Source organism: Bufo bufo, chromosome 2 (genome assembly GCF_905171765.1).
Source record: "Bufo bufo chromosome 2, aBufBuf1.1, whole genome shotgun sequence".
In the NCBI taxonomy this organism is placed as follows: Eukaryota; Metazoa; Chordata; class Amphibia; order Anura; family Bufonidae; genus Bufo; species Bufo bufo.
In genome coordinates this window covers 200,122,772-200,194,860 of record NC_053390.1, presented here as the reverse complement: position 1 = coordinate 200,194,860, position 72,089 = coordinate 200,122,772, and the positions used below count along the sequence as shown (strand labels likewise).

The 72,089-nt window shown below is 43.4% G+C and overlaps 1 protein-coding gene across 2 annotated transcripts; it reads left to right on the top strand.

Annotated features, from left to right (window-relative positions):
• The first annotated feature begins 14,619 nt into the window (after positions 1 to 14,619).
• SUDS3 (SDS3 homolog, SIN3A corepressor complex component) lies at positions 14,620 to 62,821 on the top strand. 2 transcript variants are annotated; one of them, XM_040416018.1, is made up of 13 exons: positions 14,620 to 14,863; positions 17,364 to 17,433; positions 20,108 to 20,163; positions 23,188 to 23,259; positions 40,489 to 40,508; positions 40,762 to 40,918; positions 44,344 to 44,439; positions 46,592 to 46,653; positions 47,067 to 47,102; positions 51,494 to 51,515; positions 52,128 to 52,233; positions 60,544 to 60,628; positions 61,459 to 62,821. In XM_040416018.1, exons 1-13 carry the CDS (start codon positions 14,740 to 14,742, stop codon positions 61,555 to 61,557), a joined length of 1,005 nt encoding a protein of 334 aa, XP_040271952.1. In that variant the 5' UTR covers positions 14,620 to 14,739; the 3' UTR covers positions 61,558 to 62,821. The 2 variants fall into 2 exon arrangements, with proteins under 2 accessions (XP_040271952.1, XP_040271953.1); XM_040416019.1 differs by lacking the exon at positions 47,067 to 47,102.
• Positions 62,822 to 72,089: the final 9,268 nt, after the last annotated feature.

Below are 72,089 nucleotides of genomic sequence, written 5' to 3'. Positions count from 1 at the left end.
AACTCCTAGAAATTGGTACTAGTGTTTTGTTTTTTGTAGCAACCATTGTGGTGTTTGCTTTTGTGCAATGGAAAGTATTTTTAAAGAAGTTGCATATGCTTTGGTCTTGTACAGTGATTGGTAATTATTGGGAAGAAGTAAGAAATATGATTAATAGTAAAATGACGTTGAAAATTCAAAATGATCCCAAGGTATGTGTATTGGGGTATGTGTCCGAGATTGGAGGGACTGAATCGGTTAAGGTTGCAGTGGGGAGGTTGTTGTATGTGGCCAGGAAGCTGGTGGCTATGAGGTGGATCCAGGGAAGTCTGCCTACACTGGAAGAGTTTGAGCGGAAGGTGCATGACATGCTGATATTGGAAAAAGGGGTGTATGTGAAGAGAGGGTGTCCTCAGAAGTTTGACAAATTGTGGAGTGATTGGTTATCTCATACTCATGTGGTTATATAGGCTCGGTAGGGTTCACAACTAGTTAACAGGGTGGGGAGGAGGTGTACTTATGCAATTCTTTGTCTTAATATTTGTTCCTACATGTATACATGCTTTGTACAGATACTTGATGTTAATGTGTGATGGTTCTTCACCGGATACTGCTGTACACTGATTCCACAAGGTGGATAAAGAAAGAAAAGACAATGTATTGTTTTGTAATATCCTACATTTATTGGTTCAATAAAAACAATTTGATTTAAAAAAAGAAGTAGCAAAGTTGAAGGACACGGCGGCCATTCTTCAGGCTATGCAGGGATCTACTGATCCATGGCTGCAGGCCCAGAATTGTGTAGCAAACCTGATCGGTACAAAAAAATGGCGCAAAAGGAAAGGCAAGTATGCTCTGATTTTTGCTGCTGGGTGGATAGCGGATAAATATCATGAGTCTTGTAGGCTGAAGCTGAGTTTGGAAGGAGAAGTGGAAGATTTAAAAGTGGAAATTGTTAAATTGAGAACTCTTGTCCAGCAGGCAGCTGAAGCTAGCGCTAATTATGAATGTACTGTGAGGTATAATACTGAGCTGCGCAAGGAGAATGAATGTTTATCTGAAAGCCTGATGCATGCACATGGTGCTGTAAGGGAATTGCCAGAGTTATTGAAACAACCGTTGGAGAGTAATGTGTCTGGGATTGGAGGCAATGTATGCACTGTAAGCATGGGGAAGTCTGAGGATTGTGATCCAGATAGTGGAACCGACTCAGGGATGGAGATGGACAATGTGTCTGACCCTGGAGTTGGGCGCCAAATCAAATCGCCATGTGCCCAGACAAGGTATTATGCAAGGAATCGAGCTATTCTTTGTTTTGCATGCAGGGAATACGGGCACATTGCATGATATTGTGACGTTGCTAATGGCAACAGACACAGGTTTGTTAAGTACCCCAGAACCACACCTAGAAGTAAAGTGGTTTATTCAGCACGATGGGGTAATGGTCCCGGACATGCTTCTTTGCAAAGGCAGAGAACCCAGGAACAGCCGAGGTCATCTATCAGTGAAGCAGATTTTAAATCACAATATGAACGGTTAAAATGTGAAAGAAAACGGTTTTGGGACCTTGTGATGTTGAATCCTGCTTCTCTGGTAGAATGAATCTGAAGCTGTTTGGGGCTGGGCAAATTAACATTTCAATTACTGGGTGGGTAGGAATTTCTCCTGTACGGTTTCAGGGGAACCCTCCAAGACATTGATTTGTTAATTCAGTCCTATACAATTGTATGTGTTCCTAAGGTTTTAGTTTTTGTATGTGTTTTGGGTTAAGGTAAAATTTAACTTTTTACTGAATCTCAATGTATGTAGCAGGACTGTCTGTAACTGAAGTTTGTTATGTTTGTTTTTCTCTCCTGTTTACAGGTCTTCTTATTTTACTAATCCATTTATTATTTTTTTTAGGTTTTTATTGAAGTCTCTTTCAGTTTTTCCTTATTTACCAACCCATTTTTTATTTTTTAGCCTATTATTAATTTTTTCCTTTTTATAAATTTTTTAGGTTTTTCATATTTTGGCGCTTTTCTCTTTTTATTTCTTCTCTTTCTTTCCCTCTCTTTTCTCTGCAGATTTGGTTAGGAGTACTGGGGGTCTCATGATATTGTGTGGGAACTACTGTCTGAATTCAAGGGTTGCTGCTGAGTGAGAGGTTTCTGTTCAGTCACTGCAAAAAGGGCTTCGTGTGCTGTTCAGCTGGACTATATAGAATCATATCGGCAAAGGAAAGTGAGTTGATGAGCATTTTTTTTAAGGAGACAAGGTGATATATATTTCACCCGGGCATACCAATAGCTGTGTGAGTAACCCCTTTCCCCACAGGAGTACTGTGTTTTTTTCCTGTGCGCCCCTCGTCCCCACAGAAGATACTGTATGTTCTCTGTGCACCCCTTTTTTCCACTCCAGGTCAATTGGAAGCCCTATCCTGTGGTCAGGTCACTATTCAGAGCCAAAACCGAGGCTGGTATATCTCATTAGGAGACTCAGAGGGCCGCCGTGTGTCGGCGAGAGCCCTTTTCCTCATGCTGTTACTCCTTTTCCTGAGGTCTAACTAGGGTGAACGGAGTCCGTGTGTCGGTGCCAGAAAACCCTAGGGCAACTCAGAGGCGAACAAATCGGAGTAGCAGCCGTCCAGAGCGTTTGTCGCAGGACACTGGAGGTGGACGCACCTACTTTTAGAAAAATTCCTTGCGTAGGTCGCGGGAAACTGTAGCTCGAGCATGAGTTTAGGGAACAGAAGGGTACCACTTCTGACTATAGGACAGCGAAGCGGCACATGAAATCCATCTATGGAGGAGGAGTTGTTAAGCCCCTCAAAGATTGGCACCAATGGACTGTAGGTTCAGAGTGGACCATCCCCAAAGAAGGGACCTTTGAGGTCTGGATTTGGGAAAAGTTTGTCCGTGAATTCCCCACTAGACTCCAAAGCCATGGTTCCCTCCAGAAGGCAGAACTGTGGCTGCACGAATCCATCGAGCTCCAGCAACAGGGCATTCAAAAGTCCCAGACAGTGCGAACTAACACTGTCATGTAATCCTGTCCCGCTAAGACTGCAGAGTCCAAGAGAAGCGCTTTTCTCTTTCTCTATCTCTCTGTCATCTCTCCCTCCAACCTTGAGACGATGCACCATGTTTAATCCAGCTTCTCTTCGTCCTGGTTTTAAGGACAATGAGAAGGGGGGAAAGTGGTGCAGAAAACAACGATCTTCAAACTTTCTAACCTCTCAAATGTCAATTCTTTTCTTTGCTGGTACTTGGGTCTGATTTTTGCAAAGAAGGTGAAAATCACGGCCGATCCATGGCCTGAATGTTCCACTGTAACCCTTTTATTCCATCAGGTATGCCCCCAGGCAGCCCCACGGGTTATCACCCGATGTCCACCACCGGGTTCGGGAGTTCTCTTCCGGACCCAGACTCAATAACCAGTGTTCATTCTAGTCAACCAGGTGATTGGGTCGTGCTAAAGAAACATCCGAGGACGGGACTAGAGCCGAGATATCTTGGGCCATTCCAGGTGCTGCTGATGACGCCAACCTCTCTGAAGTTCAAAGGACGAGACAACTGGATCCACATCGGTCACTGCAAGAAGCTGCTCAACTAAGTCAAAGAATGCAGAGTATCACTTTTGTTTATTTGTTACAAGGAGGCATTTGTTGATAGATGATACATTATTAATATTAGCTCTGGCTCCTGCTCGTTGCTTATTAATCCTGTATGGGTGTCCGGGCAGCTAGGCGACCCGTAGATGTGGAATCCTCCGGTTGTGAGGAAGGTTATGCCTGGCTAGCAGACACCATTGACAAGGGTCAGGCCCATACTGACAGGAGCAGGACAGAGGCGGAGCTATGACTAGTGACGGTTAGAATCCTTTTTAAAGCTTTGGGAGGTCTTGGGGCTCACTGGTTTTCCATTGGATCCGGGTGAAAGGAAATGGGACATGCACTTATGTTTTTTGTTTCCATTCCTTCTATACGCCGGAGTGAGATGTTCCTGATGTTCTAATCGACTGAGTTACCGAAGACCGAACAGACAAGACGCCCTGAAGACCAAACAATGGACCAGATGCAGAGGATGCCAAACCAGCCGGCGACCAACGCGAAACGCCACCTCCCAAGTCACCTCCCGAAGAAAAGAAGACGTGTCAAGATTGACTTTACAAAGACAGTTTTTTTCAAAGAAGAAGATCGAGATCCGTCGAGGGACATTGGCGAGCATATGACAAAGAGGAGGGACTGTTGTGGAAATTTTATTAGGATGTGTATTTAATATATTGTGTATTGTCATCATGTCTCTCAGTGTCAGGGTAAACCATTGGAGTAGATATCTTCCCGTGTATGTCCTGTCACAGCTGCTGGGCGCAGAGGTCTCCGTCGGCGAATGGTCCATGTGCTAAGCACTGGGCTGTGGGCCGAGGGAGACTGATGTGTTCAGCAGAGCAGTGTTTTGTTGGCGTGGATGCATTTGTTAAGAGAACAATATAACGAAAGGAACGTGCGTTTGTTGTCTCTAGTGCGCCTGATCAGCCGCTGGAGATAATGACGTTGTCCTGTAAATAAACATGCATGAGGATCATAGTAATTTTATCTGGCATTGATCACTGAGCAAGGCTGGATAAAATTAGCTCCATTGGTAATGGTAGGTTATAGTATACATGTGTTTGTTAGCTAGCTAGGTTATTCTAAATGATGGTGTCTTATCTTCCTATGTCATCACTTCCTGTATCCTTGTCTTGGGCCAGCCCCTTTTTACACCTTTTGTTAGTAAATAAAGGTGAGCAGACTGAGAAGGGCGGGAGGAGTCTCTCAGGATTTTCAACCAAGATGGTAACAGATGTGTCACTCTCTGACTGGGGCTGAGGGAAGGGGGACTCACCAGTTTCCTTACACAAACTTTGATGCGAGCTGATTACAACTATTAATATTTACCACAACAATATATATACACTCAGCTAAAGAATTATTAGGAACACCTGTTCTATTTCTCATTAATGCAATTATCTAGTCAACCAATCACATGGCAGTTGCTTCAATGTATTTAGGGGTGTGGTCCTGGTTAAGACAATCTCCTGAACTTCAAACTGAATGTCAGAATGGGAAAGAAAGGTGATTTAAGCAATTTTGAGCGTGGCGTGGTTGTTGGTGCCAGATGGGCCGGTCTGAGTATTTCACAATCTGCTCAGTTACTGGGATTTTCACGCACAACCATTTCTAGGGTTTACAAAGAATGGTGTGAAAAGGGAAAAACATCCAGGATGCGGCAGTCCTGTGGGCAAAAATGCCTTGTGGATGCTAGAGGTCAGAGGAGAATGGGCCGACTGATTCAAGCTGATAGAAGAGCAACGTTGACTGAAATAACCACTCGTTACAACCGAGGTATGCAGCAAAGCATTTGTGAAGCCACAACACGCACAACCTTGAGGCGGATGGGCTACAACAGCAGAAGACCCCACCAGGTACCACCCATCTCCACTACAAATAGGAAAAAGAGGCTACAATTTGCACGAGCTCACCAAAATTGGACTGTTGAAGACTGGAAAAATGTTGCCTGGTCTGATGAGTCTCGATTTCTGTTGAGACATTCAAATAGTCAGAGTCCGAATTTGGCGTAAACAGAATGAGAACATACTCTGATGGCTACTTCCAGCAGGATAATGCACCATGTCACAAAGCTCAAATAATTTCAAATTGGTTTCTTGAACATGACAATGAGTTCACTGTACTAAAATGGCCCCCACAGTCACCAGATCTCAACCCAATAGAGCATCTTTGGGATGTGGTGGAACGGGAGCTTCGTGCCCTGGATGTGCATCCCTCAAATCTCCATCAACTGCAAGATGCTATCCTATCAATATGGGCCAACATTTCTAAAGAATGCTATCAGCATCTTGTTGAATCAATGCCACGTAGAATTAAGGCAGTTCTGAAGGCAAAAGGGGGTCCAACACCGTATTAGTATGGTGTTCCTAATAATTCTTTAGGTGAGTGTATGTATGTATATATATATATATATATATATATATATATATATAGAGAGAGAGAGAGAGAGAGAAAGAAAGAAAGATAGAGTACTTAGTTGCTTGGGTTGAAAAAAGACACAGGGCCGTCAAGTACAGCATTGTTCAGAGCAATTATACAATATTAATTGTTAATTATAAGCTTCAATTGCTATATGTTAAACATCTTATCTTATAGTATTTGCCATGGCTACCTCTTGAAGAAGAATGTTTCGTAGTAGGACTACTCTAACTGTAAAGAATCCTTTCCTGTATTAATGTCTGAATCACGTTTCCTCCACATGTAATGAATGTTGCCTGAATGTTTGTATATTTATTCATTCCAAGTCCTTGGAATGAATAAATCCTGTGCCAGTTATTTGTATTAACCACATGTATATGTACAGTATATATGTGGATTAGATCACCTTGGTGTTGCTGCAATTTGATAGCCTAAATTTCATGTGGGCAATGGTCTTATTTGTGTAGCTCTCCATCTGCAATAACACACAGGATATGATGTCATATACAGCAGGCCAGTGATCTGATGGTGATGTCATAATGGGACATTATACTTACCAGTCCTGGCGTGACTGCATTTCCCAGTCTATCCATGGCGATTCTGCACACGCTGATATCATTCTCTTCTATAATCCAGCAGATGTTGGGTTATGCTATACCTTTGTTCCTACTTCATCTATAATGTTCCAAAGCCTTAATCAATCAAATTATGGCCATTTCAACGGGACAAAGATACATTATACTGCACTGCTGCCACTAAAAGTATGACATTCAGCAGTATGAACCAATGTCTGGACCAATGTAAAGAATGAAACACACTTTCAAACAGTTGCCAAAAGTCAGACTCCAAAAAATCTAATATTGATGGCTTATCCTAAGGATACCCCATCAGTTTTAAAAGGCTGCATAACACCTTAAAGAGTCACAATATATTCACACAATTTAATTTCATTTAATAGAGAATGGTGTAACTAGCACATTTCTGAATCACTTCATTTTAAAAAATCTGCCTGCACCCACCTGGAAAAAAGCTGAAAAATCTTGGCCACTAGGGGTCTCACTTCCACCTAAGTTGCAGTTCGCTACCTGTTGTCAGGCAAGATCTGTCTCTGTCAAAATATGGCTGAGAGGATGTGGGGGCATGTCAGAGCTAGCTCATGAGCCTGATAAAACATGAGCCTGATAAAACAACTGCTTCTGAACATCACAGGAACCTCCTGCTTTTCTGCGTGATTTATCCCTCCTTATCAGCTTTCTGAGCTCCCTATAAGAAAACAAACATAGGGGAAAGTAGAGGAAGTGAGGTCACTGCATACAGTGCTAGCAGAAGGGAGACACCCTGTGCTTGTGCGAGAAATACAGCTAGCTATGCAGCTGAAACAGGAAATGAGTCTGAAAGAGACATTAGGGAAGCCTGTACATAACTGTTCCTTTACAGTTATGTCTGTACAAAGAAGTACTGCCATTATGCAAACTTTTTTTTGAAAATTCAGGTACATTTTAAGGGCACGGCCACATGGTCACGTTTCCTGATACAGTTTTAAAGACAAAATTAGGAGAGAATCATAAAAGAAGAGAAAGTATTAAGGACAGATACAATGTATTCTCTTCTTTGAATTCACTTGTGGTTTTGGTTTCCGAAACTGTATTAGGAAACCTAGCTGTGTGGCTGTACCCTAAATGGGCTGTCCACTTTTCTTTGCACTCCATCCTGGAATACCTGCGGAGAAATCCATACTCACCTGTTTCCCGCTCCATTCCAACTCCATCCCTCTACTGGTCTATTGGTCCCTGTCTGACAACATCCACACAGATAGGGTCATGCGCACTGCTGCAGCCAGTGACTGGCCTCAGTGGTGACGTGTTCCTTAGCAGCACTTCACTGCTCGGTCATATCAGGCTAGGGTGCAAATTTTAAAATAAGGGGTTATCCAATTATTTGTAGCTGATGACCTTGACTGGGTCTGAGCTGCACCCAGGCCACTTGACCAATTGTTGTGACGTCACTGGCCTTGGGTAAGCAGCCATAAATTGAATAACTCAGTAGCTATAATACATTTTTTTTATTATATCCACTTACAAAAGTATTCCGATCCAGGTGCTGGTTTAAAAATATTTTTCGTGGGACAACCCCTTTAAGGAAAGAACATTTAAACGAACACTAGTTCTGACAATTTGGACATCGCACCACTAGGAAAACTTTGATTCATAACAAATCTGAATTTCCCTGCACTTTGTGGTAACTAATCAGTTTTTCCTAAAATGGCAACCGCACTTGTTAGAAACTGAAAGTAAGAAGCCCGGGAATACGAGATCACCCATATTGCTGTGCAGAAAGTCATTCCGCCATCCCCTGTGATGTCACAGCCCTATAAAAGTCAATGAGGACTATACAGTGTGGTCTTCATTATTAAATTAAAGATAGCTGTGTGGCCGTACCCTAAGGCAGGGTGGCCTTGGTTTCTTTCTAACTTTGACGAAGTTGCCGAATCTAATTTTTTAAATCTTCGCACATCTCTACACACCACATAAACAGGCGAATTAGCTATAGTGTTGATGACATCATACATAGAGAAATGCAACTGCAGGCTGGGGTCTAGGATTGTCAAGACTAGTATTGTGCATGGTTCTATTCTTTCAATAGGTTTTAATCTTCAGATCAGTAGGGGTGTCTGAGTGCAGCCCTGCCAATCAGCTGATTGAAGGGGTATTTCATCCTTTGCCAGGCACAGATCTGTACTCCCATTAATTGAATGAGGGTATCTAAGGTGCCATGGATTACAATAATGACATCTGTCTCTATTCACTAAACATACTCCATTTCATTCAAATGTTCTAATCCTGTGAGCTGTGTGAATATGGCTCTTAGCTCCTGAGGACTGCAGATCCCATTGCTTTTAATGGGTTCTAGCTAATGCACACTTACAGTACGGTTTCCCTGCAGATAGTAAATCCTTTAACTTTCAGAAGTAATACTCCCATCATCAGCTTGTCTCTGGGGACCAGAGTTGTCCAACCAGAAATCCTTGTAGTTTGATCTACCATATCATTAGTACATTGCCTTGAAAAAGTATTCATACCCCTTTAAGTTTTCCACATTTTTTCAGCTTCCACCCACAAACTTTAATATAATTTATTGGGATTTTATGTGATTGATGAACACAAAGTAGCAAGTATGGGTAAAGTGAACAGAAAATGATACATGGTTTTCAAAATTTTTTATAAAAAAAATCTGAAAAGTGTGGTGTGCATTTGTATTCAGCCCCCTGTACGCTGATACCCCAAAATAAAATCCATTGTGACCAATTGCCTTCAAAGGTCACTTAATTAGCTAATAGACTCTACCTGTGTGTAATTTATTCTACGTATAACCATAGCTGTTCTGTGAAGGTTTGTTAGAGAACATTAATGATCAAACAGCATCATGAAAACCAAGGAACACCCCATACATGTCAGGGATAAAGTTGTGGAGAACTGTAAAGCAGAGTTAGGCCTCATGCACACGACTGTTTTTCGGGTCCGCATCCGAGCTGCAGTCTTTGCGGCTCGGGTGCGGAACCATTCACTTCAATGGGGCCGCAAAAGATGTGGACAGCACTCCGTGTGCTGTCCGCATCCATTGCTCCATTCCGAGGCCCTGCAAAAAAAAATAGCATGTCCTATTCTTGTCCGTTTTGCGGACAAGAATAGGCATGTCTACAATGGGCCGCCCGTTCCGTTCCGCAAATTGCGGAAGGCACACGGGCGGCTTCCGTTTTTTTGCGGATCCACGGTTTGCGGACCGCAAAAAACGGCACGGTCGTGTGCATGAGGACTTAGGTTATAAAAAAATATCCCAAGCTCTGAACATTTTACAGACCACTATTCAATCCATCATCCGAAAATGGAAGGAGTATGGCACACCTGTAAACCTACCAAAACATGGCTGTCCACCTACAAGGAAGCAGACAAGAGGCCCACGGTCACTCTGGAGGAGCTGCAGAGATCCATAGCTCAGGTGGGAGAATCTGTCCACAGGACAACTATTAGTTGTGTACTGCACAAATCTGTCTCATATGGAAGTGTGACAAGACGAAAGCCATTAGAAGTCCTGTTTGTAGTTTACCACAAGCCATGTAGGGGGACACAGCAAACAAGACCAAAGTTGAACTTTTTGGCCTAAATGCAAAACACTATGGCCCCTTTCACACGAGCGAGTATTCCGCGCGGATGTGATGCGGGAGGTGAACGCATTGCACCCGCACTGAATACCAACCCATTCATTTCTATGGGGCTGTGCACACGAGCGGTGATTTTCACGCATCACTTGTGCGTTGCGTGAAAATCGCAGCATGCTCCTCTTTGTGCGTTTTTCACGTAACGCAGGCCCCATAGAAATGAATGGGGTTGCGTGAAAATCGCAAGCATCCGCAAGCAAGTACGGATGCGGTGCGATTTTCACGCACGGTTGCTAGGAGACGATCAGGATGGAGACCCGATCATTATTATTTTCCCTTATAACATGGTTATAAGGGAAAATAATAGCATTCTGAATACAGAATGCATAGTAAAACATCGCTGGAGGGGTTAAAAATAAAAAAATAAAAATTTAACTCACCTTAGTCCACTTGTTCGCGTAGCCCGGCATCTCGTTCTGGCTTCATCTGATCTCTGTGCAGCAACAGGACTTTGGTGACGTCATTCCGGTCATCACATGATCCATCACCATGGTAAAAGATCATGTGATGGATCATGTGATGACCGGAATGACGTCACCAAAGGTCCTGTTGCTGCATAGAGATCAGATGAAGCCAGAAGAAGATGCCGGGCCGCGAACAAGTGGACTAAGGTGAGTTAAATTTTTATTTATTTTTTTAACCCCTCCAGCGATGTTTTACTATGCATTCTGTATTCAGAATGCTATTATTTTCCCTTATAACCATGTTATAAGGGAAAATAATACTATTTACAGAACACCGATCCCAAGCCCGAACTTCTGTGAAGAAGTTCGGGTTTGTGTACCAAACACGCGCGATTTTTCTCACGCGAGTGCAAAACGCATTACAATGTTTTGCACTCGTGCGGAAAAATCGCGGGTGCTCCCGTAATGCACCCGCACATTTTCCCGCAACGCCCGTGTGAAAGAGGCCTATGGGAGAGATTTATCGTTCCCTTTAAGCATGAAAAGTGGTGTTAAAAAGTCGCAAGTGTGACTTTTTAACTTGTGAGTTTTTAAAAATGGTCACATCTCCCCTTTTTACTGTCCTTGACACTTTTCTAAAAGGGGGTGTGTCAAGAACTGGGAAGGGGACGTGGCCAGCAGCAACAAATTTATCTTAATTTACATTAAATGAAGCCAGAAATCTATGGCAGCTCTGAGCTGTTGTAGATTTCCGCTTAGGTGTGGACCTCGTCATAAATTAGGCGCATTCTCCGGCAGCACAGGGGATATCAAGACAGGCGCAGAAAGCGCTATTCTTCATAAATCTCCCTCTATGTATAGAGGAAAACAAAATCACCCTGAACACACCATCCTCACCGTGAAACATGGTGGTGGCAGCATCATGCTGTGGGGATTCTTTTCTTCAGTAGCAACAGTGAAGCTGGTAACAGTTGATGGGAAGATGGAAGGAGCTAGATACAGGACAATCCAGGAGGAAAACCTGTTAGAGGCTGCAAAAGACTTCAGATTGGGTTGAAGGTTCACCTTCAGCAAGACAATGACCCTAAACATACAGCCAGAGCTACAATGGAATGGTGTAGATCAAAATATATTCATGTGTTAGAATGGCCCAGTCAAAGTCCAGACCTAAATAAAGCTGTCACTATAATTCCGTTACAGACAGGTCACGCAGAGGCACACAGCATTATCAATCATGATAATGCTGCGTGCTTCCTAAGTCGAGAACGCACGATCCCTCTCTCACAAGGAGCGTGATTCCCGTAAGGAAGACGCTCGTGTAAAAGAGCCTGTAGACTGGGCCACTGGCTTTTTATGGTGGCCCAGTCTCCGCACTGCACGAGTCTCCCATGAACTGGAGAGCGGGGCCTTGGCTCTGAAATGTAATCCACACTCATGATCTAATGGCCTGGACCAGCATAAGCACTGATCCGGGCCATTTTACCCCCTACATGGCCTGCCTCCAGTGTGTCACAGCAAGCTACGCCTCTCTGGTGCAGCCTGCTGGTGAATATCAGTATAGCACTGACATTAAAATACATTGCACTATCAGATCACTTATTATAGTCCACTTTAACTATGAAATAGTTAAAAAAAAAATGTTTTATTAAATAAAAAAATGCTAAAAAGAAACCGTAATTACCGTGTGCAGCTGTGCGCTGCCGGAAGTCTGTTCATCCCCATTCATTATAATGGGGAACGGTGGACATCCGGCCGCAGAGCAACAAATATACTGAAAGGTGGACAAACAAAAACTACTGCGTGCAAAATTTGGCACAGATTTGGTGCAAAAATACAGAGACATTCGCACAAAAATCAGCGCAGAAACTGGAAGCCCAAAACTGTGTACAGGTATAGTAGTCGAAGTCTGATGAGAAATCCTGGCGCTGTGCCCACAGGGTTTACCAGTATTCAAAAACGATGGGAGTTTCTAATATGGCTGACATATATGTGATAACCAGGGGGCAGCCATTTTCATTTGACAGACCGACAGCCTCCTTAGCCTGAGCTGCACTCTCCTGAATGTGTTCTATAAAGAGACTTCGGGGGATATCTACTAATAGGGTGGCCAGACGTCCGGTTTTCTGGCTCCCTGTCCTCCGTCCGGCGCAGGGCCTGGACGGACATGGGGATGTCCACCCTTTCAGTAGCTCACGCTCGGTCAGCAGCACTGCGCTGTCTGAACGTGAGCTGCAGCAACTGACTGAGGCTTCGCTCCCCCTCCGTCAGTCACTAGAGCCGCAGACATGGCTCCCTGTGGCTGAGGGGGATAGAAACACCCCGGCTGTCCCCAGCTCACCTTCCCTTCAGAAAGGTCTTCCATTCGTTTTTTTACAGCCAGCGATGGAGGCGTGGCTTTATGAGCAGGGGGCGTGGCCGGCAAGGTCCGGATTTCTGGGGTGAAGCCTGTGGCCACCCTATTTACTAAGCATGTTGCACCAGAATTATGGCATAAAATGCTCCAAAAAGAATAGCGCTTTGATTTACGCCAAATATATCAACTGCTTTCTCCAGAATTTTCACCTTAAAGAATGCATTGCACCAGAAATTAGTTATAAATGTCAAAGTAGGCGGGGCTATCAAATTGACACATATTGCGCCTCATTTATCGTCGCCTTATCGTCAGAAATGGCTCATATTGTTGCGGACAATTAAGCCAGCTCATGTGGTGGTGTTTTGTGTAAAAAGCCATATTTATGGAATAAAGATGTGACTTTTTGTCAAAAAGTCGCATTTATGAAAAGTAAACCAACTCGTCATGGGAACAAGTAAGATAAGTATTAAAACAGGATGCGTTTTTTTTTTTTAATATGAGCTAAACAACGTTAAATTGACATCCAACAAAAAGAAAACATTAAGGCCTCATGCACATGACCGTTGTTGTGTTCCGTTCCGCAAAACGGGGTTCCGTTGCTCCGTGATCCGTTTTCGTGTGTCTTCCTTTATTTTCGGAGGACCACCAGACATGAAGGAAGGTAAAAAAAGTCTAAGACAGGTTTGCCATGCAAATGATAGGAAAAAAACGGACGCGCGGATGAAAATCTTTTGTGCCTCCGCGTTTTTTAGCGGTCCCATTTACTTGAATGGGGCCGCAAACTGTTTTCCGCAAAAATAATAAGACAGGTTATATTCTTTTGACGGACTGGAACCACGGATCAGGGACGCGGATGGCAAATGGTGCATTAGCCGAGTTTTCAACTGACCCATTGAAAATCAATGGGTCCGCAGAAAATCACTCAAAACGGCGCAACGGACACGGAATAAAACGGTCGTGTGCATGAGGCCTTACAAAATCGTCTGTCTGAGGCAAAAGTCGCAATTTACCACTGGAAATGTCACAAATATGTTTCAAAAGTCGCAAGTGTAGTCTGGCAGGCTAGTGGTTTAAATGGCGCATTTTGGTTTAAAAAAAGCTGCATTTTAGTTCAAACTGTTGCAAATAGAAATAGGCAGATAATCAGGTTTATGTTTTAAAAATTCACATTTTAAAAGTGGCGTGCGCCTTTTGATATATGAGGTGAAATAAATCACCACTTTTGATTTGTAATGTTAGTATTTTTGGGCGCAAATGACGCCATTATTAATAAATGTCCCCCTTTTTCTCTGCTTTCACAGAAATGAATGCAGTCTCTGTGACATGGCGCGTAATAAAACGCATGTAGCTGACGCCTGCCACACAGCGGCCAGATCACTGTATTACACCTACACTGTACAACCACCCATAGGTTTGTTTCCATGCACTGCTGTACTTCCCGCCACGGGGTGTCCACTGTACTGCCTGTGTGGGCCTTGCGTTGAAATGACCTATTGCTGCCCTTATATAATTATTTCCTGCTATATGAGGTAAAACCACATTTTCACTGATATCATTTTGCGCTCTGCGCCTCGATATATAGACAATGAAGCGTTTCTGGTATGCCGATAATTCTGGCAACGCAAAGGACACCTAGAACGGAGACACAGGAACCCGGGTGGCTGAGGACCCGGTTGCTGTGCACCGATTGTTGTAGCTGGTCTGACGGTTCTCTGGTGGGGAAGTTTCTGGCTGTTGTACAGCAGGCAGCGGAGGCTCCGGTCGGTGAGGTGTGTCAGCCATGACCTCGGTCGGTGTGATGTCCCCCGCCGCGGCGGCAGCTAACGATTACTATGAGGAGGAAGAGCTGGAGAGTGCCGACGAGGAAGATGACCGCAGCTTCAGGGGCCGGGAGTCTGATGAGGGTAAGGACGTCACCTGGGGGGCACCAGCTGAGATATGGGGAGTGCCTGGGACATGGAGGAAGTGGGCACTGATGACTTACATAGAAAAGATATGGGAAAAGTCATACTAGTCTACGTCCCAGGCAGGCACAGGGGTGCGCCCACCTGGCACATCGATGGCATAAATGTCAGATCAGAGGTGGGACCTGCACTGATCTCCAGAATGAGCCCCTGAAGTGCAGAGCACACTGCACATGCGCAGTATGCTCTGCATTCATCACTATGGGAATTCAGAGTGAACAGAGTGGCCGCACATGCCCTGCTACCCTCCTATCACTTCAGGGGCTTATGGAGATTGGTGGGGGTCCATCTGACATTGATATGCCGTCAGTGGACTAACCCCTTCAGTCATCGTTTCCTCATGTCTCGGCATCTTGACCTTTGGTTGTGGGATTTTGGAGTTGAACCCCTTTGTTTTGAATGCTGTTATACTAAAGGTGACATGTCTATAATTGTATAGATGCACCCTCCTTCTGTTCAGTAAGGGTACTTTCACACTTGCGGCAGAGGATTCCGGCAGGCAGTTCTGTCGCCGGAGCTGTCCGCCGGATCCGTCAAAACGTGTGCAAACTGATGGCATTTGTAAGACTGAATCAGGATCCTGATCCGTATGACAAATGCATTGAAATGGCGGATCCGTCTTTCCGGTGTCATCTGGAAAAAAACGGATCTGGCATTTATTTATTTTTTCCGCATTTTTTGCAGTCTGAACATGCGCAGATCGCAATGCCGGAACACTCGGGGCCGGATCCAGCATTAATGCATTTCAATTCAGGCAAGTGTTCCGGATTTTCGGCCGGAGATAAAACGGTAGCATGCTGCGGTATTATCTCCGTCCTGAAAAGGCAAAATGACTGAACTGAAGACATCCTGATGCATCCTGAACTGATTGCTCTCCATTTAGAATGCATCAGGATAAAACTGATCAGTTTTTTCACGGTATTGAGCCCCTAGGACTGAACTCAGTGCCGGAAAAGAATAACGCTAGTGTGAAAGTAGCCTAATATTACCCAGAAAACCCCAGAACCTGCATGTGACTGATATTCACGCTGGTTCACCTGTCCTGTGACGTGGGAAAGTCGAGTAACATTGCATGTATATGAGAACAGAGTGTGAAAGGGGTTGTCCAGGATTCGAAAAACATGGCTGCTTTCTTCCAAAATCAGCACCTCCTCTGTCCATGGGTTGTGTCTTGTATTGCAGGTCGGCTCCATTGGAGTCAATGGGACAGAATTGCAGTATCACACACGACCTGTGGACAGGGGTGGTGCTGTTTTTGGAAGAAAGCAGCCATGTCTTCTAATCCTGGACAACTGCTTGGAACAATAAGGGTCCATTCACACGTCCGTGTGCATTTTGCGGATCTTCTTTGTGGGGACCGCACATTGCCAGCACTTAATAGAAAATGCATATTCTTGTCCGCAATTGCGGACAAGAATAGGACATGTTCTATTTTTTTGGGGAACGGAATTGCGGACCCGGAAGTGTGGGTCCGCAATTCCGGATCCGGGCAGCACATTGTGTTGCCCCATAGAAATGAATGGGTCCGCAATTCCGTTCTGCAAAATGCGGAACGAAATTGCGGACGTGTGAATGGACCCTTAGGGTGTGTTCACATATAGTGGATACGGTGCAGATTTTCTCTTGCAGCTTGGCCTTCAGAAAATCCCTAGTATTTTACTGAACCAGCAAAGTGCTGTCACTTAAAGGGAATCTGTCAGCAGTTTGATGCTGCTAGTTTCTGACCGCTCCATGGCATGCCAGCAAGTCCTGATATTCATGTGTTCCTGGCTTTCTCCACTGTATAAGCAGCAGGGGGAGGGGAGAGCTCATGAATATTTAGGACGCATTGGCCCGCGCCAGAGCTGTTCAGTACAAGAGTTTAGTGAAATGGCTGGGTTAGTTCTAGAAATGACCTAGCATCTTGCTAAGGAGACCTATCACTTGTTTATGTTGCCCTTAGGGCTCATTCACACAACCCTAAGGCCTCCTTCACACGAGCGTGGCGGATTGGCTCCGGATGTGTTCAGGGGGCGTTCAGTGAAACTTGCACCATTTTGCAAGCAAGTTTTGCGGATACAATGCCTTTTTTTACTGGAGCCCCATTCACTTCTCTGGGGCCAGGACTGCGTGAAAAACGCAGAATATAGAACATGCTGCGATTTTCACGGCAACACAGAACTGATGCGTGAAAAAAAACGCTCATGTACACAGACCCATTGAAATGAATAGGTCAGGATTCAGTGCGGGTGCTATGCGTTCACGTCACGCATTGCACCCGCGCGGAAAACTCGCTCGTGTGAAAGGGGCCTAACCATTTTTGCTGTCCACGAATTGCAAAAAAACCCCCACTAAACTGGGGAAAAAAATGCAAGAGGTTCCTGTGGTTAAAAAAAGCCCAAAACATTTTTTCATGTTCTGCGGTACAGTTGTTTACAAACCTTTATTTTCTATCCTAAAGACACTGAAGATGCAAGTGAGACGGATGTAGCAAAGCACGACAGCGTGGACTACGTGGAAATGAAAGAACAGTATGTATATTTCATAGCATATGCCCAATTATTATTGTTATCGTGCAGGCACATAGGGGGAAACGTATCAAACTGGTGTAAAGTAAAACCGGTTTAGTTGCCCATAGCAACCAATTATATTCCACCTTTCATTTTTCACATCTCCTTTGGAAAAAGAAAGGTGGAATCTGATTGGTTGCTATGGGCAACTAAACCGGTTTTACTTTACACCAGTTTGAGAAACCTCCCCCATAGTGTAGTAAAATGCTGCTAGAACTCACGTGACAAGGCCTGCTCCAAACTGACACCGAGTGACCCGTAGAATATGTTATATAAAGCGGTCATCACAGGGATTGCGGTCAGGGTGCTGGAAGGTATAGGAAGAGTACTTTGGAAGCATTCAACAAAAATGTGGGATGTCGCCTGTTTGAAGTTGGGATGTTTGAGTGAAGCGCTGGTGTGACCATAGGTCCATTCAGACGTCCGTGGAATGGGTCCGCACCCGTTCCGCAATTATGCGGAACGGGTGCAGACCCAATCATTTTCAATGGTGCTGGAAAAGATGGGTACAGCACACAGTATGCTATTCGCATTTCCGGTCCGCGGCTCAGCAAAAAAATAGAGCTTGTCCGCAGCTGCGGATAAGAATAGGAATCCTCTATTAAGTGCCGGTGATGGCCAGTTCGCATTGTTCGCCCGCGAACACATGTGGACTGCCATCTTTTTTTCAGAAGTCTGGCGAGGCACAGGTAAGCCCTTACCTGTGCCTGTGCGCGGGCCGGTCTGAAACAAATGCGGTCACCGGGAGCAGGCAGTTCCGAGAACAGCCACCGGGGGCCTTAATCGGGCTGTTCTTGGAACTGCCTGCTCCCAGTCTAGGGTTGGGAGATATCAAAAATATTCCCACGATAACGATATTAAGAAATTTATCACAATAACGATATATATCGCGATAAATACCCATTTAGCAGAAAAAAACACTTGGGGCCACAAGGAGACGTTGCACTGTATGGGGCAGCCACAAGGAGACGTTGCACTGTATGGGGCAGCCACAAGGAGACGTTGCACTGTATGGGGCAGCCACAAGGAGACGTTGCACTGTATGGGGCAGCCACAAGGAGACGTTGCACTGTATGGGGCAGCCACAAGGAGACGTTGCACTGTATGGGGCAGCCACAAGGAGACGTTGCACTGTATGGGGCAGCCACAAGGAGACGTTGCACTGTATGGGGCAGCCACAAGGAGACGTTGCACTGTATGGGGCAGCCACAAGGAGACGTTGCACTGTATGGGGCAGCCACAAGGAGACGTTGCACTGTATGGGGCAGCCACAAGGAGACGTTGCACTGTATGGGGCAGCCACAAGGAGACGTTGCACTGTATGGGACAGTGTGTGGAAGTGTAGGGACGCCTCTTACGATCCATCTAACTGGGGTAAAATCCTATTAGGATAATTCGTGGAGGAAGTCTTCTTTGGGAGATCTTAAAGAAGAAGACACGGCTCCACATGGGCTAGAAGTGACAACACAGAAAACACCTTCAATGTAAACCATCAGTCTACCGGAGCCCAGTACACACGATATATACAGATATACACGTCATGTATGTACACAGTGACGTCTCTATTTATATGTGTATCACATCACAGGTGGACACTGGAGTGAAGACACATGCGTTGGTGACACATATTAAAGAGGACCTTTCATGGGTCCAAAGAATATGAACTTAGTAGCAGCCTACATAGAGCGGCGCCCAGGGATCTAAGTGCACTTACTGTTATTCCTGGGCGCCGCTGTCAGGGAGAAGGACAGACACTGGCGTCTCCTCCTACTTGCACCGAATGTTGAGAAATTACCGGGGGCCACAGCGAACGAACGGAGCGGCGCCCAGGAATAATAATAAGTGCACTTAGATTCCTGGGCGCCGCTCTAAGTGCACTTATTATTATTCCTGGGCGCCGCTCCGTTCGTTCGCTGTGGCCCCCGGTAATTTCTCAACATTCGGTGCAAGTAGGAGGAGACGCCAGTGTCTGTCACGCGACGAAGGGAGCAGCCAATAGCAGGCTGCGAGGGACGCAGGGGAAATGCAACGGCGACCGTGCGGGGTAAGTATACTCTATATGAGGGGCCCGGGCATTTGGGGCCATGTTTTATAGTTTGGATAACCCTTTTAAAGGGGTTACCCAGGCGGTATATATTGATGAGCTTGGACGGGGGTCTGACACCCGGAACCCCTGCCGATCAGCTGTTTGAAGAGGAGGCGGCTTTGCATGCGATTGGTACTTCCCTGAATGGAGCGAGTACTTATAATTACACTGCACTTCTGAGACAACAGGCAGTGTAATAAAGAGGAAGCAGCACTCGCATGGAAAGCCGCCTCCTCCTCGAACAGCTGATCGGCGGGGCTTCCGGATGTTGGACTCCTGCCGATCAGATATTGATGACCTATATTGAGCATAGGTCATCAATATATACCCCCTGCAGAACCCCTTTAATGGCCATTCCATAGGATCGGTCATCAGTGTGATGTCCGTGGCAGTCGATGCTTGGCCCTCCTGTGACAAGCTGTTTGGCTTGTAGTACTGGACCTGCTGAGGTCCAAATTAGGTCCATGCAGAATTACAAGCAAATGGAAATGTATTATCATTTCACCTTTCTACGTAATGATAAATGTCTTCTGAATGTTTTCTTGTCAGAATGTATAAGGATAAACTGGCTTCTCTGAAGAGACAACTGCAACAGCTTCAGGAAGGTGAGTGATATTTAATCACACAACATGTAGATCATATAGGAAGTGTAAAATCTGCCCTCGAGCCTCCGTCACAGATCCTGCAGCGGTATCCTGTACAGCACTGCTGGGAGCCTGAAGGACACCATTATGGTAACTGGGATCTGTCATATGCTGGATTCAGCTATTACATTGTCCTGTTCCTAGTCCGGCATCACTGTCATTATATTGTTACAGAAGCAATAACCAAAGTACCAAGACACCAGTGATACACAATCCTGCCGTCCTTACATAAATACTCTAACAGTCTTTACTGTTTTAGGTTATACATGGTACTGTCTCTTTGGTTAGCTTTTAATATGTATGTTTAACCCCTTCAGGACCGGGACCTTTTTATTTTCTTTTTTTTTTCTTTTCTTTTTTACACTCGGCCTTTCCAGAGCCCTAACTTTTTAATTTTTCATTCACATAGCAATATGAGGCTTGTTTTTTACGGGACAAGTAGATCATTCTAATTGCACCCTTTACTGTTGCATACATTGTAGTGGGAAGTTGGAAAAAAATATTCAAATGAAGTGGAATTATAAAAAAAATATAAAAAAGTTGCCACAGTTTTGTTTTTACAGCATTTCCTATGCAGTAAAACTCGCCTGTGCCCTTCACTCGCCGGACCAGTGTGATTATAACAGTACCACATTTATATAGATTTTTTTTTTTTTTTTTTTAACAATGGGGGTAAAAAAGATTATTAAAAACTAATTTTTGTTTGCATCGCCATATTAAGAGGGCTTAATTTTTGTGGGACAATCGGTAGTTTTTATTGATACAATTTTGGAGTGTGACTTTTTGATGACTTTTATTTATGAAATTTTTTAGGGTAGGTGAAGTGTTAAAAAGTTTTTTTTTTTTTTTTTTTTCTCTCATTACGTCTTTTAATGTATGGGATAAAGATTTTTATGTTTTATTAGTGCAGGTGTTTTTGCACACGGTGATGGCTATTTATTTAAATTTTGCGGAAGGGGGGTGATTTGAATTAAAAAAAAAAGAAACTTTTTTTTTTTTTTTTCTTTCTGTTATATTTTTCAATAGTTCCCCTCAGGAACTTGAACAGCAATCATTAGATTGCATCTCTTATTGTCTCCAATGCCTTAGCATTGGAGTCTGAGGATTACATTATGTTCCTATAGAGCCTTTCCACAGGCAAGGTCTCCATAGGAACCTATGTGCAGCAGCCTTGGATCATTTAGGAGGGCTAAGGCTACCGCACACACCATCCGTCTCCCCCAATCCCTACTTGGAGGAACCGTTATAAACCCGGGAGCACAAGCCCCTGGGTTTGTGAGCTCCCAGATTCTGTGGTCACATTAGCCCCGGTTGTCTGTATGCACCCAGTGGCTATGGTGCCTGCTCAAATACCCGACTCCCAATGTAAATTTACGGTGTGCAGTCGGGAAGGGCTTAATATGTTTACTTTGTTTTCTCTTGCTGAGCATCAGAGGTAGGTAAGGGAAGTCTTATATTAAGAGTATGTATAGATAGGTAGGTTGATTACATATAATCGTACATTGGGAGATCCTTCTGACATAGGTTGTAAACTTAGCAGCTCAGCGGTTTGGCCCTTGCTTTCTCCAGGGCATCATTCAGTCATCCCATGTTCTGTGCATGTGACATCATTATTCACTAGTGTCGCATGCCGAACGCTCTTGTAGTGGCTCAATGTTTGTCTGATATTACCAATTCTTGCAGAATTACCGCTGTACGTGAATTGTTCTGCAACTCAAGATGAGCTGTCCACTAAATGTATAGCAACAGTTCTCGTTTCTTTCCTATACAGTATTACTGAATTTCTCGCTTTATAAGACGCACTCCCCCCCCCCCCCCCCCCCCCCCAAAAGTGGGGGGAAAATGAAAATGGCAGTGAGTCTTATAAAGCGAATGGTGCAATTTTTATATGGCTGACACTGATACATCGCCGGCCGCTATGCTGCACAGCGCGGCCTGCGATGTATCAGTTACGGTAAACCTCTATCATGCAGGGTGGGAGGAGGGGCTGGAGGCCGGCAACTGCTGTTGCACTCGCGGCGGGGCCCGGTGCATTCACTGTACTCCATTACACCGGGCCCCGCTCACAGCAGTCTTTATATGTAAATTCTATTTATTTAATGCTTAAGCAGTAGCTCTGGTTTGTTAAACTAACCTAATCGTCTGTAGTAGTACTCACTATCAAAGCAGCAGTCAGGCCGACAGCGTAACATCACTCACTCGGTCATGCTCCTCCCACTTCATTAATGAAGCTGGCAGGAGCGTGACTGGCTGAGTGAGTGACGTTGCACTGCCGGCCTGACTGCTGCTTTGATAGTGAGCACTACTACAGACGATTACGGTAGTTTAACAAAGCAGAGCCACTGCTTGAGCATTAAATAAATAGACTTTACATGTAAAGACTGCTGTGCGCACGGCCTGGTGTAATGGGGTCACAATTACACAGGGACATGAGGGGACACATTAATAACACAATGCTGTGACACATATCGCCATGAGGGGGACCAGCATAAGATGCTATATGTGTGTCATCCACACATCTCCCCCCCCCCCCCCCCCATAACAGTGTCATCCATACATCCCCCTTAGCAGTATATCATCCACAGATCCCCCATAACAGTGCGTGATCCACAGATCCCCCATAACAGTGCGTGATCCACAGATCCCCCATAACCGTGCGTGATCCACAGATCCCCCATAACAGTGCGTGATCCACAGATCCCCCATTAGTTCAAAACCCACCAAAAGCACACCTTTTGGTTCAAAATATTTTTTTTCTTATTTTCCTCCTCAAAAACCTAGGTGCGTCTTATAAAGCGAAAAATATGGTATTTTGCATTTTTTTGAGGGGTTAAAATTATTTTCCTAGTAAAAAGCTTGTTGGCCGACAATGAGCATCTAGTAATTTGTTCTTCTAGGCACATTACAAGGTAATAATGTTGTGTACATCGAGTTATTTCTGTAAACCTATATTATGTAGTTTTATTTTTTTTATGTTTCTTTTAGGTACACTGCAAGAGTATCAGAAACGAATGAAAAAATTAGATCAGCAATACAAGGAGAGGTTGAGAAATGCTGGTAAGAACCTAATGAATAGCTGCAATGGGAAACCCCATCTTTTACATGGTTTTCGTTTACAAGACTTAGTCTGAGCTAGTGGAGAGGTTTAACCACAACCAATGGCATGTAGTCAATATAGAAATAATGAAGTAAGCATGTTTCCCTAACTCCTCCACGCCAGCACTGATAGTAGCTTGATCCCGCCTCCCAGGGACAGAAAACAACAGCAGAAGCCAAAATAAAAGGACACCTCCTCAGACCTACTCCAGTTGTTGTTTCCTGTCCCTCAATGCCTTGTCATTGCAGAGCTGAACAAAGAGTCTGATGCGCTCAGCCTGAGATCCTTCCCTTTTTTGGGAGGGCTGAGCAGGGCACAGAGGTTCCGGGTGGAGCATGGGCTCTCCTTCTCTGTCCCTAGGAGTAAGTCCTGCGCTGAGCATCCCGGGCTGCACCTACCTCCAGGTATAGGGGATTGGCGCCTCGCGAGTCTCGCAGGAGGAATCCTCTGTGGGCAGAAGGATTCCTGTGACGTGCCACATTGCCCTTCCTCAGACGTGTGCTCGGAGCCGGTGTGGGGGCGGAACCAACAAGCAGGGCGCTGAATTTAAAATGGCTCTGCTTTACTTGAGAAGTGGAATGCTGTGGCAAGGATCCAGATTGCTGATCCCTGCAAAGATGTCCTGCACTTATGCTGATGCCCCACGCAGACCTGTTAATCCCTGCAACGCCCTCAGACTGGTAAGAGACCTCCATTTTTTGGGGTTTGATGGATGATATTCTCCTATCCCATGATCACCACCCGGGTGCTGGTGTGGGTCTAGTGCTAATATTATGTATATATTCCTTAGGTAAAAGAGGCTGGCCCTGAAAAATCCTTGGGTGGTGAACCCACAAAAAAATAAATGTTTGATGTGCAGAAAAGGTCTCCCCCCATTCTAGTAAAAAAACGCTATGTCCACGATGCATGGAAAAGGTGGTGGCGGAACAGTCACCATCTTTTATGGAAAACCTTAGAACCCTTATTAGGGATGAGGTCAACTCAGCGATAGACCAACATATCTCTGGTGACTCTGACTCCTCAGATGATGGCTCTGGCCGTCCGTTCTGTTCCCCGGAGGATACAGACTTCCTGTTAAAAACTATTCGGGCAACTTTGAAAATAGAGGACACTAAAGAACCCTTATCTATACCTGACCAAATGTTTCAGGGTTTGGGGGAAAAGAAAAAACGGGTGTTCCCTATTCATGAAAATATAAAGGACATTATATCTAGGGAATAAAAAGACCCGCTATTTCAAAGGCGTTCAAACGAAAATATCCGATTGTGAAACCTGGGGAAAAAAACCCCAGGATTTGATGCCCCGATAGCTAGAATTTCCAAAAAATCCTCCCTCCCCTTTGAAGACATGGGGTTACTAAAGGACCCCATGGACAAAAAAATGTGAGAGTCTTCTTAAAAAATCTTGGGAGATGGGATCGGCTATGTTCAGACCTGCTATCGCAGTCACCTGCGCCGCTAGGTCCCTTTCTGTCTGGATCAATCAGATGGAAAGTCACTTAGCAGCTGGTACCCCCCGGGAGGAAATTATATCCTCTCTCCCGGTCTTGAAGCAGGCCTCAAATTTTTTGGCTGATGCTTCTGTAGATCTGGTGAGACTCTCAGCCAGGTCTACAGCTCTCTCGAACGCCACCCATAGAGCCATATGGTTGAAATCCTGGTCGGGGGATGCGGGCTCAAAAAGTCGTCTTTGTGCTATCCCCTTTGAAGGGGATAGACTATTTAGATCTGCATTAGACGACATTTTGGATAAAGCCTCAGACAGAAAAAAGGGGTTTCCTTCTGAATCCCGTTTTTTCCAACAAAGGAAAAATTTTCGTTTTCATAACAGGTTTAAGCAGACTCAAAACAAGTAGGAGTTTTCAGGTAGATGGCAATCTTATAGAGGCCGGGGTAAAGGTTCCTTATTCAATCTCGACTCCTCTTTAAAGAAGTCCCAATGACGCCAGAAGTCCAGTAGTGGGCAGGCTTTCGGAGTTTAGCCAAGCTTTGGATTCTATAGGAGCCTCCCCCTGGGTCCTAAAACAAATAGGATCAGGGCACAAAATAGAGTTTTGTTCCTTGCCGCCCGCAAGATTCCTTACAAACAAGTTTTTTTCAGATTCCCTCAAACAAAAGGCCCTAGAGCCAGAGGTGTCTTCCCTATTAAAGAAACGGGTCGTTTCAGAAGTCCCGATAGCTGAGCGAGGTCAGGGGGTGTACTCTCCCCTTTGTGTTATAAAAAAAAAAAACAAGTGGGAAGTTCAGAACAATCTTCAATCTGAAAAACCTAAATCACCTGGTCATTTCCAAAAAAATTGTAAATGGAATCGATAAAATCTGCAGTGAACCTCCTCTTTTAGGATTATTACATGATAACGGTCGATCTGGCAGATGCCTATTATGTTCCCATTCACAGCGAGAGTCAAAAATATCTCAGGTTCGCTGTCTACATAGAGGGAGAGCTCTGTAATTTCCAATATCGGGCTTTACCTTTCGGCCTCTCCAGTGCGCCACGTCTGTTCACAAAGATTATGGCCGTTGTAGTGTGCTATTTTCATCTAAAATGAATAATGGTGGTCCCCTATCTGTACGACCTTCTAATCGCCGCACATTCCTATCCTCGTCTTCTGGACCATCTCAGAATTGTGAAAGAAAATCTGACTTCCTTAGGGTCTATTCACACGTCCGTTGTTTCTTTCCTGATCTCTTCCGTTTTTTGCGGAACACATCTGGACCAGTTCTGTACCCATTCATTTTCAATGGGTCCTGAAAAAAAATCGGACAGCTCAATGTCTGATTTTTTTTTTTCAGGACCCATTGAAAATGAATGGGTACAGAACTGGTCCAGATCTGTTCCGCAAAAAATGGAACAGATCAGGAAAAACAACGGACGTGTGAATGGACCCTTAGGGTGGGTTATCAACCAGGAGAAATGAAGATTAATTCCAAGTCAACAGAGATTATTTCTAGGAGTGCTCCTGGACACCCATCATCTATCTTCCTTTTTACCGCAAGAGAAGCAGATCAACCTGATAGCTCGGGTAAGAATCATCTGTTCCAGAAAGACAACATCAATAAGAGACATAATGCACTTGCTGGGACTTTTAACATCGACAATATCCTCTGTAAATTGGGCTCAGGCCCACACCAGGATGCTGCAGTCCTTCCTCCTTTCATCTTGGGACAAGACGCAGAGTTCCCTAGAAAATAAAATAAAAATCCCATACCAGGTAAAAAAAATCCCTGAGTTGGTGGACCGTGGAGAAACATCTATAAGCAGGGGAGCAGTGCCAGCCGAAGAATCAGATTACAGTAACCACCGATGCAAGCAGCAAAGGTTGGGGAGCACATGGTCTGCAGGAATTGGTACAAGGAACATGGAGTCCGCAGATGTCTCCAGCGTCTTCAAACTTAAGAGAATTGACAGCTGTCTTCCAAGCCTTCCTAAGTTTGAAACCAATTATCCAACACCACCATGTCAAGGTATTCTCAGACAATGCGACGACAGTGGCATATCTAAACGGTCAAGGAGGGACGAGAAGCAAATCCTTGGCGGCCGTCTCAAGAAGAATATTCAGATGGGGAGAGGAGAACCTAAAATCTATTTCAGCGGTTCACTTAAGAGGAAAAGAAAATATTCTAGCAGATTTTCTCAGCAGATTGTCTCTCAGAGAAGGAGAATGGGCGTTAAATCAGAATATCTTCAGTCAGATCACAGGGGGGGGCTTCCGGTGTTGGATCTGTTTGCAACAAGACACAAAAGGGAGAATCTAAATCAGATACGGTAGATGCTCTCTCATGGCCATGGCCCAGAGGTCTACTCTACGCATTTCCACAATTCTCTCTGATTGCAAGGACTCTGATAAAGATACAAGAGGAAGAGGCTCAAGTTATAATGATTGCCCCCTATTGGCCAAAAATATCTTGGTTTCCTCTGCTTCAAAACCTTGCCACAAGGGAACCCAGGTTTCTGACTTAAATTCCGGACCTCCTCCATCAGGGTCCGGCCCTTTATCCCAACATACAACATACAACATCTACACTTAGCAGCTCGGAGTCTGAACGTATCTTTTTGAGGCTGTTATATTGACCTTGCTACATAGTAGAAAGCAGATCACTTCCAAAATGTATCTGCAAACTTGGAAAGCCTTTTTGTTATTTGCGGGTCACAGTTGGGATCCTCAGAGTACAATAAAAAGAAAGACGGTCCAGCTTCACTGAAAAATACTTGAGGCTTTATTTAATCCCGTGCAGATAAAAACTAACATACAGCAATGCAGAAAATCGACCGGTTTCGGATCACTATAGATGTGGATCCTTAGTCATGATGTGCATCAGTAGGAGGTGGAGTCGAGACTAAATGTGATCACCTGTTCTCAGTGGTTCACTAATCAGGTACAGGACACACCTCCTGATGACATCCTCCACAGGTAAAGTGCATAACAATTACAACATGCCAAAAGACATAGAAAGTAAGATAAAATTTACAAATTACAATAATAAAATAGAAGTAAAAATATTACTATGCGACGAAATCTCGTCTTGCAGCGCCGCATAGTAGTTAGTGTCATGACGCCTGTTCAATCCTGATGGTATCCGTGAGCCTAATTTGAAAATCCAAAAGCACTCACGATTGAGCAGCTTTTTCTTGTGATCACCGCCTCTGCTTGGTCTATTAACCCTCTCCACTTCTTGTACTGACATGCTATCTGTATTACCATTATGAACCGCAGCGAAATGCAAACTTGCGGCGGAAACATTTTTTATTTTAGCATGGGGTACATCAGAGATATGACGGCAAATTCGAACTTTTAAGCAGTTTGATGTGCACCCGACGTACTGTAGATTACACAGAGAACATGTTATGCAATATACCACATATGTGGTGTTGCAATTAATGTATTGCTGAATAGTGTGATTACTTGTAGACAAAATATGCAGGCCCATCCTCATATGTGAGCAACATGTGCATTTTTTTATGTCCACATTTAAAATTACCTATGTGTCTCAGCCAGGTAGGCTGGGACCCAGGTTTATCCTGGTAAAGAGAGGGGCTCACCATATTAGCTAAAGTAACAGCACGTCGGGCAACACATTTAACACCGCTTTTTACAACATCACCCCAGACTTGGTCATATTTGAGAAGATGAAAATGTCTTTTGACAATGTTACATATTTGTGAGTATTCACAGCTATAACTTGTGGAAAAAATCACTTGCTTCTCTTTATGACCAAGTTTGGGCCTATTGTTTGGGAAAATTAGATTATCCCGAGACATAGTGTAAACCATATTTTTTGGATCGGTTTAAAAGTCTGCTGGGATAATTCCTGGTTAGGAGACGGGTGGTGACAGTATTCATTTCTTCAATACAGGTTTCACTAGAGGAGCAATTGCGCAAAGCGCGAATATATTCACCCCTGGGGATGTTGTGGACAGTATGTGCAGGATGACAGGATCCCGCATGCAGGATGGTATTTCCTGCGGTTGCTTTTCTATACGTGCGACTCTGTACAGGACCATCCCCCACTTCCCCCACCAAACACAAATCCAAAAAGGATATTAGGGTCTTATGCGAATTTAGAGAAAAACGTAAATTGCAATTATTAGCATTGAGGAAGGATCCGAATGATGGTACGGCCGCCACATCGCCCGATCCTCAGAGTAGTTTGAACGTAAGCCTGATTTTCGAGTTCTTGCAAGCAGGATTTGATAAGAGGCTCGGAACCAGTACCCTAAAAGGTCAAGTGTCTGCATCAGGGTGGCAGAAATCCCCCTAGTTGGGAGATTCCTTAAGGGCGCAAGCAGGCTGCTTCCCTCCTTTTTTGTTAAAGTTCCCCCCTGGGATCTAAAACTGGTCCTTTCTGCTCTAATGTCCATGCCCTTTGAGCTTCTTTCGGAGATATCCCAAAGATTGTTGACGCTAAAAACCACCTTTCTTATCGCTATAACCACGGCTATGAGGGTGGGGGAGATCCAGGCCCTTTCCTGTAAGCAACCTTACCTCTCTGTTTTGGAGGATAGGGTAATTCTTAGACTCTCCCCTGCTTTCTTGCCGAAGGTCTTCTCTAGGTTTCATTGCCAGCAGGAAATAGTTTTACCATCCTTTTGCGCTTCTCCAGCTTCAGATCAGGAAAGAATGTTTCATCATCTAGACGTCAGGCGTTCTCTTTTACAGTACCTTGAGGCCACAGATTCCTTTAGAAAGTGTGATTATCTCCTGGTCCAGTTTCAGGGAAAAAAATAGGGGTCTTGGAGCCTCTAAGGGTTCAATAGCCAGATGGATAAAACAAACCATAGTCCTGTGTTATAAAGAGAAAAACGTTTCTCCTCCCTTAGGGTTGAAGGCCCATTCTACCAGGGCTCTGTCCACCTCCTGGGCAGAAAGGGGATCTGCTTTTGTGGTTCAGATATGTAGGGCGGCCACGTGGTCCAATCCCATGACTTTTTTCAAGCATTATAAACTTGATATTATAGCTAACCAGGATCTGCCGTTTGGACGGAAAGTCCTTTCAGCTGTAATCCCTCCCTAAAAATCTCTTCTCTGAAAATCTCGTATCAGTGCCGGTGTGGAGGCGTTGGGGAAAGATGACAATTACTCTTAGCGGTAGTTTGATTTCCCGTAGCCTCCACAACGGCACTGCTTTTCAATGAGTCAGTGTGCTTTATTCACCCATCAAGTGGCACAGAGCGACGTTTCGGCTGATACATGAGCCTTTCTCAAGGGATTGACAGATATTGATTTTTTTAGGGCCGATACTGATAATTTATACCGATACTCTGTGAATTTTTATTTTTGAAAAAAAATAAAAAATTCCTACACATCTGCTGAAAATTATTATGTTTGTTAACGGTTTTTTTTTTTTACACTAACTATTAGCCCCCTTAGGAACTAGAACCCTTGTCCTATTCACCTATCAGCAGCAAGGGAGCTAACTATGGCAGCCAGGGCTTCAATAGTGTCCTGGCTGCCAAGGTAACTGATCGGAGCCCCAGGCTTACACTGCTGGGGCTCCGATCGGAACTTCCACTGAGGAGGGGAGAGGGGACCCTGTGGCCACTGCCACCAATGATTAATACTGGGGGTCTTGGGTGGGGGGGGAGCTGCGCCACCAATGTCAAATACTGTGGGGGGGGGCGCACTGTGCCACCAATGAAGATAACTCTCATTAATTCATATACAGGAGGCGGGAGCTGGCTGCAGAATCACATAGCCGGCTCCCAACCTCTATGAGGGGTTAACTACTGCAGATCGTACACGTCACAGAGGTCGGGAGCCGGCTATGTGATTCTGCAGCCAGGTCTCGCCTCCTGTATATGAATTAATGAGAGACTTATCTTCATTGGTGGCGCAGTGGCCACAGCCCCGCCCCTCCTTTTCCCCTCCCTCCTCTCATTGGCGGCGGCGGCAGCAGCAGCAGCACATGGGGGAGGGAGACACTGCACATGTGATGTCTATGCGTTCCAGACTTCAGGCTGTAATTGACTGCAAAGGATTTGCAACCAAGTATTAAAAAGTGAAGTTTGATTTATGATTATTATGTCCCATTACTTTTGGTCCTTTAACAAGTGGGAGGCACATATGCAAACTGTTGTAATTCCTACACCGTTCACCTGATTTGGATATAAATACCCTCAAATTAAAGCTGACAGTCTGCAGTTAAAGCACATCTTGTTAATTTCATTTCAAATCCATTGTGGTGGTGTATAGAGCTGAAAATGTTAGAATTGTGTCGATGTCCCAATATTTATGGACCTGACTGTATAGTTGTGGATCCTGTTCACGGTTTATTTTCATTATATTCTTTTGTTATAATTTATCTTCGGTTCTCTGTTATTAACTGGAGGAGGTTGGAAGAGGTGTCCTTTTATTTTGGCTTCCGCTGTTGTTTCCTGTCCCTGGGAGGTGGGATCAAGCTCCTATCAGTGCTGTTGTGGAGGCTATGGGAAATCAAATTACTGGTCAGAGTAATTGTCATCTTTCCTTTTGCATAATGGTAAAGCCTACAGTGTATGGGCTCCCAGGAATCCTTACGTTCTAGTCACAGCCTTTAGCCTTGGGTTCTTTAAAGGGATTTTCCGAGACTTTAGTACTAATGACTCGTCCTCTGGATAGGTCATCAGTACCTGATCAGTGCGGGTCTGACACCTGGGACCTCCGCTGATCAGCTGTTTGAGAAGGCAGCAGCTTCCCTAGTCCAATGACGACACATTCATCGGTCACGTGGCCTAGGAGCAGCTCAGCCCCATTCAAATGAATAGGGCTGAGTGCAGTACCAAGCATAGCTGCTATACAATGTACTGCGCTGTGCTTGGTAAGCTGCGAGAAAGCCGTGGCGCTACTGCGAGTGCTGGTGTCTTCTCAAACAGCTGATTGGTGGGGGTCCCGGGTGTCGGATCCCCACCATTCAGATACTGATGAACCTTTTAAAGTAGTGCTGATTTCAGGATATTGACACACATTCATACTTCAGTACATTTTCTATTGACTTGCATTGTAAAAATGATGTATTCTTTTTTTCACTCCTGTGCAGTATAGTGTGGCATGCTGTACTATTCTGTATAGTAAAGAAGAGACCTTGTGAAGTACAATCGGAAAAAAGCTAGCAGTCACTTACAGCTTTGCCTCTTCATTCAGTAAAGAAATATTTGAGCGTAAAATATTGTCAGAATGGAACAACTTTTAATATACAGGATGAACAGTTTTAATTATTTTACAGTGTAATGTATGTAAATATATTAGTACTTAACCCCTTCCCGAAATCCGCTGTACATGTGCGTTTATTTAACCACTTCAGCCCCCAGTGCTTAAACACCCTGAAAGACCAGGCCACTTTTTACACTTCTGACCTACACTACTTTCACCGTTTATTGCTCGGTCATGCAACTTACCACCCAAATGAATTTTACCTCCTTTTCTTCTCACTAATAGAGCTTTCATTTGGTGGTATTTCATTGCTGCTGACATTTTTACTTTTTTTGTTATTAATCGAAATTTTACGATTTTTTTGCAAAAAAATGACATTTTTCACTTTCAGTTGTAAAATTTTGCAAAAAAAAACGAGATCCATATAGAAATTTTGCTCTAAATTTATAGTTCTACATGTCTTTGATAAAAAAAAAAATGTTTGGGTAAAAAAAAAAATGGTTTGGGTAAAAGTTATAGCGTTTACAAACTATGGTACAAAAATGTGAATTTCCGCTTTTTGAAGCAGCTCTGACTTTCTGAGCACCTGTCATGTTTCCTGAGGTTCTACAATGGCCAGACAGTACAAACACCCCACAAATGACCCCATTTCGGAAAGTACACACCCTAAGGTATTCGCTGATGGGCATAGTGAGTTCATAGAACTTTTTATTTTTTGTCACAAGTTAGCGGAAAATTATGATTTTTTTTTTATTTTTTTTTTTTCTTACAAAGTCTCATATTCCACTAACTTGTGACAAAAAATAAAAACTTCTATGAACTCACTATGCCCATCACGAAATACCTTGGGGTCTCTTCTTTCCAAAATGGGGTCACTTGTGGGGTAGTTATACTGCCCTGGCATTCTAGGGGCCCAAATGTGTGGTAAGGAGTTTGAAATCAAATTCAGTAAAAAATGACCTGTGAAATCCGAAAGGTGCTCTTTGGAATATGGGCCCCTTTGCCCACCTAGGCTGCAAAAAAGTGTCACACATCTGGTATCTCCGTACTCAGGAGAAGGTGGGGAATGTGTTTTGGGGTGTCATTTTATATATACCCATGCTGGGTGAGAGAAATATCTTGGCAAAAGACAACTTTTCCCATTTTTTTATACAAAGTTGGCATTTGACCAAGATATTTATCTCACCCAGCATGGGTATATGTAAAAAGACACCCCAAAACACATTCCTCAACTTCTCCTGAGTACGGAGATACCAGATGTGTGACACTTTTTTGCAGCCTAGGTGGGCAAAGGGGCCCATATTCCAAAGAGCACCTTTCGGATTTCACAGGTCATTTTTTACTGAATTTGATTTCAAACTCCTTACCACACATTTGGGCCCCTAGAATGCCAGGGCAGTATAACTACCCCACAAGTGACCCCATTTTGGAAAGAAGACACCCCAAGGTATTCCGTGAGGGGCATGGCGAGTTCCTAGAATTTTTTATTTTTTGTCACAAGTTAGTGGAAAATGATGATTTTTTTTTTTTTTTTTTTTTCATACAAAGTCTCATATTCCACTAACTTGTGACAAAAAATAAAAACTTCCATGAACTCACTATGCCCATCAGCGAATACCTTGGGGTCTCTTCTTTCCAAAATGGGGTCACTTGTGGGGTAGTTATACTGCCCTGGCATTCTAGGGGCCCAAATGTGTGGTAAGGAGTTTGAAATCAAATTCAGTAAAAAATGACCTATGAAATCCAAAAGGTGCTCTTTGGAATGTGGGCCCCTTTGCCCACCTAGGCTGCAAAAAAGTGTCACACATCTGGTATCCCCGTACTCAGGAGAAGTTGAGGAATGTGTTTTGGGGTGTCTTTTTACATATACCCATGCTGGGTGAGATAAATATCTTGGTCAAATGCCAACTTTGTATAAAAAAATGGGAAAAGTTGTCTTTTGCCAAGATATTTCTCTCACCCAGCATGGGTATATGTAAAATGACACCCCAAAACACATTCCCCACCTTCTCCTGAGTACGGAAATACCAGATGTGTGACACTTTTTTGCAGCCTAGGTGGGCAAAGGGGCCCATATTCCAAAGAGCACCTTTCGGATTTCACAGGTCATTTTTTACAGAATTTGATTTCAAACTCCTTACCACACATTTGGGCCCCTAGAATGCCAGGGCAGTATAACTACCCCACAAGTGACACCATTTTGGAAAGAAGAGACCCCAAGGTATTCGCTGATGGGCATAGTGAGTTCATGGAAATTTTTATTTTTTGTCACAAGTTAATGGAATATGAGACTTTGTATGAAAAAAAAAAAAAAATCAACATTTTCCACTAACTTGTGACAAAAAATAAAAAATTCTAGGAACTTGCCATGCCCCTCACGGAATACCTTGGGGTGTCTTCTTTCCAAAATGGGGTCACTTGTGGGGTAGTTATACTGCCCTGGCATTTTCCAGGGGCCCTAATGTCTGGTAAGTAGGTAAATGACCTGTGAAATCCGAAAGGTGCTCTTTGGAATGTGGGCCCCTTTGCCCACCTAGGCTGCAAAAAAGTGTCACACATCTGGTATCTCCGTACTCAGGAGAAGGTGGGGAATGTGTTTTGGGGTACATTTTACATATACCCATGCTGGGTGAGAGAAATATCTTGGCAAAAGACAACTTTTCCCATTTTTTTTATACAAAGTTGGCATTTGACCAAGATATTTATCTCACCCAGCATGGGTATATGTAAAATGACACCCCAAAACATATTCCCCAACTTCTGCTGAACACGGAGATACCACATGTGTGACACTTTTTTGCAGCCTAGGTGGGCAAAGGTGCCCAAATTCCTTTTTAGGAGGGCATTTTTAGACATTTGGATACCAGACTTCTTCTCACGCTTTGGGGTCCCTAAAATGCCAGGGCAGTATAAATACCCCACATGTGACCCCATTTTGGAAAGAAGACACCCCAAGGTATTCAATGAGGGGCATGGCGAGTTCATTGAAAAAAAAAAATTTTGGCACAAGTTAGCGGAAATTGATTTTTTTGATTTTGTTCTCACAAAGTCTCCCTTTCCGCTAACTTGGGACAAAAATTTCAATCTTTCATGGACTCAATATGCCCCTCAGCGAATACCTTGGGGTGTCTTCTTTCCAAAATGGTGTTATTTGTGGGGTGTTTGTACTGCCCTGGCATTTGAGGGTCTCCGCAATCATTACATGTATGCCCAGCATTAGGAGTTTTTGCTATTCTCCTTATATTGAGCATACGGGTAATGAGATTTTTTTTTTCCGTTCAGCCTCTGGGCTGAAAGAAAAAAATGAACGGCACAGATTTCTTCATTCGCATCGATCAATGTGGATGAAAAAATCTCTGCCAAAAAAAGAAAAAGGAGGGGAAAGGCGTCTGCCAGGACATAGGAGCTCCGCCCAACATCCATACCCACTTCAGCTCGTATGCCCTGGCAAACCAGATTTCTCCATTCACATCAATCGATGTGGATGAATAAATCATTGCCGGGATTTTTTTTTTTATATATACAAAGTGTTTGCCAAAGTATAGGAACACCGCCACCTCCTCAGCTCATATGCCTCGGCAAACGTATCTTTTACTGCAGAGGAGAAATCTCGTCTTGCAGCGCCGCATACACCGACTTGCGTGTAATCTGACAGCAGCGCAATGCTTCTGTCCGAATGCACATCAGTGCTGCAGCTAGTCGATCGGTTGGTCCACCTGAAAGGTAAAAAAAACAAAACAAAAAAGAAAAAACCAGGCCGCAAAGCAATAACTTTATTAACTGTTGAACAGAACATAGAAACTTTTTTAAAACTTTTTTAACTGAACATTTAACTTTTTTACTTACCGGTATTTTTTTTTTTTGTTTAGTTTTTTTTACCTTTTATAGAACAAACCTCTCCTTCCCCATGGGACAATGTGCAAAGCGCAAATCGCCCAAAGATGTGGCGAAGTACGTTATGCACTTTATCCCAGGTGAAAGGAGAGGTTTGCAGCAGCTGTGAGTGAATGGGCCCTAATAGCCCTGTGTGCCTGTCCTGGTGAGATGTGATCCCTATGCTAGGTGTACCTGTGTGTGGTACTTCCGGAAACACTCTCCATAGCATAGGGCAGGGTGGTCAGCACAGTCAGGACAGAAATAGCGGGTGTCACGCCTTATTCCACTCCTGCTACAGACACGACATCTTTTTCGGGGTGACGGTTGGGTTGAGGTACCAGGAACGACACTGGGGAAATGTCGCTCGTGTAGACGGCTAACTACACTGGTGGATGGGGCCACGGAACCTCCTGGGTAAAGGAGGTTCTCGATGATCTCTTCCTGGAATTTGAGGAAGGATCCTGTTCTCCCAGCCTTACTGTAGAGAACAAAACTATTGTACAGCGCCAATTGAATCAAATATACAGACACCTTCTTATACCAGCGTCTGGTTCTGCGGGAAACTAAATACGGAGACAACATCTGGTCATTGAAGTCCACCCCTCCCATGAGCGCATTATAGTCGTGGACACAGAGGGGCTTTTCAATGACACGGGTTGCTCGCTCAATTTGGATTGTCGTGTCTGCGTGAATGGAGGAGAGCATGTAAACGTCACGCTTGTCTTTCCATTTTACCGCGAGCAGTTCTTCGTTACACAAGGCAGCCCTCTGCCCCCTTGCAAGACGGGTGGTTACAAGCCGTTGGGGGAAGCCCACGCGACTAGTTCGCGCGGTGCCACAGGCGCAAATCCGTTCTAGAAACAAATGCCTAAAGAGGGCCACACTTGTGTAGAAATTGTCCACATAAAGATGGTACCCCTTGCCGAATAAGGGTGACACCAAGTCCCAGACTGTCTTCCCACTGCTCCCCAGGTAGTCAGGGCAACCGACCAGCTCCAGGGTCTGATCTTTTCCCTCATAGATCCGAAATTTGTGGGTATAGCCTGTGGCCCTTTCACAGAGCTTATACAATTTGACCCCATACCGGGCACGCTTGCTTGGGATGTATTGTTTGAAGCCAAGGCGCCCGGTAAAATGTATTAGGGACTCGTCTACGCAGATGTTTTGCTCAGGGGTATACAAATCTGCAAATTTCAGGTTGAAATGGTCTATGAGGGGCCGAATTTTGTGGAGCCGGTCAAAAGCAGGGTGGCCTCTGGGACGGGAGGTGGTATTGTCGCTAAAATGCAGAAAACGTAGGATGGTCTCAAATCGTGTCCTGGACATAGCAGCAGAGAACATGGGCATGTGATGAATTGGGTGCGTTGACCAATATGACCGAACCGATTTGAGCCGTCTCAACCCGAACTCCAGACTGGGCGGTGAAAGGGGGAACTACTGGTGCGGCTGAAGTTGGTGACTGCCAATCAGGATTTGCCAGCACCTCAGGGACTCTAGGGGCTCTACGGGCCCGTCTTTGCGGTGGCTGCGACGGGGTAACTATTGCACGTGCCACCGTACCAGCTTCAACTGCCCTTCTGGTGCTCGCTACTTCACCAGGTTGTACGGCAGTGCTGGTACTAAGTCCAGAAAGGGCTGCGCTGCTGGTGTATGCCTCACCACGTGATCCGGCAGCGACAGCCCCACTCTGCTGCTCTTGAAGCGGATCCTGCGTAACCTGTGGTCTAGCGACATGGGGCCGGGTACGCCTGGTGCTGCCAGGGCATCCACCTCCTCGTCCGAACTTTGGGTCAGAGAGCCACTGCTTTCCACAGGTTCATATTCTGACCCGCTAGATTCGTCAGATGAGGGTTCCCACTCCTCATCCGACTGGGTCAGAATCCTGTAGGCCTCTTCAGAAGAATACCCCCTGTTTGACATTTTGGACTACTAAATTTAGGGGTATTCCCTGAGACTACCCAAGAAAAAAAGCAAACCTGTCTTACAAAGGGGAGGCTAGCGAAGTACCGGAGGCTGCTGCGGTTGATAAGAAATATCAAAACTGATTTTTTTTATCGCCGCAGTGCGTGTAAAATGAATGTGCAGTGATCAAAAAAATATATATTTTTTGTCACTGCGGTGGGGCGGGCGTGGGTGAACGCACGTGTGGGCGACCGATCAGGCCTGATCGGGCAAACACTGCGTTTTGGGTGGAGGGCGAGCTAAGGTGACACTAATACTATTATAGATCTGACCGTGATCAGTTTTGATCACTTACAGATACTATAAAAGTACAAATGCTGATTAGCGATACGCTAAACAGCGAATAAAAGTGACTGCGGTGCGGTGGGGTGGGCGCTAACTGACGCTAACTACCTAACCAAGGGGCCTAAACTATCCCTAAAACCTAACAGCCAATAACAGTGAAAAAAAAAAAGTGACAGTTTACACTGATCACTTTTTTCCTTTCACTAGTGATTGACAGGGGCGATCAAAGGGGTGATCAAAGGGTTAATTGGGGTGCAGGTGGGTGATCTGGGGCTAAGGTGTAGTGTTGGTGTACTCACAGTTCAGTCTGCTCCTGTGCTGGATCCAACCGACGAAAAGGACCAGCACAGGAGCAGACAAGCCATATAACAGATCATATTTACTAATATGATCTGTTATATGACTTTGGATTGGATTTTTTGAAAATCGCCAGCCTGCCAGCCAATGATCGTTGCTGGCAGGCTGGTGACGAAATACTTCTTTTAATTTTGCCGGCCCGCGATGCGCATGCGCGGGGCGGCTTTGAGCGAAATCTCGCGTCTCGCGAGATGACGCGTATATGCGTGACTCTGCGCAGCGCTGCCACCTCCGGAACGCAATCCTGCGTTAGGCGGTCCGGAGGTGGTTAAAAAAAAAATAGCCAGTGAGTGACTGTTCTTAACCGCAAAAAACGTAGTAAAGAGTAATCAAAAAGTCCTATATACCCCAAAATGGTACCAATAAAAACTACAGTTCGCTCTTCAAGAAGAAGAAGAAAAGGGGGGTGTTACACAGCTCTGTATACGGAAATATATAAAAGTTACGGGTGTTAGAATATGGTGATGCAAAGAATTTTCTTTTCAAAGTTTTTATTTTTTAAAAGTATTAAAACATAACAGATCCATATAAATGTGGTATTGCTGTAATCCTATTGAACAACAGAATAATGTAAAGTGCTCTCTGAGCTTTTGACACTGTCCCACATAGAAGACTTATCAATAAACTGCAGTCATTGAGCATGGACTCCCATATTGTTGAGTGGATTAGGCAGTGGCTGAGTGACAGACAACAGAGGGTTGTAGTCAATGGAGAACATTCAAAACAAAGTAATGTTACCAGTGGGGTTCCACAGGGATCTGTACTGGGACCGATTTTGTTTAATATCTTCATAAGTGATATTGCAAAAGGCCTCGCTGGTAAGGTTTGTCTTTTTGCTGATGACACAAAGATATGTAACAGGGTTGATGTTCCTGGAGGGAAACGCCAAATGGAAAAGGATTTAGGAAAACTAGAAGAATGGTCAGAACTCTGGAAACTGAAATTTAATGTGGATAAGTGCAAGATAATGCACCTGGGGCGTAAAAACCCAAGGGCAGAATATAGAATATTTGACACAGTCCTGACCTCAGTATCTGAGGAAAGGGATTTAGGAGTAATTATTTCAGAAGACTTAAAGGTGGGAAGACAATGTAATAGAGCAGCACGAAATGCCAGCAGAATGCTTGGATGTATAGGGAGAGGTATAAGCAGTAGAAAGAGTGAAGTGCTTATGCCGCTGTACAGAACACTGGTGAGACCTCACTTGGAGTATTGTGCGCAGTACTGGAGGCCATATCTCCAGAAGGATATAGATACTCTAGAGAGAGTTCAGAGAAGAGCTACTAAACTAGTACATGGATTGCAGGATAAAACTTACCAGGAAAGGTTAAAGGACCTTAATATGTATAGCTTGGAAGAAAGAAGAGACAGAGGGGATATGATAGAAACTTTTAAATACATAAAGGGAATCAACTCGGTAAAGGAAGAGAGCATATTTAAAAGAAGAAAAACTACCACAAGAGGACACAGTTTTAAATTAGAGGGGCAAAGGTTTAAAAGTAATATAAGGAAGTATTACTTTACTGAGAGAGTAGTGGATGCATGGAATAGCCTTCCTGCAGAAGTGGTAGCTGCAAATACAGTGAAGGGGTTTAAGCATGCATGGGATAGGCATAAGGCCATCCTTCATATAAGATAGGGCCAGGGGCTATCCATAGTATTCAGTATATTGGGCAGACTAGATGGGCCAAATGGTTCTTATCTGCCGACACATTCTATGTTTCTATGTTTCTATGTTTCTCTCCTGCACTGGCGTTTCAACACACCCCGAATGTACAAGTGATAGTGCTCATGTGTGATCACGGCTCCATTCACTTCTATTGGAGATGGCTGAGCATTGTACTCAGCGGTAGTCATGCATGAACACTATATGCTCCATTCACACAGGAGAATTGGGGACCCATGTCTGCATGGTTGGTGGGGATTCCAGAAGTCAGACCCCCAGCAATCATATATTTAGGAAAGGGGATAGATATTGTTCGCGGCTGGAAGGTTAACAGCGGTAGTCTGGCCATAATTTAGTGAAACACATATATACTGTATTGAAGTTTTACAACTAATTTTATTTATATTCTTTTTCCAGAACTTTTCTTACAACTAGAGGTAAGTGACATTTCTGGATCATACTGTATAACAGGGGTCAAGAACCTCCGGCACTCCTGCTGTTGTAAAACTACGACTCCCAGCTTGCTCCATTCACTTCTATGGGAGTTCTGAGAACATACAATGAAGTCTGCCTGCTGGGAGTCGTAGTATCACCACAGCTGGAGTGCATGAGGTTGCTGATCCCTACTGTAGCTGCTAGCATCACTTTTCTAGTATCTGTATATAGCAATACATTGTATTATCTCCTCAGACCGAGCAGGTGGAAAGGAACTACATCAAGGAGAAGAAAGCAGCTGTGAAAGAGTTTGAAGATAAAAAGATTGAACTGAAGGAGAATTTGATAGCAGAATTGGAAGAAAAGAAGAAAATGATTGAAAATGAGAAAATAACGATGGAGCTGACAGGAGGTACTTTCCATGCGGGCTCAAATAGTTATTCTCTTGTAAAGTGAGCGTTTATTACCAGGATATGGCATCGCTTTGTGGACAGCAGAGGTCCGACCTTTGGGATGCCCACAATTAAGTTGCTGCAGTGCTGATTTAGGGCTGCATTCCCTTAAAAGTTTGCCATGCATAGTGCTCCTCCTGGTCACCCTCCCCATTCACTAAATCAGTGCCCCGTCCATCACCATTTAAGATAAGAATACCTCGTTTAGTATCTGTGTACAATTGCAGGAGAATTTTCTTCAACTGTAGATATGGTAGGAATGGTCCTCCTAAAATGTACTGTAATGGGTGCTATCTTTGGGTACACACTGGTTTTCATTTCTTTTAATTATCCATGTCCATAGGCAGTAATGTGGAGTTATTAGCGTTATCAATCTGGCTGTTAGAGAGGAAACTTGGTACATTCTCTCACTATATATAGTAGGTTTTCTTTTAGTGCTGGGCATTACATTGGTCAGTTTGAGACTCTGGTGCTCTAAGTAATGTCCTTTTTCCCTGTAGTTGCACGTTAACCTCTTTTCTCCTGGGTTGAGTCTCGCACTACTACTCATTGTTAAGGTGGGGGTTGATTGCGTGAAGAAAAAGTCCTGTATCACCCCTTGTGGGAGACAAGACCATAATCCTCTCCTTTTTTTCCTGCTGTCACTTGTAGTTCCCTCCTTATGCATACAACCAAGAAATACAACTTTTTTATCGTGCTGGATATTGCACTTAGGGCTTTGATTCTGAAATCGGCTAATCGAATATATTTTTTTTTTTTAAAGACTTTAACTCTTTAAGCATTGGCGATTTTCTGTTTTTGCGTTTTCTTATGTTACTCCCTGCCTTCCCGGAGCCATAACGTTTATATATATATTTTTTTTGGGACAAGTTTTCCTTTCTAATGGCATCCTTTACTGGTGCATACAATGTAGTGGGAAGCTGTAAAAAATGTTCCAAATTGGATGAAACTGGTTAAAAAAAACAAAAAAACAATTCCACCATGGTTTCATTTTTATGACTTTCCCTATGCGGTAAAACTGACCGGTTACCTTCATTCTCCGGGTCAGTACGATTAGAACTGAAAAAAAAAAAAACATTTGGAAAAGTTACTTTCGCCATATTCTGATCCCCATAACTTTTTTATATTTTCGTCTACGGAGCTGTATGAAGGCTTGCGGGGTGATAGTTTTTAGTGTAGTGTGTAGTTTTTATTGATACCCTTTTGGACTGCATGTGACTTTTTGATCACTTTTTATAAAAATTTTTTTTTTTTGGGGGGAGATGAAGTGGTGAAAAAAAATGGCAAATCAGCTTTTTTTTTTTTTTTTTTTTTTCTGTACCGGCGTTCACTGTAAGGGATAAACATTTATTTTAATAGTACTGATGTTTTGGGATGTGAAAATACCTATGATTTTTCATTATTGGGAAAGGAGGGTGTTTTGATTTTTTTTATATTTTTGTATGCTATTACTTTCTTTATTTCCTTACTAAGTCCTTCCCTAGGGGACCTGAACATGTGATCTTCATATTGCGTCTGCCTTACATTGCATATGATTGCAATGTCTGGCAGATTCACTGTGTTCTTATGGAGCCCTGCCACTGCATCTGTAATTGGCTGGCTTTCTTCAGAGAGACCCAGGCTATTACAACAAGTGAACGGCTTCTCCTATCTCAGCGTGAGGAAGCCGTTTAGGCCCCGGTGGCACAGAGCTCCCGGAGAAAACTGCCTCAAATGTTGTGGTCATAATTTACTATGGCATCTGAGGTATTAAAACAGCAGAAACTCAGCGGCCATGGTGCCCACTGTGCTCAAACGGGAGCCACCTTTAAAGACGTCCGCCATACATGTACAACGCTGGTTAGGAAGGGGTTAAAAAGCCCTTCCTCCTTATAACCTAGATGTGGCATGTTGCATCCTTTGCATTGAATGAGTTAATAAGGCCTCACAAGTTAAGGACACAGATAAACTTGCGATCTGCAGATTAACGCACAGAAGCTGTCTGTTATATTCCAGCTTCATAGATTTCTGAATGAAAAATTACCTCTAATGAGCGGTAACTGCAGGGGGTTGTACATTTCCTGCGCAGCAGGAATGTATTGAATGGCTCCCTTTCCAATTAAGGGGTGAGCCCGTGGTACATGGTCACACAGTGCCTGCCCTTCGCATTGGCATTGTCTTAGGCCCCTAAGGATACAGATTGGCCTCGGATGCGTTCAGTGAAACTCGCACCATTTTGCAAGCAAGTTCAGTCAGTTTTGTCTGCGATTGCGTTCAGTTGTTAAGTTTTTTCCGCCTGGGTACAATGCTTTTTTCACGCGCTTGATAAAAAAAACTGAAGGTTTACAAACAACATCTCTTAGCAACCATTAGTGAAAAACGCATTGCATCCGCACCTGCTTCCGGATGCGATGTGTTTTTCACTGAAGCCCCATTCGCTTCTATGGGGCCAGAGCTGTGTGAAAAACGTTGAATATAGAACATGCTGTGTTTTTCACGCAACGCAGAACTGATGCGTGAAGAAAAAAAACGCTCATGTACACAGACACATTGAAATGAATGCATCAGAATTCAGTGCGGGTGCTATACGTTCACTTCACGCATTGCACCCGCGCTGAAAACTTGCTCATGAGTTCATACTCGGCCTTAATACCCTATGGAAAGAGCCTTAAATTCTGCATTGAAATCCACATGAGTTACGTTTGTAATGGAGATCTTCTGGACGAACTCGCACCAGATGTTGCACACTATGGATTTGAAAATCTGCGGCATATCTAGAATTCGCTACAGTTGTTAGACTGTATGTGATGGGGTTTGGTAAAGCATTATTCACTTTGCTCTGTCCTGTACTACACCTTTAAAGGGGTTGTGTCACTTCAGCAAATGGCATTTATGACGTAGATAAAGTTAATACAAGGCACTTACTAATGTATTGTGATTGTCCATGTTACTTCCTTTGCTGGTTAGTTTCATTTTTCCATCACATTATACACTGCTCGATTCCATGGTTACAGACCACCCTGCAATCCAATAGTGGTGGCCATGCTTGCACACTATAGGAAAAAGAGCTGACCTCTCTTGTGGCCCGGACCGTGGGACCGCACATAGGCTAGTGCTTTTTCCTATAGTGTTAAAGCACGACCACTGCTGCTGGATTGTAGCGTGGTCGTAACCATGGAAACGAGCAGTGTATAATGTGATGGAAAAATGAATCCAGCCAGCAAAGGAAGCAATATGGAGAATGGCAATACCTTCGCAAGTGCCTTGTATTAACTTTATCTACATGATGAATGTCGCATGCTGAAGTCAGACATCCCCTTTAATGCTCCAGCATATGCATTTAGCAGCTTTATGGGTTTAGATATAATGTATTAGATTTCTTATAAAATTGTATTTCTGTTAACAGATTCCATGGAAGTCAAACCTATTATGACTCGAAAATTGCGCCGTCGGCCAAACGATCCTGTACCAATTCCTGACAAAAGAAGGAAACCAGCACCTGATATCTTTTGCATACAAGGCTTTAATGTGACGTCTACACAGATCAGATTTGTTTTGCTAGTGCTGGAACTGTCCGCTTAAGCTGAAATGAACCTGTCCCAATGCTTTGAAATTAACAGGGGGTCGTCAGCACAGCTTGAAATATTTCCTAACATGAAATAAACCTTGGAGAGCATGACGGTTCTCCCTGCCTCTTTGGCATGGATATGCAGTTTTTTTTCCCTTTTTATTTACTATTATTTACTATTATCTGATCTGGATAGTTACTCATAATATTTAATTCTGTTAAAAACGAAAAAATTGTAGTAATATTTAACATCCTATAGGTGGAGCCAAAACTGCAGCTGAACCTTTTCACTTTAAAAAAAATGTGATGGTATTTACAATTTCTAAGTATAAGCTATTGTGTGGAATTCAGCTAGATTCAACTGTAGAGATGTGTGTGTTAGAGATGAGCAAATCGATTGTACCGATTCGTAATTCGTCCAAAATTTCTAATGAACCTTCATTTCTTGTGATTCATTTAAGGCCTGAAAATTGTTATATAACACTCTAGTCTCATATCTGAGAGAAATAGAGACAATGAGAATACCAACAGTTCGAGGCTACCACCAAAAACTTAGTAGATAAAAAAAAAAATTGATTTATAAAGCACAAGCATGATAGTAGATAAAGGTTATTATAAAAAAAACAAACATTTGAACAGTTTGAGGCTACCATCAAAAACTTATTGGATGGAAAAATAGGGGAAAATTGATCTATTAAGCATAAGGAGGTATGGGATGAGGTGAGAGATGGGCATTGTATCAACTTGGAATTCACTGATTTAAAAAACCGAAGGGAAAAAAAAAAAAAAACACCTTAGCGTCTAATTTTTAGCATACATTTTGGGCGCCGCAAGAGAGAGAGAGCGAGAGATCTGCACATGAAAAGCATGTGCAATTCAGCCTTCTTTTAAAAAGGATTAAAAAGCTGAGTGTTTCACACCATCCAAATATTGCTCAGCTTTTTAACAGGCTTTTTAGCAAAATTAAGATAATAGCGAACTAGCCTCACATCTGCAATTAGCTCTTCCAAGGCAAAAGCGGAATTTGAATATAAAATAAATAAATTGGGGATGAATTCTGAATTGATAAAATTGATTTGCTCATTTCTAGTATGTATATTTATACATACCTCCTTGTGTGTCATAGATCAATTTTTTAAATTTATTTGCTAACTTTATGGTGGTAGCCTTGAACTGTTTAGTCAGTGCTTTTTCATAATATGTTTATCTATTGCCGTTCTTGTGATTCAAAGATCAATTTTCCCCTATTTTTTATCCACTAAGTTTTTGGTGGTAGCTTCGAACTGTTCTTTCAAAAAGGAAAACAGAGTGTCTCATGCCAGGAGACCAGTTCTTTCTGGGTAACCACCCTTTAACAGAGCACAGCAAAGAACATTTGCTTGTCTGCCTGAGAGGCCATAGTTGGGGGTACTGTATCGCCTTATGCAGAGTGGCGGGGACACATGAGGACTATTGTAAGCCAGTTTCTCTCTTGCTCTCTCATATGAGAATGTTTTATAACAATTTGTAGTGCAGTTGGAGCATATTTGAATTGTGTAGAATCGATATGAACCCGAATAAAAATTTTTGACAAATTTGCCCAATCGGAAACAAAACAAATGTTAAGAAATTCGCTCATATTTACTCATTATTTTTATATATATATATATATATATATATATATATATATATATATATATATATATATATATATATATATAATATATTTATTTCGACAAATTTTTCAAAAACTTCCATTCAGGTTTGAGACTATTCTACCTGAATCAGATATAATGTATATATTTCAAAGCTTCCATAACAGATTTCATAGTTTTTGACCAAGCAATCCTATTATAAGGCAGCGGGATCTATCAGGTGATCCAGCAGAACATTGTGGTTTGCATTATTAATGGGGGCTGCAATGTGAGCAGAGCCTAAAATTTCCCATGATGGAAGACCTCAGCCAGGGTATAGAGATACATAGACATTAGATGGGATCTTCTGATAAAACTGTCTGTCTTTATTAATACAATCATTAGTGCTTTTTGTGTGTCAGCGCTTCAGTGTTGTCTCGCAGCTTCCCATCAGGTTGCCTTAACACTTGCACCGCAGTTGAATTATCTTCTCACAGATGAACAAATCATGGAGGATTTACGGACCCTAAACAAGGTAAAAGTTTATTCTTACTTTTTGTTTCACTCTTCAGTGTTATATAACTGTATTATTCAGTTCACATTTCATTCAAAATGTGAATTTTTTTTCTGTACAATAAGCGTTGTCTTTAAAGAAAGGAGAAGTCCAGCTCAGGTCAGGTGTGAATACGTGGCTTCTTTATTTCAGCGGTTATAAAATTCCACACAGCAAGGTGCAAACAAGTGACGCATTTCAGACCTCTATAGCATCAGGGTCCTTCTTCATGACAAACATAAAGAAGGACCCTGATGCTATAGAGGTCTGAAATGCATCACTTGTTTGCACCTTGCTGTGTGGAATTTTATAACCGCTGAAATAAAGAAGCCACGTAATCACACCTGACCTGAGCTGGACTTCCTTTAAAATCGCCTGTATATTTCCGCATCCAGGTGCGGCGTCCGTGCCCGGAGGGTGTTGTGGAGCAGGTGAGAGCTGCCTTACACTTAATCAATAAGCGTTGTCTGTATTAACTTTTTTTGCTGCCTGGGTTTTTTTTTTTTTTCCATCTTGCACTTCTGGTAGCCAGAATACTTTTCACACTTTAGGCATGTACAAATAAAACCTGAACATGGCTGGATTTCTTGCGACTGCCATGGCGATCCCATTCATTTCTATAGGATGACCGCTGCTCAGCGATCCTGGCCGCCACAGGTGTCGCGGAATCAGTGTAGATCTAGCCTTAGTGTATTATTCGCTGGCACGACTTCTCCTTATCCTCTTACTGTTGGGGTTCCTCAGGGTTCAGTTCTAGGTCCTCTTCTCTGTCTCTACACACCCCATATTGGACAGACTATCAGTAGATTTAGAAAAAAAAACATCTTCTAAAATGTTAGCAGCTCTAATTTGAAGAACATTATTAGTGTATACAAAAGTAGGGTCCAACAGACCTAATGTGTTTTGCACTCTCCTAGTAGAACACAAGACATTTAAAACCATCAGGACCAATGGGAATGAACACAGAAGTGAAACGTCACGGATGCAACATACAGCATATTATTTAGATAGCATAATAACATCATGATAGTAGAAAAAGAAATGAAAATCATCCAAGATGAAATAAACATGATTAATAAAAATATAATCATTTTCCAATTCATGCCTGCTGGTGCTCTTGTATCTAACATAAGTATCCAGAAAGCTCCTGTGGCTGACAACTGGTGTCTGTCACCACCCCTAATTTGTCTTCTGACCCTTTCAATGCCAAAGCAGTTGAAATAGTGAAAGGGGTATTCCGGTTGTTAGAAGTTATTCCCTATCCACAGGATAGGGGTATCTATCAGATCGGTGGGGGTCCTACCGCTAGGACCCCCACCGATCACAAGAACACGTGCCCCGTACCCCCTGCAGCTGCCCTGAAATGACCGGTTAGGGTGGCCACTCCATTAATCTAATCTAAATTATATGCTATATGTTTCACCTGTGACGTTTCACTTCTCTGTTCATTCCCATTCGTCCCTGATGGTTTTAAATGTCTTGTACTATGTTTGTATACCCTGATTTTGCACTGAGAGTGTGACACACGTAGGTCTGTTGAACCCTACTTTTTTGATGTTCTTCAATACATAGTAACATAGTACATAAGGCCGAAAAAAGACATTTGTCCATCCAGTTCGGCCTGTCATCCTGCAAGTCTGACCCACTCAAGACTAGAGTTAGAGTCAGAGACAGTTAGGCTAAGCTGTACAGGAGTAATATCTGTTGATCTCGCCAAGAAGCTACCCCATCATAAAACCGCCTAGCCCCCACTAGGGCAATAGACCTGACACCCCTTGTTTCAGCAAAGAGCCATACGCACAAAAGTGCGTGTGCAAGAATTTTAGTAACACTGTCTCACTCATTTTAAAAGAGATTAATAAAAGCTACGTATTATTTTATCTCACATGGTACACTCACGATATAACGTTAATCCTGCAAGTTGATCCAGAAGGAAGGCAAAAAAAACCCCTGTGAGGTAGAAGCCAATTTCCCCACTTTAGGGGAATAAAAAATTCCCACCCGACTCCAATCAGGCAATCAGAATAACTCCCTGGACCAACGACCCATCTCTAGTAGCTATAGCCAGAAATACATCCAGGCCCCTCTTGAATTCCTTTATTGTACTCACCATCACCACCTCCTCAGGCAGAGAGTTCCATAGTCTCACTGCTCTTACCGTAAAGAATCCTCTTTTATGTTTGTGTACAAACCTTCTTACCTCCAGACGCAGAGGAAATCTGCTAATGTTTTAGAAGATGAATTTTCTTGTGCTGAGTGCCAAAGCTAGGCATATGGATCACATCTTCATTGGCATAGATGATTTCTGCGATACATGGTTGGGTGAGCTGTCACCTTACTATTATGATGTTATCAGTAGATTTGGTTTTCAGTGCCATCTCTATGCAGATGACACCCAACTTTACCCCTCATCCACTGACATCATCGCTACTTTACTACAAAACACAAGTGACTGTCTCTAACATTATGTCCTCTTTCTATCTAATACTGAACCTCCCAAAAACTGAACTTCTTGGGGGGAGATTTATCAAAACTGTTGTGAAGGAAAACTGGCTTATTTGACACTAGCAACCTTTAATTTTTCAGAGCTCCTTTGGCAAATGAAAGGTGGAATCTGATTGGTTGCTGTGGGCCACTAAGCCGGTTTTCCTTTACACCAGTTTGAGAAATCTCCCCCATTTCCCCATCTACTATCACACCTAAACTTGATATTTCAATTTCGGTCTGTGGTACTATCATAACCCCTGGGCAACATGCCCGCTGTCTTGGGGTTATGTTTGACTCGGAGCTTTCCTTTTGTTCCCCATATCCAATTACTTGCACGCTCTTGTTGTCTGCACCTCAAGAACATCTCTTGTAGTTGCTTTGATTCATTCTCGTCTTGACTACTGTAACTCAATACTAATCTGTCTTCCTCTCACTAAACTCTCCCACCTTCAGTCTGTCCTAAATGCTGCAGCCAGGCTTATCTATCTCTCCACTCGCTACACCGATGCCTCTAGCCTGTGCCAGTCACTTCAGTGGTTGCCCATCCACCATAGAATACACTTCAAACTCCTCATTCTCACCCACAAAGCTCTTCACAGTGATGCACCTCCATACATCTCCTCCCTCATTTCCATCTACCACCCTGCTCGTGCTCTCTTCTGTTAAAGGGGTTGTCTGGGATTGGGGACTTTGGTTTAAGTGGACCTCAGACACCTAAATAGTCCATACATGCGTGTTCTACCTTTTTATATGCATTTTGTGATGCCCCTTTTGTCACAAAAAAAAAATCGGAGCTGGAAGTGAAGATTTTCTCAAAGTGAGTGACGTATCGGGCCCCTTTTGTGGAGAGCAACGCCTCTTCCGCTTCGAAAGGAACCCGGTGACGTCACCGCCAGCTACACTCATTATACGGAGGGCGGTAACTAGGCGGCAACACACAGCGCTAAGCCACGCCTCTCTGGTCCGGTGACGTCACTGGCACAGAAGCTAATTGTGCAGAGCACATTGAGTGCGTGTTAGAAGGGAGGGACTGAGCGTGCAGGCGTAGGATCAGGCGGGTTTAGAGGCGTAACTATAAAGGAGGAGGGATATGTGAGGCAGGAGGTAGAATGTCAATGAGGGGGGCGAATGCACGAAGGAGTTGTTAGTAATATGATGGACAGCTTAAAAAAAACGCGATGCTAAGCTGCGCTAGGACCCACAAGGCAGTGCGGCAGGAAGTTACCACACACGTAACATTCATGTAAACAATCATTGGGGTAACGTCAGGGCCCTGGAGAAGTGGTAAAAATACATAAAAACATCATGGGGGACCTTAAATCAGCTATATATGGTGAGATAACATGTTTTTTAAAACATTTTTATCCCGGACAACCCCTTTAATGACCTAAGATTAAAATCCACCATAATTTAAACCTCTCATTGCCTTCTTCAAGATTTTTCTTGAGCTGCACCTACTCTTTGGAATGCACTTCCCCGGACAGTCAGGTTAATTCCCAACTTCCTTACCTTCAAATACGCCTTAAAACACTTCTTTTAGGCAGGCTTATCATGTTCCCTAAACTCTTTTCCTTTTAACCCCCCTCCCCCAACCCTTTAATATGAACTAAACACCATCTTCTGACAGTAATCCCCACACCCAAAGCACTGGCTTTCGCAGCTCAGCCTCACAACTCAGTTTCGTACCCTGGTGGCTTGACCGATTTGTAAAACAAACCAAAATGACCTTTGTATCCGCCCCCAGAAATTATTTCTGCCCTTTAAAAACCAGATAATGACACATCCTTTTTTTCAAATCCTTTTTTATATTCAGACTTTTTTTTACATTCTATTTTCAGAACATGATAATGGGGGCTGACATCTTGCCTGAGCTGTTAGCAACATTTAGAGAGATGCTTTACAGCAGCCACCACAAGCCATGATGTAGAAAGTGGAGTACTGCACACTGTAATGGCTGGTGCTCGCGAGGACTGGATAGTCGTAATTAATAATGTGAAATTGCGGCACAAGCCATAGACACAATGGACAGGAGGGGACTTCTATGGGACAGTTTTCTAGGCATGCTCTATTGTGAATGATGGCTCCTATTTTTTGGTCTGAAGCAGTAGCGCAGTCGGTGTAGTCTGCTCAGTTCCTGCCCTGGCATGGCGGCCGGGACTTAGGAGACCCACAAAACAACTGCGCTCTGGATCACCACAGGAGCCTGGCATTGGCTGCAAAGTTGTCCATAGCCTATACATTAATTTTGTAAAAGTCAAGAGGATTATTTTATTTTGTACTTGCAAAACCTTTTATTTTTATTTCAAATATAATTTTTTTTTTTATTCTCTTACAGTTAAAATCCCCAAAAAGACCTGGTAAGTTTCATCCTAGTTGACGAAAAATAAGGTAATGATGATATCATGACGAAATTCTACCTTGTTTGCATTGCTGCTTTGATAAAATTTTCAAAAATATATAAGTTTTTACCTTTGGGAGTGAGTTTTTACTTTGTCTCATGACCGACAACCATTTTAATATGGTGGGGAAGTTGCTGTTGACCCCTCGTTTTCCCTGCAGCAGCTGTAACATGAAAAAAAAGTCATATTTAATGCAGCCATTCAAATGTCTGCATCGGGGGAATGGTATAGCGGACAGCAAATTTCCCCTGCAAACATGTTCTGCCTGATCTCTGTAGTGGCTTCATTATGAAAACGGGTTATCTTCATGCGTCCGTGCCCTTAAAAAGGAACGGTCGTCCCTCATGACATGTCTGTTTTAGTTACTACTTGCATTCACCATGTAATAATTCTGGAGCTTCTACTTTTATGACTTTGTTTTGTGCGATTCCTCTTTTACTCCTTCTAGAAGTTTATGAAAGAATTGCTAGCAGTCTTCAAAAAAAGCTCCACCTGGATGTAATTAGTTAGGGGGCTGGATGTCCCTCCCTGCACTTAGTGTGACTTAGAACCTATATGTTTCCTTTGCAGTATCGCCTTCGACTCCAGAACATCTTCCAGCAACACAAACGGAGTCTCCTGCCCAACGCTTTGAAGCTCGGATAGAAGATGGAAAGCTCTATTACGATAAAAGATGGTATTGTATTTCATTTTTATATATGGTAATAACCCTGATCCTGAGGTAACCAAATTAACCTCTAACCCTGGGAACTGTGTAGCTGAAATACAGGGCGCTTCAAAAAAAAGAGGCCTTTAGTTATAGTAAACAAATTCTGGTCTTGAAAAATGAAAGCTTACAGAATCGGTTTTCTTTTAGGCAGTTTTCTTAAATCTGCCCCTTTTGTTAGTTTAATCCTATATGCAAAAGGACAGGTTTAAGATGGCGAGATCACAGCAAGAAAAATCTTATTGAGTATTTAAAGTTACATGAACCGGGTTGTGACAGTACAACAAAATTTTCAGATCAAGGGTCCATTCACACGTCCGTAAGTGTTTTGCGGATCCGCAAAACACGGACACCTGCAATGTGTGATCCGCAACTTGCGGACCGCACATCACAGACACTATAATAGAAAATGCCTTTTCTGGTCCGCAATTGCGGACAAGAATAGGACATGTTCTATTTTTTTCAGGAACGGAATTGCGGATCCCAAAAAAACTGATGCGGATCCCGAAAATGCAGATTTGCATCCGTTCCAGCCCCATAAAAAAATAATGGGCCCGCAAATTGCGGAACGAATGCGACCCAAATTACTGATGTGTGAATGGACCCTAAATTTGATAACTGTTCTCTGCATAGAAACTGCATTTCGCATTGGGCGAAGCAGTTTGGAACCACTGGCTGTTTGCGTCATGGGAAAGGTCTGGGTGCCCAAAAACTTCTGAAAAGACAGGATTCGACCTTTTGTATGAGCATAGCCCTAGAAAGTCAACCAGGCTGACTAGTATAGAACTACAAACCGCAGTATGGCATATCTTCCGAAAACGTCTGGGTTGTAAGACATACAGATGACAACCAGGAACGCCATGCCTTGCACTGACTTGCAGGGCTGATTGGAAGAGGACGAATTCTACGACCGCTAGTGTTCAACAATGAGGCTATCCTTCAGCTCAGTCTGAAGGTCAGTCACCACAATGTTAAAACCTGGGGCTTAAAGTCACATACTCTTATTGAGCGCATGACCGACTACCCCAAACTAAACGTGTTGTGTACAGTGAGCAGGCACAAAGTCTATGGTCCCTTCTTTTTTGCCGAAGATACTGTCACTGGCTGCTCCTACCCGGAAATGTTAAAGGAATAGCTTATGCCACAGATCTTCATCTATCAGCAGGATGGTGTCTCATTTCCAGTTGGATGTTTGCCGATACCTGAATTAAACTCTACTAGAACATTGGATCGGCCACGTTGGAATAAACCAGGCATGCCCAACCTGCGGCCCTGCAGCTGTTGCAAAACTACACAACTCCCCAGATGCCCTGATAGCTGTAGTCTGTCTAGGCATGCTGGGAATTGTAGTTTTGCAACAGCTGGAGGGCCGCAGGGTGGGCATCCCTGCAATAAACAATTCACGTATGCTGTGCTGGCCTTCACACTCGCTAGATCTAACACCCTGTGACTTTTTTCTGTGGGGCCACATCAAGAACTCAGAGTATCTGTCACATTAGTGGTGCAGGCTGTCAAGGGCTGCTGCAGGGGGCATGTGGGCCATAGTGAAGACACAAAAATAGGCTTTTACTGGCCAAACCAGCATGTTAGCTGTGCAGCTAATACAACAGATTACATACACGGAATAAAGTTACGTTTTTTGTTTTTTTTCTGCTATAGTTTTATAACTCAACACATTTTAAAAAGAGATACATAACCAGCAATTATGTTGATCCAATCTTGGATATTAAGACAATAATGTCCAACAATAAGAGAAGGTATCTCTTAAGCCCACCCATGGGATGCACCTAGGTTTTAGAGGACCCAAGTTCAGAGTCCCGATCAGACCCCCAATGGTCCTCCAGTCAGACCTTCATATTATTAAGTCCCCCGATCACAGCCCAATGGGAATGACCCCTATTCAGACCCTCATGCTCAGATCAGAGAAAATAAAATAAAACCACTTGCCTCTCCTGCTCCGGATGCCACTTCCACCCCTGTCATGCTGCTTTGTGACCCGACTCCGCACAGCTTGAGGTCAGAGTGCCGACGTCCTCAAGCTGTGCGCAGGACATAGCACAGCGAGCGGTTTAGGAAGACCAGAAAGCGGAGAGTACACAGCCCGCTTCCCTATCCTCCTGTACTAATGAACGCTTCTATAATGGAAGAGCTCATTAGTATTCGACCCATAAGACACACTGACAAAAAGTGTGTTTTATAGGGTGAAAAATACAGTATGCTCTTTTGTCCTCTGACGGATGAATAGGGATACTGTGGGAGTGTTTCTGGCACATCCAGCAGATGGGCTCTGCAAATTTCCATCTACATGCCCACTAAAAAAACTTATATAAAGAAACAGACTACAGATATTGGATCAAAGCCCTTAATCCAGGCATAAATTCTGAGGTAGATAAAGCTTTAGGTTCTAATAGGTGTTTTAGTTTTATAGATGATCATTTGCATGCACTTCTAATCGTTTTTTTTGCTTTTATTTTTTTCCAGTCTTTTTCAACCAGTCTGAAACTTAAGAAAGCTTTATGACAAGTTATAACAGATAATTCACTTTATTAAAAGAGTATTTTATTGTCTCTAATTTGACAAGCTCATATAGGTAGTCCTATTTTTCCCATGCACTCTGGTCGTGATTGTTACCTGTAGATAACTCATATTCACATTTAGCCACTAGGTGTTGCTGTTTATAAAGGAATCCATTTAGAATACCAGTGGTCCCTCAAGTTACAATATTAATTGGTTCCTGAACGACCATTGCACATTGTAACTTGAAAACTGGTAATTGGTTTCCAAAGCCCAAAAATGTCATCCAGATCAAGAAAAAGTAAAGTTTAAATTAAAATAAGCAGATAACCAAGACGAATAAAGCAAGTCCTTAAAGGGGTTCTGCACTTTGTTCTAACTGATGATCTATCCTCTGGATAGATCATCAGCTTCTGATCGGCGGGGGTCCGACACCCGGGACCCCCGCCGATCAGCTGTTTCAGAAGGCAGCGGCGCTATAGCAGCGCCGCGGCCTTCTGACTGTTTACCGCTGGCCGAGTGACGTCACAACTAGTATCAACTAGCGTGGGCGGGGCTAAGCTCTGTTCACTTGAATGGAGCTTAGCCCCGCCCACGCTAGTTTATACTAGTCGTGACGTCACTGGGCCGGCGGTAAACAGTGAGAAGGCCGCGGCGGGGGTCCCGGGTGTCGGACCCCCGCCGATCAGAAGCTGATGATCTATCCAGAGGATAGATCATCAGTTAAAACAAAGTGCAGAACCCCTTTAAGTAAAGCAGACAAGAACATATGCTGGAAGCTGTAGATGACTTTCTGTGGTGACAGCAGGAGCTTCTTTAGGGTCTTGCATAGTTCATAGATGTACCAGTAAAATAAAATGGAGTCACCGCTTAACTGGTGTCCAAAGGAGAAGCTCACCCCGGCACAGACTGGGCAGTACAAAACATATAGTACCACATAGGATCTACTAGACAACCAATAAAGGTGTTTTAACAGTGAAATAACCATGTTGATTGGTTGGATCTGAGGCGTTATATGTTCAATCTAGTTTTAACTTTGATGGCCCATGAGAGACCATTGTATGTTGAAAATATTGTATCTTTTGGGATCACTGTAATATCAATTACAAGTTTTATATGGGGACAGGGACTTCACGCTTAAAAATCTCAGAGATTGCATGACTGCCGCTGCATTTAAACTCTGTGCGGTGTGGAGGAACAGAGGCCTTTGAATCGCGGTTTATTCATATGGCAGGCCCCAGCAGTCACACATCCTGTGAATGGATGATGTATGTTGGGGCGTCCTAAAGACAGTGGGTGCTTGTGCATCTGCTGATTGACCTCTTGAACCCCAAATCCCAGTACAGTTCTTGCACTGAAGTACAAAGTATAAGAATTTTAAATAATAGAAGAAAATTTTTTGTCTCAAAATTAAAATAAATAAAGTACATAACAAAATGCTAATCGGCTGTTTTCACAAACGCTCCATACACTGTTTAGCGGGTATGCCTGTGTACAGCAGCGCTGCTCCCATTCAGCCAGCACACAGTGTCCTGAGCTGAATGGCAGTACTGCTGTAGCCAAGCACGCCCCTACACGATGGACAAAGCTGTGTAATTCCGGTGCCAGGTTCTGCTGGTGCAGTTTATGAAAACGGCTCATCAGTAGGGGTGCCGGGAGTCCTACCTCTGCTAGTCTAATATTGATGAATATATTGGTCATTTAATAGTTAGGTCCTGGAAAACCTCCTTTAAAATATCAGACAAGCCCTGCAGTAGCTTAAAATAAGAAATCATCTTATACTCACGCTTTCTCCAGCGCTGTGCTCTGTGGAGCTGGTCTGGTCCTCCTGCTGCTGCTTGTTTACAAAGTCAGTACAAGATGAATTTTTATTTTAAGCTATTGCAGGGCTCATCGAACATTTTTAATGATCTCAGACAACCCCTTTTAAAGTAGCGACATAAAGAGAGTAAATAATGAGAAAATGGCTAAGTGCTTTTGTATTATAGTTACACCAGTAAAATCTGATACTCTACATACTAGCTATTTTCAGTGCAAACAGTTTAATAGTAGAATAATTAAATTGGTGCAGGCTTAAAAGGGTTCTCAGGAGTGATTTAAAATGGTCGCAAGAAACCTGTCCTAGAATGAGGACTGGTTGCAACTACATGCAGAGCTGCCTAGAAGGGTGAGCGGACAGAGCCTCACTACACACTACACTCTGGCACTTGTATATTATACATATTGGTAAGTTTTCAGGCTGCTCAGCCATGATGGCATATCATAGGCAGGCAGGATTGCATCATTACCATCTATTGTAGTGAGGCCCCGTCCCTCACCCATCTAGGCAGTTCTGCAGGTGGTGGCAACTAGGCCTGATAACATTCTAGGACAGGTGGCCATTTTAACTTATTCCTGGAGAACTCCATTAACTGTCAAAAGTGAATTGGTCCTGTAAGGTTACACAGAATGACGCTTCAAACCACCCACAGTCACTGATTTGAAAAGCCGTTCTTTTTTTTAGAAGATCTGATGGTCTTCTCTAGAGATGAACGAAGCGAGCTTCGGATGTTACATCCGAAGTTGCTATGTTCATAACTTCGGATTAATACTGTATGGAGATCCGTCTCAGTATAGTATTAGAATGTATGGGCTAAGATGAACCGGAGTTAGTTATTCACGAAGTTGTGCGTGACTTTGTTGAATAACTTGGGTAATTGATCTTTAAAGTGGAAAAATCACTTTTAAAACAAGTACCACGGAACCGAAGCCAAGTTCGGTTTCAAGTTTTAAAGTGATTTTCCACTTTAAAAATCAATCACCGAAGTTATTCAACAAAGTCACGCGCAACTTCGCGAACAACTAACTTCGGCTCATTGTGTAGCCCATACATTTTAATACTGTACGGAGGCGAATCTCTGTACAGTATTAATCCGAAGTTATTAACGAAGCGGCTTTGGATGTAACATCCGAAGCTCGCTTCGCTCATCACTGGTCTTCTTCGTCTGGACAACCCTTGGTGGGTGAGAAGCATCTTTGCTGCCCTGTAGCTTGACATTCCCCGTAGCACTGATTTGAAATTGTAAATGCTTCTGATGGTGAAAGATGTCACTGTTTCTGCACTTGTACTGACTTTTTCATTTGATAGCAATGTATAATTATGATCTGCAGCCAGTTTAGCAATGCCTTTTAAATATTCTGCTTCTTTAGTTGCAGGAAACTAAGAATGATCCGCAGCCAGTCTTGTTAGGAAAGCAGTGTCACGCTATCCCTCTGCGGGTAAACAGCTGAGATTTCTCCGGTAGTCTTAAAATGTCACAGTAATTGCTTTGACTGTTTCAGACATAGTAACGTTAACATCTAAAGCAGTGGTTTTATTGTCCTTATTCTTTTTGTTCTTTAAAGGGGTTTTCGAGTGACCAGCTGTTCCTGAGTAGGTCCGATGCCAGAACTATGCTGCTCCGTTCACCATGTAGTGGACATAACTGGTTACTGCAGTGCTGCTGCCATTCACTTCAATGGGGAGAATTGCTGCACTAAGCTCGGTCCACTACACAGTGAATGAAATTGTATTTTTGTAGGATGCCCTATTCCTAACCTAGCAAAATACCTACCAGATCAGATTAGTGGCCTTCAAACCTGTGATCAGTTTATGTAAACCCTGCTTGTGCGATGCGGTGCTTCCGGACACTCTGCTCTTTGCCATTTTAACACAACATTAAAATGGGGAACTGATATGAGTCCTTCACAAATATAAAAAAATGACATATTACAACAGAGAAGGTAATAAGGGTGGTTTCCATGCTCATCTAAGTTGTACATCGTGGACAGCCAGTATCTCATTGATGTTTGGTGAGTAAGAGGATGTTTGAGCTGGTCTATGGAGTGAGCTAGTTGATGCTGTTATAAACGGTGTATTGGGTTAGGTACAGTTAGGTCCATATATATTTGGACAGACAACATTTTTCTAATTTTTGTTCTGTACATTACTATAATAGATTTTGAACAAAACAATTCAGATGCAGTTGAAGTTCAGACTTTTAGCTTTAATTCAGTGGGTTGAACAAAATGATGGCATAAAAAAATGTGAGGAACTAAAACATTTTTTAAACTCAATTCCTTCATTTCAGGGGCTCAAAAGTAATTGGACAAATTAAATAATTGTAAATAAAATGTTAATTTCTAATATTTGGTTGAAAACCCTTTGTTGGCAATGACTGCCTGAAGTCTTGAACTCATGGACATCACCAGACGCTGCGTTTCCTCCTTTTTAATGCTCGGCCAGGCCTTTACTGCAGCGGTTTTCAGTTGCTGTTTGTTTGTGGGCCTTTCTGTCTGAAGTTTAGTCTTTAACAAGTGAAATGCTCTATTGGGTTCAGATCAGGTGACTGACTTGGCCATTCAAAAATATTATACTTCTTTGCTTTAATAAACTCCTGGGTTGCTTTGGCTTTATGTTTTAGGTCATTGTCCATCTGTATTATGAAACGCCGACCAATCAGTTTTGCTGCATTTGGCTGGATTTGAGCACACGTATGTCTCTGAAAACCCCAGAATTCATCAGTCTGCTTCTGTCCTGTGTCACATCATCAATAAACACTAGAGAACCCAGTTTTAATGTTTTTTTTTTAGCAAAGTCCAATCTAGCCGCCTTATTCTTGAGGCTTATGAGTGGCTTGCACTGTGCAGTGAACCCTCTGTATTTCCTTTCATGCAGTCTTCTCTTTATGGTAGATTTGGATATTGATACGCCTATATCCTGGAGAGTGTTGTTCACTTGGTTGGCTGTTGTGAACGGTTTTCTCTTCACCATGGTGATTATTCTGCGGTCATCCACCACTGTTGTCTTCCGTGGGCGTCCAGGTCTTTTTGCATTGTTGAGGTCACCAGTGCTTTAATTCTCAGGATGCCTTAAACTGTAGATTTTTCCACTCCCAATAGTGTAGCAATTTCTCGGATGGGTTTTTTCTGTTTTTGCTGATGAAGGATGGCTTGTTTCACCTGCATGGAGAGCTCCTTTGACCGCAAGTTTACTTCTCAGCAGAATCTTCAAAATGCAAGCACCACACCTCAAATCAACTCCAGGCCTTTTATGTGCTTAATTGAGAATGAAATAATGAAGGAATTGCCCACACCTGCCCATGAAACAGCCTTTGAGTCAATTGTCCAATTACTTACCCTCAAATAAAAGCTAAAAGACTGGACTTTATGTCCATGTCCATCACTATAACTTGAAATATGTTTTAGTAAACAGGTAATAAAAACAAAATTTGTCAGTGTCCAAATATATATGGACCTAACTATTTCTTGTTAGAACAACATCTATGTGAATAAATATCACTAGAGGAATAATTATTTGAGAGGTCACTGCTGTCACTTATCCCTAGTTTTAGAAACACAAATCGGGTGCATTTGATTTCTCTTGAACTTGCATATTGCTCAGTTTTTAACCTGCATAATGTTTGTTGGATTCTTCATTATCTGATCATTCTCAGCAGGATTTTTTTTTTTTTATATTTTAGCTGCAGTTTTTCTATAAAGTAATGTTTGTTGGCTTCTTCATGATTTGTCTATTCTCGGCAGGAATAATTTTCTCTATACTTTAAGCTGTGGTTTTTCTATCAAAAACGTTTTTTAGTCCTGTTAGACTAAATATGGAGTAAAAAAATTCCTTGTTAATATTGTTCTCTTAACATGATTCTTGCACACTGTAAATTTGTGAATTAAACTATAGCAAATGTTTTTACTGAATGGGGCTTTTATCTGATGTCTCTCAATTCATTATAGGTACCACAAGAGCCAAGCAATATACCTGGAATCCAAAGACAACACAAAAATCAGTTGTGTAATTAGTTCTGTGGGCACGAATGAGGTGCGTTTCATAGTGTACATTTGTGAACCCTGACTGTCATGTTGCAGAGCAATGTGGAGATCACAAGCATATTGAGATTGACATTCACTCGTTATTGGGGTCATCATATAATATAGCATACTGTAGTGGGAAAAATTTGAGACATAGTTTTATTTGTTAGATTTTTACGGTGTTCCCTATGCTCTAAAACTGACCTGTTCCCTTCATTCTCAGGGTCAGTGCAATTACAGTAGTACCTCATGTATATAGTTTTTCTTGTGTTTTTTAAACCCCTAAAGAAAAAAAACCAAATAATATAACAGCACTCTGATATTAACCCCTGTATCTCAGAAACGGCTGAACATTTTTAATAAAGGCCAGTTGGAAAAAAAAAAAATTTTTAGCCCACAATCAGTAAAATGCAATCATTAAAACACTGCCTCGAAGGTGTACATAGCCTTTAAAACTATATATTAATCTGCTCAGCTCCTCCTGCTCTAGAACATGCTGCCTGCAGATTGTACTGCATTTTCATGATGTCCGATTTTCTTTAAGATGTCATTCAGATTAGATAAAGGCTCTAAAATGACTTGTTTCCTTATCTGCATGGGCACACACATAATGTGAGTGCATCGAGATTTTGGCATAAATTGCACCAAAATGGGGTGCATTTTGGAGCATTTAAGTTTAGAGAAGTTACCTGCACCTAGCCAGACAAAGTGGCATACCTAAGTGTCTGCCATCTATAGGATAAGTAAATCCTCCCTCAACATTGTCTAATTTGAAGTGGATTTTGTCTTTCTGAAAATGTCAGTACCTCGTAACACTACATTTTGTTTCATTGTTTGCAGATTTGGGTCAGGAAAAGCAGTGACAGCACAAAAATGAGGATATACCTTGGACAGCTCCAGCGGGGTTTGTTTGTTATCCGCAGGCGTTCAGCAGCGTGAAACCCAACAGACTCTTCAAGTGACGTTTCTCATTTAACAAGTTAACATACAAGTGAATGAATGTTGACATCACTGACCAATATGAAGAAGTTCCCATTGTGATCAGCGAATAATTACAGAAATGAAGTTTTCAAGGCCTTTCCGGACTCCAAGGTTGACCAGTTGAGTGTAAAACTTCAAGAAAGTATTTTTCGTGACTGGTCTGTTCTTCGCCGTAATTGAAGCAGAAGATTCTCGGATAATTATCCTGCCTAAAATGCCTAAATTGAAGCTAAGAGAGACTCTCTTCCCTTCACTGAAAATTCCCTGACGAAAGGCTTGTCCAAATTCTGTGTTGTAGATGGATTTTATGTTGTAATCTCTCTATAAACAAATCGGAGGGAATAAGAAATGAACTGCAGAATTTTAACGGTGCTAGGCCCTTAGCTTTGAGTGGAATTAGGTAAAATGACATATTGACTCTCTCCTCTACCAGTCTGGTTTCATAGCAGAGTCCAGAGAGGAAGGTTTTTTTTTTTTCCTTTCTCTTATTACATTTTTAAGTGGCCCTTATTTTTATACAAAAAATAAAATAAAAACCAAGAGTGTTTCCTAGGTCATGCTTTCATAAGTCTACAGAGTTTCTAAAAGCCTTAAAAGGTGGAACTGATTATTTAGTGGTCTGCTGCATTTGATTAATCAAAATCACTGACCAGCTGTGACATTTACTTTGTTTTTAACAGTCAAATCCAGTTATATCTATTAACACCCTCACGGAAAAGATTATTTGGTAATACAATTTTAATGTACAAAAGCCCCTTAAAATGTATACTGTGTAAGGGTAATTTGATGGAAGTGGGTTTTATACCAGTCTAAAAATGAATCTGTTGCTCATGCACAGTTTTAAATGCTTCGGGTGATGCCTCCATGTGGCATTGTTTGCAAAAAATGTGGCTGCTTTAAAGGAATCTGTTACCTCCGCAAAGTCCAATTAAATACAGTAATATATGTATAGAACGACTGCTGCTGACCTCGGATCAGTGATTTGTATGTCAATGTGCACCCATAAACTGGTCCTGGAATACATTGAGGTGACTCTTGATGGAGAGGATGCCAGGAGAAGTCCTCTCTATGCATTCCACAGCTGGTTTGTGGGCGCATAGCGGGAGAATGGGGGCGAGTATCAACATACAACTTAGGCTACTTTCACACTGGCGTTTTGGCTTTCCGTTTCTGAGATCCGTTCAGGGCTCTCACAAGCGGTCCAAAACGGATCAGTTTTGCCCTTAATGCATTCTGTATGGAAAAGGATCCGCTCAGAATGCATCAGTTTGGTTCAGTTCCGCCTCCGTTCTGCTTTGGAGACGGACACCAAAACACTGCTTGCAGCGTTTTGGTGTCCGTCTGACAAAATGGAGCCAAACGGATCCGTCCTGACACACAATGTAAGTCAATGGGGACGGATCACTGTTTTCACTGACACAATATTGCACAAGAGAAAACGGATCCGTCCTCCGTTGACTTTCAATGGTGTTCAAGACGGATCCGTCTTGGCTATGTTAAAGATAATACAAACGGATCCGTTCTGAACGGATGCATGCGGTTGTATTATCTGAACGGATCCGCACTAAACGCGAGTGTGAAAGTAGCCTCACTGATCTAGAGTAGGCGGCAGATGTTCTGTTCATGTATTATTGTACTTTAATAGGGCTTGCCTAAGGTGACGGGTTCCTAACAAAGAGGACCTGTCCTCTCCTGATATGTCTGTTTTAGCCCATACATGCATTCCCCATGAAGTGACAATTCTGGAGCATCATTCTTTCGATGTCTGCATTTTACCATTCCTGTTATTCCTTCTGTATAGTTGTGAATACATTGACAGCTGGGTGTTACCATTCTTCTTGTCGTACAGGTGTCCCTACACCGTCTGGCTCTGTCAGCACTGATTGGATCGTGTCTGTAGGGACACACCCCAACTGTTGTCTGCTTACTTGTGATTTTTTTTTTTAGGGGGCGTAACAGGAAAGGTACAACACAGATCTAATAAAACGTAAGAATGAATGAATATTTTATGAAGAATACAAGTATGTACTACAAGGAACCTTGGGATTGGTCATCAATATGAGATCGGCAGGGGTCCTACACCCTGTACCCCCGCCAATCAGCTGTTTAAGGAAGCTGCAGCACTTCAGTGGCCTCCACATAGCTTACTAAGCACAGCACCTTATAGTGGCCTTGCTTGGTATTGCAGCTCAGTCCTATGTTGCCAATGAACGTGGCCTCACATGGTCTAGGAAGCACCTTAAGCGCTCATGGAGCACTGCGGCCTCTTCTTTCTGCTGATTGGGAGCGGTCCTAGGAGTCAACTCCCGCCCATCTGATATTGATGACCTATCCTGAGGATAGGTCATAAATATGTAAACCCCTTTAATAATTAGCCTTATCTGTGATTGTTAAAATATTTGGTTTCCAACTGATGGAAGTGTTACACTGGTCTAAACACTTGTTGAAATATTATACGATTAGTTTTAATATGGAAAATGATTCTTTTGCACATACTAGTGTATGCCCCATCTAACGACCAGAGGCTCCTTTATGTCTACCTTTTCCAGTTGTATTGTATAATTTGACTTTTGCCTGTAGAGGGCGCTATGGGATCGATGATGATATCCATGTCTTACGTATGGATTTTTTTATTTGGACGTGACTGTAATTCACTGTTCTGTTTTTGAAGACTCTTGCTATATAAAAATTCTAGTCTGTTCCTTTGCCGCCATACTGTTTCATCCGTTGAATTTTAGCACTTAAATGTGTTTTCTATATAGAATATAGAGAAATGGGTGCAGCATTATTTCCAGAATCTGCCCAAATCTAAATGGAAGTTAGTTGTGGAGAAAGTTTACTACGATGTCCACCCTATTTACAAGTCTGTGGGATCTCCCGAATGATCCTCCTGTTCAGTTGATATGATCAAGGATAAGTAACATATTCATCTTTTGCATCTATCTTCATTTCAAGTTTACAGTTTCTTAATATAATGCCAAATTACTTAAAGGGGTTGGCCACTTTCTGGGAACTGTTGATCAATGTCTTAAGATGACTGTATGACACTAATTTAGTCTTGGTTAATATTCTGCACCATTTTTTTACATTTAATAAGGTAGTCTCCCATGTTGTTAGTCTTTTGTGCCGAGGGTTTGTCCATAAAATAGTTGATGTCATGTGACCAGGTAAATCGCTCAGTCTGCTCCATTTAAACACCCTGCACCTGCACTCAACTCTTAATATTGCAAGTGCAGATTGATTTATTTATTTTAAGCACTTATATAGCGCTACTATATTCCGCAGCGCTTTAGCAGCACTCTGTCCCCAATGGGGCTCACAATCTAAGGTCCCTATCAGTATGTCTTTGGAGTGTGGGAGGAAACCAGAGAACCCGGAGGAAACCCACACAAACACAGGGAGAACATACAAACTCCATGCAGATGTTGTCCTTGGTCGGATTCGAACCTAGGACCCCAGGGCTGCAAGGCAACAGTGCTAACCACTGAGCCACCGTGCTGCCCATTGTGGTGCAGATGTGGTGTATTTGAGTGGAGAAGGCAGAGTGATGTGTCTGGCATTATTTTTGCCTGGTCACATGACCCTCCATCAGCAGACATCTTGAGGACAGGTGTCCTTTGTGGACAGCACAGAAGATTTTCCAACAAGGGGACATGACTTATGAAATATAGCAAATGCCACAGAAAATCATCAAAGGCTGTATTAGTAAGTGTCATATAGTCCTCTTGCCTACATATTGGACACCTGTGTATCTATGTAACTGGCTGACCTGTTACATGAGCGCTTGGCGGCTGAAGGCATCTGTGTTGGTCCCATGTTCATGTGCCCGCATTGCTAAGAAAAATGAAGTTTTAAAATATGCAAATGAGTCTCTAGGAGCAACGGGGGCGTTGCCGTTACACCTAGAGGCTCTGCTCTCCCTGCAACGGACGCGCCCATTCTTTTTTGACTGGGTCAGGCAGTGTAAACATGGTCATGCCTGCCTGGCCCTCTCAAAGTGCATAGGGCGCTGCTTTTGCAAAGAGCAGAACCTCTAAGGTGTAACGGCAACGCCCCAGTTGCTGCTAGAGGTTGATTTACATATATTAAAAGCTCATATTTCTCAGCAATGCAGGTACATATAAACATGGGACCAACACAGATGCCTTCAACTAGGGGTGGGCGATATGGCCTAAAATCTATATTGCGATATAATTTGAAGCATGTGCGATTATATATTATTTTCTTGTGTATGTATGCAAAAAATACAAATTACAAAACTTGGCCCAGAGCCAGTGCCATCAGCCCCATGGCATTTGCCATCATCATACATGATTGTCCCTCAGAGCCAGTGTCATCAGCCCCAAGCCCCATGGCATTTGCCATCATCTGCCATCAGACATGTCCCTCAGAGCCAGTGCCATCAGCCCCATGGCATTTGCCATAATCATCATACATGTCCCCCTGTGACCCAGAGCCAGTGCCATCAGCCCCGTGGCATTTGCCATAATCATCATACATGTCCCCCTGTGACCCAGAGCCAGTGCCATAAGCCCCATGGCATTTGCCATCATCTATCAGACTGTCTGATGATGGCAAATGCCATGGGGCACTGATCTGATGGCACTGGCTCACTGGGGGACACATATCTTATTCAGACATGTGTCCCCCAGTGAGCCAGTGCCATCACATCAGCGCCCCATGGCATTTGCCATCATCAGACATGTGTCCCCCAGCAGTGAGCCAGTGCCATCAGATCAGCCCCATGTGGCATTTGCCATCATCAGACTCCATGTGTCCCCCAGTGAGCCAGTGCCATCAGATCAGCGCCCCATGACATTTGCCATCATCAGACTCCATGTGTCCCCTCTGCTATATATTCAGACAGAGCAGCCGGTCTCAGTGCCATCTGAAGATGATCAGGTTCTGGCCATCCTTTGCGAAAAGATCCTTTCCTTATCCACTCCCCCCCAACCCCGATCCTCCAGCAAGAGTCCCTGTCCCCCCACAAGAGTCGCTGTTATTATACTTACCTTTCCTGCAGGGTGATCGGCAGCGGCCGACTAATGGAGTCCGCAGATGTGGCGTCTTCTTCAAGCATTGGGCGGAACCTGACTGAAGTCACATACAGCGTCGGCAAAGCGGGCTGACGCTGTGTGCACGCCGTCCCTGGCCAGTACAGCGCGGTGCGGAGTCGGGAGGCCAAGGAGTGGTGAGCCAGGAGCTTCTGAGCAATCATTCACTACCGCTCTGTGGTCATATCGCGGGGAGGCGATATACACAAAATCCATATCGTGGCACATATCATATCGCCAATATCGTCCACCCCTACCTTCAACTACTAAGCGCACATGCAACAGTTTCATACGTACAAATCTGCTGACAGATGCATGTTCATGTTAACTTCCATATCCTTCTGGCTATAAGCAGTATTTGAGGTAATTGCAAATTATGCAGACATGAAGTGAATGTGATCGGTTTCAGTGGGATATTTAGTAATAGTCATTAAAAAATTCACTCATATTAAATGTTTTTACCACTTGCCCCCAAAAAGGAAGGGAGCGGCTAACCAACATTCGCACTACCATTCTTTTCAGAAAGGGGACTCGGGCGCCCCCTCATTCTTGGGATTGTGTAGAGTCCCCTTGCAATCTGTTACGTGTTACTGATCCTGTAGATAATTTTCACAGAAAGACCCCTTTAGAGAATGTCTGTCACCATTCACACAAGATTTTATTAACAAGATCATGCTAGGAACCCTTCTAGTCTGTGAACAGAGCTTTAGGTCGGGTCCAATGGGGGCTAATGCACATTCTCATAGGCCATCAGTATTAAGATCCAGGAATACCGCTTTAAGCAGTGTCCCTCTACTCCAGTCCTCAAGGCCCACCTGCCGGTCATGATTTGAGCATATCCCACACAATGAATACCTGTCGTAAGTCCCGATGCATTGACATAAATTTTATCTCTAAGAAAATCCTGAAAACATAACCAGCTAGTGGGCCATGAGGACTCTAGCTGAGAAACGCTGCCTTTAGGGATCTACTTTCCATTCTGCAAGACCTGATTCTGATGCCGTGAACGTGCTTCTATTTTAAACTGTCTCTGACATGTGAGGTTTTTTGAATTAGTAGCGCCCCCCCCCCCAAATTGAAAAGAACTGTATTGTATTAGAAATGTAGGATGTTGGGGGGCGGAGCCTAGCGGCGCATGGAGTAGGACGCACGCCGCACTAGCTCCGGTGATTATCCTGTCTTTAATACCGCAAACGGTGGCGAAATACTATTTAAACTTCTGAAGGAGCGGGCGACACAGTTAGGAAGCGGTCCGGTACAAGTGCCAACAATATGCCTGCAAAAAGAGGCAAAACGCCGAGCCGGCAGGACAGGGAGGCAAGATCCCAAGATGGCGCTGAGGAGGAAGAGTGGCCTGATCTGAGAGCGGCGGTGAGTCAGGGAGCGGCAGCGCGGCTAGAGCGCTTCGCTCATAAATCGCACCAGTCCCCCAGCCATGTATGGGGAGAAGAAGAGGGCACCCTGGCACAAGTGGAGGAAGGAGTAAGGGAGCAAGACGGCCCCTGTAATGATGACCAGCATTCCCCAGTCCAGCATGAGGGGGGGGGGGGGCGAGTTCTAGCCCGCAAGTGATTAATGCCCCTGAGCCCACCTTGAAAGATGTGATGGCAGCTATTGCCAGCTGTAACGTCACTCTCCAGAATATGAATATCAACATTGGAAGCCTAAAAGCGGACATATCCATTATCCGGCATGACCTGCATAAGGTGGCTGAGCGCACCTCAGAGGTGGAGAGGAGGGTCTCAGATCTGGAAGATGGGGCTGCTACCCTACAGAGAGAGAGCAGGGCTGCGTCAAAGGATATAGAGGCGCTCTATGCGAAAACTGACGACCTTGAAAACCGCTCTCGCCGCAATAATGTTAGGCTGGTGGGCATTCCTGAGAAGTCTGAGGGCCCAGAGGCCACTGATTTTATTGAGAAATGGCTTGCGGAAAAATTCCGTGATAAAGGACTCTCTGCACTGTATGCTGTTGAACGAGCGCATAGGGTCCCCACCAGGCCTTTGCCGCCAGGACGTCCGCCACGTCCAATACTGGCTAAAATCCTGCATTATCGAGACAGAGACACTATACTGAGGGCCGCAAGGTCACATCCTGATTTAAAAATCAATGGGGTTCAGGTGTCCCTGTTCCCTGACTATTCGTCAGATGTACAGAAAAAGAGGGCTCGCTTTGTGGAGATTAAACGGAGGCTGAGAGATTTGCAAGTACAGTACTCCATGATGTTCCCGGCCAGGCTCAGGGTGGTGGCGTTTGGATCCGCTGTATTCTTTGAAGACTCGGACTCTGCGGTCAAGTGGCTGGATCAAAATGAGCGTCGCCTTAGGATTCCATCAACAGACACCTGAGACTGATGGACATTCCTGCTCCTGAGTGAAGCTTTGATGTCCCCTGGACTGTCCACCCACCGTTGTGGACATTTTCTTTTGTCTTTAGCCGGTTGCTGGAGACATTTTGTGGGTAGAGCATACGCCCTTGGTTGCTCCCCACATTCTTAATGTGCCTGCGTATGGTATCTTGTTGGGTGCTGTGGGCTTCAGGCGCTGTTGGGCCAGGTTCACAATGTTGGCCCCGAGTTCATTACTGAATCTAATTATACTACATATGTTTATTGTATGGATGGTTGGGTGGGGGGAGGGAGGGGGGAAGGGTTTAGCAGGGGTTAATACTGTCAAAGGTGCTATTGATGGCAATTCTAAAATGCTGAAACGTACAGTCCTTGTATATTTTGTCGTGGGCAATAGAGAAGAGATGGGAGTCTGCAATCTGGTGATTAACATTATTTTTCCTCGCAGCTGTTGGGAGGTGGAGAGGTGTAAATATCAAATGTACTTTTATGTATGTATGCACTCTTATGGGACCTGTCACGAGAATACTTAGCTGGAATGTGAGGGGAATGGCGGATGCTACGAAGAGACACGGTCTGTTCCGTTACCTATCTAGATATCAGCCGGCAATAATATGCTTGCAAGAAACGCATATGACCAAACAATCTATACATGTCATGCAAAAGCCGTGGCTGGGGTATTCGGTGCGAGACAGAAGTATTCCATGTGTAGCGACCTTTAAGTATTTGGGTATCCATATATCCCCGAGAATCCGAGACTTTGGGCGCCTTAACTTTGACCCGCTGGTTATTAAATTTTGTAATAAAACTAAGGCATGGTGTAAACTATACCTGTCAGTGGCGGGAAGAGCTAACCTTATTAAAATGGTGTTGATGCCTCAGCTACTTTATGTTCTACATAACTCCCCGGTCTGGCTGTCAAAGTCCAAATTTGTTCCAATCAATCCTATCTTCAGGGAGCTCATATGGCGTAAGGGGCAACCGAGAATTAAGCTTGAAACGTTACAATATCCTAAAACAGAAGGGGGCCTTGCAGTGCCAAACCCCTGGGTGTACTTCCTGGCTGCACAATGCCAACATTTTAAGGGGTGGATGGAACTGGAGTCGAGTGAGATGTCGTGTCAGTTGTTTAAACATTGCTTGTCCTCTAATGACTTACTGCTGATCCTTGAGACTAAGGGGGCTGGAAAGAGTGTTCCGATGGGCGATTTGGGACACTTGATGCAGTCCGTATGGAATAAGGTCAAGCTCCTGAGGGGGGTTTTCGGCAATACTGAATACACTCCACTGTGGGACAACCCCGTGCTGCCGGAATTCCTCTCCTTGTCTGAGTTTGGGGCATGGAAAAGAAAGGGTATTCTGAGGTTGAGCTACCTTTTGGAGGAAAGGAAGTTCATGTCATTTACCAGATTTCAGGAGAAGTATGAACTGCCTAGAACTCACTTTTATAAGTACCTTCAGGTGAGACATGCATACAACGCCACATTTAAAGGTACGAATGAGGTGGCAGGGAGAGATGCTGCACTGCACCAGATTTTGTCTAGAGGGGCGAGGAGAGGTATGATATCCTGTATATATAAGCTATTGCTTGATAAGTTCCTAGTGTCCCATTCACTGGTGGCTAAAAGTAAATGGGAAAAAGATGTTGGCAAATTAACTGATGACCAATGGTCTGATATACTGGAGGCGATACCTCTCTCTTCCCTGAGTGAAGGAGGTAAACTCTCGCAGCTGTTTATTGTCCATAGAGTCTACAAAACTCTGTTTTTTTTGTTCTGTATAGGGTTTAGGCCCACGGATGAATGTCCAAGATGCTCTGTGGTTTCTGCCGATTTGTTGCATATGATGTGGACGTGCGAGAGGTTAGGGAGATACTGGGAGTTGGTACGTCAGACAATACAGGACGTTTACAAGGTACGAGTACCCTCTGACCCTAAAGTGTGTGTGTTGGGATATGTCTCTGAACTGGCTACAGGTCAGGTACATAAAATAGCTATAGGTAGAATGTTATATGTTGCTAGAAAGTTAATCGCTCTGCATTGGATACAGACAGCGCCGCCAATCCTAGGCGAATTCCTAAGCGCGGTTGACACGATGCTGAGTTATGAACGGATGGTATATCAGAAGCGTGGATGCCCAGCGAAATTTGGAAAATTATGGGATTTATGGCTGTCGTTTCGACGTCTGAATGGAAATGTTTAAAAATGTGCCTTTGTACTTTGCACGTTAGGGAGGGAGGGGGGGGGTCGGTTGGGTACTTAATTACTACACATAGGCTGATATCCTTTTTGTTTTTAGCCTTATGGACAGTATATTTCTATGTCATCCTTGTTTACAATGTGTTAAAATGTGTATTTACACTGTAAAATGTTTAATAAAAAAGATCTGATTAAAAAAAAAAAAAAAAAAAGAAATGTAGGATGTTCAAAAGCAGAGGACTTTTGAGACCAGCAGAAGTACCACAGATTGTTCTTAGTGGACATTGAATTGGTGTGGACTAAAACCAGCAACCATCAAAAAGAGCATCTTGGACATAAGGTAGAAAATCCAGGAAAGTATTTCCTCAGAAGTATAGTTATTTTATGGAACCTCACCAAGATGTCAATCTTCCATGATGAGTTTTTTTTTTTTTATAATGTTTGCTTTTTTCAGTTTGATTACAGAATTGTTCAAGCACACAATGCCTTTTTAGAATTTTTATATACGATTCAGTGTGCTAACATTTGATAGTTGGTGTTTTGTATCTCCCCCCCCCCCCCCCCATCTTTCTAGCACCAGTAGCATTATCCCAGAATTGCCTTTCTTAGTACAAGTCTATCATGTAGGGTACAAAGCCGGGTCGTACAAGATCTTGTATGTAAACCAGACAGCTTTTTTTTTTTCTCATCCGTTCTTCTTTCAGACACACATGCTCAGTTTCACTGTCAGAGTTCCGATACTGCTACACAGCTCCAAAGCTTCACCAATGCTGGATTAATACATAATCTACATATATTGTATATTCAGGGTAAACAGCATTTGTAAATAAAAGGTTTGTTACTACTATGTCGTGTGATTTCCTTCTTTACATGTACAATAATGCATTTACT

Excerpts from the sequence above, each read along its gene's own strand:
- SUDS3 (XM_040416018.1), top strand. The coding sequence starts at position 14,740 with ATGACCTCGGTCGGTGTGATGTCCCCCGCCGCGGCGGCAGCTAACGAT. Across the intron at positions 14,864-17,363 it reads GGGCCGGGAGTCTGATGAGG|ACACTGAAGATGCAAGTGAG; the intron begins GTAAGGACGTCA and ends TCTATCCTAAAG. Across the intron at positions 17,434-20,107 it reads TACGTGGAAATGAAAGAACA|AATGTATAAGGATAAACTGG; the intron begins GTATGTATATTT and ends TTTTCTTGTCAG.